The sequence below is a fragment of the Thamnophis elegans genome, chromosome 1 (assembly GCF_009769535.1).
Source record: "Thamnophis elegans isolate rThaEle1 chromosome 1, rThaEle1.pri, whole genome shotgun sequence".
Taxonomy (NCBI): domain Eukaryota; kingdom Metazoa; phylum Chordata; class Lepidosauria; order Squamata; family Colubridae; genus Thamnophis; species Thamnophis elegans.
In genome coordinates, this window is record NC_045541.1 from 100,522,154 (window position 1) to 100,586,006 (window position 63,853).

A 63,853-nucleotide genomic window follows, 5' to 3' on the forward strand; every position below is an offset into this window, starting at 1 on the left:
ATTTTAACTATGCCATTTAACTGTGTTTTTGTTGAAAATTATCTACTTATCAGAAATGACTTATTTCTGTTCCTGTTGAAGCTCTGACATATGGAGGTTTACAACTGGTTTGCAAATGTAAATTGCTTTTTGTGTACCATTATAGGTAGTCCTCAATTTACAACAATTGAGCCCCAAATTCATGCTGCTAAGCAAGACATTTGTTAAAGGAATTTGCTCCATTTTATTATCTTTCTTGCTGCAGTTGTTAAGTGAATCACTGCAGTGGTTAAATGAATCTGACTTTCCCATTGTCTTTGATGTCAGAACTTCTCAAAAGGTGATCATGTGACTCTGGAACATAGTTTAGAGGAACAAAATTCATTTTATCTGGTGCAAAAGAAGAAAGCAATAGAAGCAGGGAAGATTTCCAATATCTATTGTAACCACAGATGCGGAATTATTTTCAAATAGACTGTCTTCTGTAAGTATTGAACATCAATAGACTTGAGTATAATTCTGAGTTTGTTTGCAGACTGCAATATTTTATACAGGAATTAACCTGTCCTTTGTAACTCATGGGGGCTATCTTTAAAATATAATTGAAAATAGCAATTAGTGTAGAATACAGCTTTTGACAGTTAGACTATCTTTCTCTAATTCAAACTTTGGAATAGTTTTCCTCTATTTTTTCAGCCGATGGATGCTAAAACTTTGTACATTAAATTTTAAGATTAGATTTTAATTTTTCTATTTTGTTGTTGCTTGAAGTATTAAGAGTTTTCACTATTCTACTCCCTAGAGTTCAATAATGTTTAATTTTAATTATTCATGTTTGTTTTGGCTTAGTAAAATTAATGATTTCAATGAATTTACTTATTATATAGAACATTTAAGCCATTTTGGATATTAATTGAAAGGCAGAAAATCTGATCAAGGGCCTGACCTGGTCACATACCAGACACGATCTTTTTGTCAGCACAATGGCAACATTTGTTCTGGTGGGGGATTTAACATCATCCCCGTTATGGTCAGATCACACTTTTGAAACTATTTTATGCCACCCATCAGGGAGACCAGATCAGTTGTGGGTTACGGCCGGTACACCTCGGTACAGGTGTACTGATGCCTGCTGGGAGCACCAGATACCATTCTGGTATAGTGCTCAGAGGGCCAACCCGCCTGCTGTCCTTACCTGTATTTGACCCAACTGGGCCATATGCGCATGCACGCGGAGCATACGGTGCCTGCACGATGTTCTGCCGAGCAGCTGGATGGTGGGTGCGCATGTGCCCGGCCCTGTTGCAGTGTACTGGTTGTGACGGGCTCTGGAACCCACCACTGGACTAGATGCATGCATATTGTCCGTCCTTGAGGCTGATAGACCCGAATGAGACTTAGGGATATCACAGGGGTTTTGTTGTATGGCTCTGCCAAAGCCTTGGTAACCACCAGGAATCAAAAGAAGCTGAGGCTTTGGACAGATTTTGTAAGGTTCTGCCTTGCCTGTCTTTCAAGAAAGCAGAACTCTTGAAACATGAGGCATTTTAAAAAGAACTTTTATTGGACGACAGTGATAGCAGAGAGAGTGTAGGCAGAATCTGAATTTCCCACACCAGTTAGGTTAAACCGTTTCTTTCGAGACCCCTCCCAATGTCCAGTTCAACTGTGAGCCAATCCCAAGGTGCAAAGATGTTGTGAGAACTTCAGGCAAAAGAGATGGTCCCAAGCATATTCTTCCTCCCTCTTCTTTCCCAAAAGGTACATCAAAGCAGAAAAGGAATAAAGGAAAACCCCATGTGAAATCCTCCCCCCTCCCACTAGAATGGCAGCATCCTGGTAGAGATCTCTGGGATCTGACAGATTTGTGCCTCTATGGCTTTTCTTAATCCATCATGCCCAAGGCTTCCCATAGGAATTATGGGATCCAAAAAGGGTTAAGAGATGCCTAGAGCGCTACTGGAAGAAAATGAAGGATTGTCTGAACTAATGCAATGTGCTCTACATGGTGCTATGTAGAGCATTTAGAAGCTATAACTGGTGCAGACCACAGTAGCGCAGGCAGCCTTTGGGGCCCCTAGAATCGCCCATGTTACACTAACATCATATTATACCACTGTTCTACACTGACTGCTGGTTTGCTTCTGGTTGCGAGTTGTTAGGTGTTAGCTATCTATCGATATATAAAAAGGTGTGTGTCTGTGTTCCAGCATACCTTTGGAATGCTTTAGCAATTTCAACCAAACTTGGTAAACAGATGACTTACCCTCTGGAGAAAAATATTGTGCAGGATAAGATATCTCTAGAACCTTTTGGGGATGTGTGTTCTGTTAAGATACAGCCTGTTGTGCCTTAAAATGGCTTATACTGTACTGCTGTAAAATGGCTTTTACTCTACAGTGCAGTGGAGTTACCATGGTAATGGCTTCACAGTACTCCACAAGGGGGCTCCCTCTGGTAAGGGGGAAAATCCAACATTACAAATTATGTTTGATTCAGACATTTTCCCTATAAATAAATTCCAGGGCAATGCCAGGTTATCGACTAGTTACCTATAAAGCTATGCATGGCATGGGTCCAGGCTACCTGAGAAACCATGTCATCCGAAAGGGCTCCGCCTGCCCACCCATGCTGGCAAAGGCAGCATCGGGAATTTCAGTTGGTGGGGTCCAGAAGAGCCTTCCCTGCTATGGTTCCTGCCCTTTGCAACATCTTGCCCCCTGAATTGATATCTGCTCCCATCCTCCTGACCTTTTGTAAGGGCCTGAAAGCTTGTCCCTGACAGTTGTTTTGGGGGCCCAATGGAAGAGTGCTGTGCTGTAGGTGACTGATGGACTAATAGTGGATCCCATCTCACTTTCTGCATGCTTTGTTCCCTTCTTCCTCGTTTTACCATAATTTATATATATATTTTAACCACAACACACACATACACATATAGTTTCAATTGTTTTTAACTTAGTAAGCTACCTGGAGTCATCCTGTGGTGGGCAACAAACTAATAAATAATAATAACTAAATTATCCCTCATCTTTCATGCATACTTACCAAAGGTAAAAAAGAAGTAATCTCAGGTTTAAAAAAATATGCAAATGAAAAATATAATACTCAGCAAATTTAAGGTGAAAGAATAAAATACTTCCCATGGTAAAAAATACTGGTCTTGAAATGTAAAATCCCACACATTTAAACATTATTTTGTTAACAAGCACAGTAAAGGCTACATTAGGAATTTTTCTGGATAAATTCAGGATTCTATTACCACAATGCCTACCATTGCCAGTGGAAATTCACAAGAAGACATGAATAAAGAGCATCTTTTCACTCAAAGTACTCATCAGTTGATATTGGCAGATGTACTGGTAATAATCAGCCATCATGACTTATAGGCATTGATAGCATGATTCTTCATACACAGTATTTCAGGAATCCAATTTAGTAGCCTTCAGAGGATCTTTTGGCAATGATCAAATGCCTGTTTAAACATTTAGTTTCATTGAAGATCTTAAATTTTGAAATTTTGAAAAAAAAAAGTATTCCTTGTTATAAAGCTTCTTTACAATATATACCTTAGTGCATTTTATTTGCATATATTTTATTTCACATTTATTTACATTTATATTAAAGGTGACAAATGTTTAAAAAGAAAAACAATATAAAGTAATAGAATAAAAAGCACCATAAATGATATTAAATCATTTTTAATTGTAAGTTTAATGAAACATTTGGTATTAGGTATTTGCTGAGAGCGAGAAAAAGGAAGGGAGGGAGGAAGAAAGACAGAGAGAAAAAGCTGAAAGCAGCTCTTGAGGGTCTCTCTTATACAACTTGGGAGCTAGAAGACTATTGCATTTCAGAGATATGGGGTTCTGATGGTGAGGGCATTGCTAAAAGGTCTCGCCTGCAGATATAGAATCAGCTGGGAAACAACTTAAGTTGTGCTTAGTAACTGGTAATCACTGGTGATCTTTTAATATAACCCTCATACGATTCCTGTACCTTCTCCTGAGTAGGATCTTAGCCATTACAACATGTACCAATTACAACTTGCACACTGCAGTGTTCAATGAAATAGTGAATAAATGAGTGAGATATATAGAGAAAAGGAAGAAAGAAAAAGGAGAGAAAGAAAGCTAAATCTAGTTTCTACCTACACTCTTCAGCATATATCTCAATACCTCTCATCATCATTCTAGTCTCGTAAACTATTCCATTAGCTTCTCCAAGCTCTCATTCCTTTTGGGGGATTTCATGAACTCTATCAAACCATGAATTCTATATCTTTTTTATTTTCATTGTATTTCCTTTATAGGTTTGTTCTGCAATTTTATTTTCATTCATTCTCTCATTATGACCAAATGACCTCACTGAACTTCGTTCACATTGGTCACTCACCTTTGCATTTGGTTGACATTCATTCATTGCATCCTCATTCTTGACCCCATCTCTTCATTTGATCCACATATAGTTCAGTAATCAATTCCTCCTGCACTGAATTTATTTTTGTATTTTTCATGTGACATATTTATGTGTATTTTTTTTAGAATAAAGAACAAAATACTACAAAAAGAACAAATAAAAAGGAAAAAGGGGGAAAGTAAACATGATGATAAAATACAGTATATGAGCTCAATTTTTAATTCCAACATTAAACTTTGACCACGGGATTATATCTTATCTTAGAATCATTGAAAACACATTTTAATGCTGACATTCATTCAGAATATTAATATTGCATAGCTTAAAATTTCTTCATTGATTTATCATCTATAATAAATCTTCTAACAATATGCATACCTTGTCATAAATGTTTTCTCCGTCAAACATAGCTATCTGGTCCCCAACATGTAAACGTTCAATTCCATACTGTTGCATCATACAATAATAATTTTTCCCACATTCATACATTCTTTAATAACCTGGTTGACACAATGGTTTCATGAATTCATTGGAATTGATCCAACAGCAAATACACAATGCTTAGAAATCCTTGGTGCTCTCTGAGCTTCTCTAGCCCTTTTGCTCTCTCATCAAACCTCACTCATTCTAGCACTGAAGATGTTACCTGAGGTAACGAAATGTCTGCAAGCAAACAACTGAGCTCAGAGAGCACCAATGGCCCCTTAGTTCAACCCTGAGCTATAAATATTCTCTTCTATTGATAACAAAGTACTTTCTTGTGAATACTCCCCTTTTTATGATCAAGTTACTCTTTTCATTTTCAAGCATGCAATTATGGTGGCATTTAATTATAGCAGCTAAAACAACTGAATTCTTTTTCCTGACCTCCCTTCTGATAAGCAGTAGTGACATGGCAATAAAACAATAAACTAATTTATTTAGTTATCCAAACATTTAAAAGTTAACTCACTTTCTCTTCTGGAGGTATGTGCAGCTTACAGTCTCAAAGTGTGCGCAGCTATATCTAGATTCTGGCCCATCCTCACTCCCTTTGCAGTTAAGTAATTCAGATGGCTACTAGCCTTGTCTCTTTCAGGCTGCCAGGACATGATTTTTCTTTTTTTCGGCCCCTCTTCAGTTTACACAGAATCTATCTGTGTCAAGATAAAATGTACTGTTTTATATCCAGTTGCATTTTCCTCTCTTTTATGTGTATTATAGCAATAAAAAAAATCTATGCCTGCGGCAACTTTAACATTATTTCATACTATTCCAAGTAGCTTCCATACCACAAGACTAAAACTTACCAGAATTACTATAAAATAGAATGTTGCAAGTCTGAATGTGCTTCCTTCTTCCTCCTTTTATCTTCATGTGAATTAGGGAGTGCCTATCTCACACTACCTCATAAATATCTACTTTCATACGGGTTTAAACCATGTTTATTGTGAATTGTCTTTGTATGGAATCTTCCCTCTCTGTCATGGCCATCCTCTAAATTCACTACACCAGTACTCCAGGCGGATACCATGGCTGATTATATCAAAAGTAGAGAGCTACCACTACAAAGAAAACTGAATGCCTATCATACAAGTACCAGGAGAGTTCACCCACAAGAGGTCACTGCTGTCTCTTTCCCAGAACAATCTTCAAGCTCTTTCTTAAAACTTCAGGTTGGAAACTGAGGGCGAGATGTGGAGTCAAAAAAATCACCTTTTTAAAGAGAATGCAAGAATCTGGTTTTGGGCAACAGGACAAAGAAGGTACTTAGCCATCTCAAAATCCAATCCTTCATCCCTGCCTTAACCACTCAAAGAAGCCAAGGAAGGACCGACATTGAGTCTCTAGATGGCAGAATTCAAAATATCAAGAACTCTTAACTATATCCATAGAGAAAAGAAGATGGGAAGTTTTTAGAATTAAAATGAATTCAAACTAGATATAAGGATAAGATGTATTAGTATTCCTTTAGCATTCTGCAAAACCTTCTATTGATCTCTATATTGCTGCAATATCTGATGCTGGAAAATATACCTATAATAGGAAGATATAACATGCATTGAATTGTAGCCTTTGACTATCTGTTCTCATGAAATAAGTTGCCTCACAAGAGTGCTTGGTTAAAGCCTTTTATGTTGCAATGCATTTTTTTTTAATTCTGAGTGACATTTTAAAAAAAGAACTGAAATTAAATGCTACCACAAGATCTTCCCCATCTCCATTAATTAAATGTAATATAAAAAGAATCTAGTGTGGTGAAGCTTGTGCTTTGGAGAATGCCTTAAATCTTGGAAATTAAGTCTCACAGAAGTTTATTTAGGGAGCAATTGTAAGCAATTGTGTTGCTTATGAGTGAGGTCTCTATTCGCTACTATTTATTAAATTTTATTCCCATATTCCTTCTTGCCTTAGCTTTAGTCAGCACAGCTCTTTCAACTTCAGTAAAAACCATTGGAAAGATGCAGGTCATATAACTTTGTTAAAAATTATTACACATAATATCCTTTTATCCTTGCAACAACCCCAAATGTAAAGTAATCAATTCCTGAAGACACTTGCTGTCATGGTTTCAACACTGAAGAAATTTTAAAGCTGATGCAAATTGTTTATTGTTTCCCAAAGCTATCATTTTATAGGGTGGATGGATTCAGTTACCATGGTGATGAATGCATCATTGGGAGACCTGAAAGAACAGGTTAAGTATAAATTGTAATACAGAAAATGTATGTATGTGGTTGCTAGGACTTCAAAATGATTATGCTGGCACTTAATCATCTCCACTGACATAGGAATAAATAAAAACAAAACGATTACCCCAAGCTCATCATTTCGAACCATACTTTCTTATAATTTAAATTTTAGATTTCATCATTCTTTTCTGAAATAAGCATACCTATGCCAAATTATCTGTTACTCTGAACTGCGTTTGTAACTTTATTATAAAGTGCTCGGAATGTTCAAACAGCAATAGCACTTCTTAGACTTATATACCGCTTTGCAATGCTTTACAATGCCTTAAATCTTTATGCTGATGGAGCTAAAGCAATATGGAAGTTAGCATTTCCATTTAATTGCTACCAACATCAACGCCAAAGCAATAGCCTTGGCTGACTAAATCGTTTGGGTTTTTTTTTTTGCCTCACGCCCTTCTGCAAGAACCACATAAAGTTTTGTAGGTTTTCAAAGCCTCGGAATTACTACGACGGAAAAAAAACTGCCCTGACCTCGAACTTTCCTGCTCCTCCAAGGCCAAGTTACCAAGTAACTTATCGGGAAAGCAGGGTCGTTCTGCTCTACGAACCTTTAGAGACTTGATATTAAGATTCCCAAATCCAGGGAAAAGAGCTCCCCATGCTATTATAATACCAGCCAGCCAACCACCCTTCCTACCACAACCGGGTCACGAGCTCCCCCCGCCAAAATAGCAGCTTTCGGCTTGGCCCAGTACAGTCCCGCCTCCCGGAATCTTGGAAGCCGCCCCAAGTCTCTCCTCTTAACCACGGCGCCGAAGGTTTAGGCGGCCTCGGCGCCTGAAAAAAACCCGCGCCCTAACACTAAGGCTTTCACGAAGGCACGCTTCGAAGCTTGCACGAGGTCAGTTTGAGGAAGCGATTCCGGCATTCGCTACCGCCACCTCTGTGAAATGAGGACCCCTCCGCCGCTCGCCCCCTGCCGGTCCCTCCCGCGCGCGCGCGTCCTCGCGGCCTTCTCTTGGTTCTTTCCTTTCCCCCCCATAACTCGGTGCAGAGGTAGCTTGGTGTAACTGGCCGGACTCGCGCGGGCAGAGGCCGCCGTTCCCCCTGCGTAGAGTCCCACCGAGTCTTTTCCTGGTGCCTTCCCCATCTTCCATTTCTTCACACACGCACGCGGGCGCGCGCATCTGTCACGGTGAGGAGCAAGAAGTAAAAGAAGAGCGGTTCTGGGAAGACCGTTGATCGCCGCGGCGGCGGCGCCCTGTGTAAGGGAGGGGGAGGAGGAGGGGGAATCTGGAAGCGTGGGATGTCCGCGCGTTGCTAATCACGTGGGTGCCGAGCACGCGCCCGTGGTGTTGCGGTCGGACCTTTAAGGATCAATCAGGTTGCTTAGGATCGTTGGGCGCGCGCTGACAGGTGCGGTCCGGGTCGGAACTGGGCGCGGGCGGGGAGAGAGGATGGCGGGGGGAGGAGAGGGGACATGAGATAAAGGAGGTATTGGTAGACTGAAAGCCGTTCCGGTGGGACGCGTTTTCCGTCTCCCCCGTCGTCTGTCCCCTCTGCCGTCCCGTCTTCATTTTTCTCGCTTCCTTTCTCCCTCCCTCCGAATCCCGTAACGCGTTGTTCTTCCCCTCCTCAGTAAGCGATGCCCTCGGCCACCAGCAGCGCGATGGCGAGTAACGGCAGTAAAGCGGGCAGCGAGGCAACGGTGGCGGCGGCGGCTGCTTCTTCTCAGGCGGCGGTTTCGGGTGGCAGTACGAGTTCGGTGCAGACGGAGGCCATGAAGCAGATTTTGGGTGTCATCGATAAGAAACTGCGCAATTTGGAGAAGAAAAAGGTACGGAGGTTGGGTCTCTCTCTCTCCCCCTCCCTCTCTCTCCCTCCCCCTTTCCCGGGAGTTGTGAGGGTGGGAATGAACGTTGATTGGAGCGAGTGGCGATAACTGAGGTGGTTCTGAAAAGACTTTCGCTTTCCTTGCGCTTCCCCGCCTGCTCTTTTGTTTCTAGTCGGAGGGGCGGAGAGAGGCGCCTTTTTCTTCAGATCTGAACGCGCTTTCCGCCTCCTTTTGGTCCTGCCTTTCCTCCCTTCACCCTCCCTCTCCGATTCCAAACCGGCTAACCGGAGACTTGAACTGTCGCCTCCCCCTTTTATTTCTTTTTCTTCGTACTCTTTCCCTCCCCTCTCCCCCCCCCGTTGCACATGGAGCCGGCCCGTACCCAACATGGCGGCGGCGAGAGGCAGCCAGGCTTCCCGGGGAGGGAGTCTTATTGTGTGAAAGGCTGCTGCACAAAGGCCCGGCTGTTTGTTTGCCCGCCCGCCCGAATTGCTCAGCCCTCGCTGTCCGTGTTGGATGTACGCGCGCGCCTCTTCCTTTCTCCCCCATTTTAGTTGATCCTTCCTCTCCGTGTGGACAAGCGGATGAAAACACGGATCTTTCTCTGTTTCTCTTGTCTCTTTCTCGGGCCCCGGGAAGATGGGGGGAGGTGCCCCTGTGAAAGGAAGTGTTGAAACTTTCGGCTCGTTTTATTACACGCTTTTTTTTTTAAGTTTAGTTGAGTTTGCTCCGCCTCTAGACTTCGTGAAAAGAAAAGAACCGAGTTGATATCTTAAAAGAGCAGCGTTATTTATGTGTTACCTTCGAAACGTTTAGATTTAGCGGTACGTGCCCTGCGTCCTTTTGTCAACATTAAGGCCCTAGGTTCTAAGGACGAACCGCTTGACCATGAGACTTGCTCCCAAGTCAGTATTTATGGGAACAAACTTTATAATAACTCACGCTGGCTTTTATGAATCTTTAGTTAAAATTTGACACTGGCTGCTCTTACAAGAATCGGTATCAGTGAAAAGGGGCTCTGCTCTCATTGAATATCCCAACCTGCTGTGGTCCTGATCTGATTTACGAACACTGATCACCCCCCCTCAAATCAATATGGAAATTACTCTAAAGGGGATGGGGTAAGGTAACTATACCTAAAGAAAAGGAAATCTCCCATTGAGTCTCTTTTTGTCTTTATTCCAAAGAATAGAGATCCCACGGAGCAGTGAATGAAGTGGTATTAACAATTGTGAGAGGAAGGGAAGGAACAAAATTCATCCTCCTTCAGTTTCTGCTAGTTGAACTCTGTTCACTACATGCTCCTACCACTAGATAGAAAAATTACAGCCTGTGCAAATATGCATTAAACTGTTAGTAGGTGAACACAATAAAAAGAACTGTACAACTAGTTTAAATATCTTGCCAGGTGTTTCTAAAATGATGGGAAATATGAAAAGATAGCTGTGATGGAAGAGAAGCAGCAAGATGCTTCTTAGTAGATTGCTGTATTGTGGGGAGTGTAATGAATGGCTTTAAACATTCAACTCATTAAAAAAACACTTTCTATGTTTATGTATTAAATACTTGTTTGAGCAAGACTTGCTTTCATCTAAATGTGCGTGGGAACACATTATTAAATAACCATTAGATTTTTATATTTTGCCTGTAAGTCCAGTAAATATGTGAAAATGTTTAATTCACTGATGCAATATCCTTTTCTGAATTAGTGTATAAGATCCATATGTTAGAAAGTTATTTAGACTCACTTTATGCAAGTCCTCAGTTTTCTAAAACTCAGTTTTCTAATCTTTGCACCAATTCTGCCTTTTTCAAAAGATCATCATAGCTTTGGGGCTTTTTAAATCCTGCTTTTGCAATAAGATTAGAGTTTAGTACACTATGGAGGCTGCTGTATTTTAATCTTAATAAATTTATCAGGGCTTTGGATTCATTTCAATAAAATTGCTTTGTAGTGGAAATGTGGCCTATGTTAGTGATTCATTGAAGCAGGTGGGTTTTCTTTGGATCATACAGCTACTTTAGTTAATTGCACCTAATGTTGCTTTTATGTTGAGGTGTCCTTTTCAGAATCAAGACCAAAGCACTATAAAATCCTAGTTGGTCTCTACTTGATTTAAGAAATTTAGTTTGTGATTTAGCATTTGTAAAGGAAATTGTGTTGTCATATGTAAAATAATTATACAATGATAATTGCTAATTAAAATTTTGGATTGCAACATTGTGGTTGATATATTTACTTAAGAAGTTTCTAAAAATACTGCTGATTTTGAAATTAAGGTATCTCTACTCTTTTTATGCCTTATACTGAATGAAAATTTTTAAGCATTCTAGCAAAGATCCCATTACAAAACTACAGGTTTGAATATAATGTCAAATTATACTAAGACAAAGCATGGCATCTAATCTGTGTGGTGATCCAGATTTTGCTTCCATTTTTGATTAATCACAATTTACTGGGTCATTTAAACCAAGGCAGATTACAAAATCACTATTGTGGCAATAAAAATAAGCAAAGTTCAAACTGTACTGTATATACTCGAGTATAAGCCTAGTTTTTCAGCCCACTTTTTGGGCTGAAAAAAGCCACCTCGGCTTATACTCGAGTCAGTGAAAAATTTGCCCGAAATGGAGGAGAAAAAGGGGCGGGGCCATGCCGCTGGGTGACACTCGTGAATGGCCCGGCGCCCCTGTGAGTTTCCCCTCCCTCTGTGTCAGTTTGCCGCGCAGCGCGCACCGCACCATCCCCCCTCCTCACGTTCTAATGTAATGCAGGGCTGTCTTACGATTCCTCTTCCTCCCCCTCCTGCCGCTCTGCAACGATGTCCCACCTCCTCCTTGTTATGGCAAGCAGCCACATAGCGATGTCCCACCTCCTCTGGTACAGTGAACCAATGATAGGAATCACTGTGCCGTGTGTCATAGGAGGCGGGACATCGCTCCCGCGGCTGCACGGGACATCATTACCGGTAGCTGCTGCATTTCCCACCCTAGGCTTATACTCGAGTCAATAACTTTTCCAGTTTTTTGTGGTAAAATTAGGTGCCTCGGCTTATATTCGGGTCGGCCTATACTCGAGTATATACGGTATTTTATGATTCATGTAGATTCTCATAACAATAACAGCAAAGTAGGAATTTGCCTTCTGCAGATGATTTTGTTTGAAAAAGGAAGTCTACCAAGAGCATGGCAACCAAATTATATACAAAGTTTGTTGCTAAGGTAAAATTGTGTAGGCTATCTGGTGTTATTCATATTATATCTTTGAACATAATAGTGGGTCTAATGTTAGTAATCCAGAATATTTTGAATAGTAAAGTGGAAGCTAGTTGAGATTTTACTTCTGAGCTTCTAGTTTTTAAAAAGCAGAATAGTATGTCTGACCCAGTGGAAGAAAGGCTTACATTTACTAAACCACTGATCCACAGAGTCCCCCTGTCTGGGTAGCATTATGCTTATGAAACATTGTATTAACATGTGCAGTAATGAACTCATATCCCTGGTTGAGATTTGGTATATGTAAGCCTTCCTCCCATTGGTTGAGAAGTACTTTAAAAAAACAGAAAATAATAAAATTATAATCGTCAGTATTTTGAAAATGAGAAGATAAATGCAAATCCTGGATAAAATAATTCTGCACATAATTTTCTTATGTAATCAAATTAATATGTTTAACATATTAAAATAGCATCATATAGTTATACTTGTCTTAAAGCTAAAATTAACTTTTTATTGGATATTGTTATGTGAGTATATGCATTGTAGCCGGGTTTACTCTGATAACTTCAGTATTCCTAGGGTTTTGCTAGGTAGATGCAAGTTGTCATGCAGAAATTAGTTAAATTCTTTATAAGTGGTTTGTATCTTTAAAAGTTCATTTCTGCACATTAGTCTATTTGAGAGTTGATGTCTGATTGATTTGGAATTGAGTTGCAGTGAACCAAAATATATTAGTGATAATACTACAGATAGCTGTTGTTTGTCTTTCTATTTTGTGAACATAAGATGACATGCACAAAACAGATATTATAAAGTAATATAATTTTAACATTTCCATGGAGTTACATCTTTATTTCCACATTTCCTGAAAAATATGGCATTCATTCTACATTAAAACAATATAGAGAAATAATTTAATTTATTTTGCAAAGGGATTTTTGGGCAGATGGAAATTGACAATTTTGTAGGCATGCCTGAATTACACTTTGCCTAATAGTTTCCTAGAACTATGAAAACATTGTACCTTAGTATAAAATTGACAATAGAAATATTACAGGAAGCAAATGATGCATACTGATACAAACTAAAGGCATTTCTAAATACTTTGAATGTATAGTAAAGTGTTGAACTTCTTAAGCAAATTTTTGTGATTTGGAATAGCACCCGCCCCTTCTTGCAACTCAACAATTGGCAAGATATACAAGAAAACTCTTTAAAATCAGACAAACTCACTGGAAACAACTAGTCATTGCACTTCCTGATATTTAGCAATTTAGAGTTTTAAAGGTCATATTACAAACTTTAAATTATGCCCACAAACTAGCCAAGAAATATAGCTTTTTCCTGAAGGAATAATTTTACACTTTATAATACTGCAATTCTCTAAAATAATAAATTTATGTACCCAATGCCCCAATAAAATGAAATATTATATTTAGATTAATGTTTCTGATTTGGGGGTGATTTTGACAGATAACTCAGTCCATAGGCTTAGCCCTGGTGACTCTAAATTTCTCACCATCCACTGTGGTATTGTGGTCCACACTTTAAGAATCCTTGTTCTAAAGAGTTATAAAGCTTGGAACACCTACAGTGGTGAAATTATGAATCTTCTGTAACTACTTGCAATGCTGCAGTGCTGTGACTTGCAGTGTAAGATCACAGCTTCATTTAAGTTCTATTAAAGAGAAATTCTGGTTAAACAAACAGTAAAATCTGCAATGTTTTTTTTTGAACATGCTAAATCAATGTTCAGTGTCTGTGGTGTGGTGTGGTGTAGTATAGTACCATACAGTATGGTATGATATAATATGGAAAGCCCTGGGATATTATCTCTCTGGCATGTATTTGTAGGTCTTTCTCTACTAAAAATACTGTGCTCCATAGCATAATTTTGTAGAAGTAAATCATGTCTCAATCAAAAGACATTTGTGCAGACCTTATAAAGAATTGTTGATGCATGTGAGGTTGGGCGGGATTGTCCAACAATATACAAACATTCTTCCCAGGAATGTCCAATTTTTTCAAATAATAAGGCATATGGTTCTCCAAAAGAGAATACAAGGAGACCATAAACATTCTGCAGGTCACTCTTGTCATGTCAGCATAGCATGCATGGAAAGATATCAAAAATAAAATCTTTGTGCTCAGGAAAGTTATTTGCTGCCCAATTCAGATTCACCAAGGAGCGCCTGGATGATTCAGTAGACTACTGCACAAAAGTTGATCTTTCTGGAGTTAAAAGGAAACAATTTATACCATTGAAAGAAAGAAACTAGTTCCATTATGAAATATGGCAGCATGGAATATCATGACTGGACAGCTTTCAGTCATTAAAGCTATAATGGATTCTGGATTATACAAAATTCTACAGAAAAAGGTCTTAGTCTCTGTCTATGAGCTAAAGCTTACACAACATGCATAATGCAACATGAAAACAGCCCTAAGCACCCAAGTAAATCTACAACATAATTGCTGAAGTAAAACAAGTATTTTGGAATGCTTAAGTCAAAGCCATGACCCAGATGAAATATGCCATGATCTGAAGTGAGCAGCTTATATGAAAAACAGTCCTAACATAGCAAGAGATTGAAACCATTTTGTAAAGGGGACATGGGCCAAAATACCTACAGGGAACATGTGAAGTGATTACTTCTAAAGGGGGGTCCTCAGTTATTGAACCTAAAGTTTCAAATACTGTACTTAACATCCAGTTAGGTTTAGTGAAGACCGGTCACAGTGCATTGCTTGCATGGTGTTTGTTCAACCCTAATCTGTTTTTTTTTTATAGAACTTGGATGAAATTCAGTTCACACTATATGCTATAGTTCTGCAATATTATAGAGTAAGGAGAAGACTAATAAATGTTTGTTTCTCAATAACAGTGCTAACTAAACATCTAGATGGTATTCTCACTCATAAACTTCAGGAAAACTATCAAAATCGAGTTGAGAAGGATATTTGGAGAGTGAGACCTAGTCTTTGGGTTCTTAAAACTATTAGTAACTATTAATAACAATCTTAGCTTTGTAATTAAAAATTTTCTGTCTTTTTTATATTGTGTTTTATGAATTTGTGTTTTGTTTCCTGATTTTAATTATATACCATCATGGGTTCTTATGGCGTGAAAGTATAAAGTGGAATAAATTAATAAAACATTCTTTTCAGTTGCAGTCATCCATTGCAATATATTAAACAAGGGTTGGGAAATATATTTATTCTAATAAGTCTTAAGGAACAATTATTTCAAGAGGTATACAAAATTTTCAAAATTTGAAATGTTTGAGTACTCAAAATACTCTCTTATGGGCCCCTAATAACTTGTTATTAATGGTATTCCAAGTTTACTGGTACTCTGATTTTTAATGCTACAAAACAATATGAGAATATTGTCAGTTTAGATTGTTTCACATACTTCTAGTAATAGTTTGAATATATATGAATACAAAATTCCAAGCCACTTAGAATTTTTCATCTAGATGTTAGTATTTGATAATTTTTATTGGGGAATTCCTATGTTTTGGAGGTGGTTGGGGTGGTACATATTTTGAAGGCTTTTAACTTTCTGAAATTATTTTTTATGAAAAATTAATTGTTATGTTCATCTAAATGCATACAATTATAGAAACTAAAAAGCATAGAAATGATAGAAAATAATTTTTGAAATAATTACTGATGACAGAATATTCATATATTTTATTCAGCACCTTGGGCCAGTCAATCTTCCTCAATCCAATTCACCTTACAGGGTTCTTGTGGGGAAAATAGGAGAAGGAACGTGTGTTGGATATGTTTTGCCGATATGTTTCAGTTATTTGTATAAATAATAAAGGCAGTGGAAAAAGTAATAACTAAAAGGTTTGTTGTAGCTTTAAAATAGTCTACGATTATAAAATTATTTAAATAGTAATTAAGAATAAAATACAGACTTAATAGTCTGATAGTCCTTGACTTACAACCATAATGGAGCCTACCCATGATTGACATAATACTTGATGGTCATAAAACAGACTGTTTATGTACTGACCCAATTTTATGATATTCTTTGCAATAGTTGTTAAGCAAATAACTCCTCACTTAGCAGACCAGTGGTTTGCTATGAGTGTGCATTTTGCTGTAAATCGGAAGTAATTGATGGTTTTTATCACTGTCATAAAACATGATCAGGTGAATATAGGACATTACAAGTGGTAGTAAATTGCCCAATTGCCTAGCTCATGAAATTTGATTGTGTGACTATGGGGGGGGGGGTCAACTGTCAAAACTTCATAAATAGCTCCCACATAGTTCTCTTGTAAATTTTAATAGTCACTAAGCTGTAATCTGTAAGTCTAGAACTAACTGGGAATTGTGTTGAATCCTGGAATGCATGTTGGCTAGTTAAGCAAATGTGTTGCTATCTGTTACTTCAGTTTTATGCTGAGAGGGCAACAGTTTGAGTTAAAGAATCAGAAGGAGAAAATATATTGGTGTTGTACAGTGAAACATCTAATGCTATAATGTATCTGATTATAGTACAGTATTGCATAGATCAACAAATAAGAAAAAGTAATATGCAGTCTGCTGATTCTCCAATGTTGGTGAAGCAATCAGGATAGCTCTTTAAAGCTAAGTCTCTCAACTAGCCTGGGGCTATGGGAAGAGATTTTTGAGGCTTTTGTCTCTGGAGATTGCTGGCAGAGAGCTCTCTGGCAAACAGCGCCTCATGGCAATGGCCATTGGAGGCCCCCGCTCTGCGCTGCTACCTCTGCTAGGCTATGTGCCACCCTCGTGCCACAGCCCTTCCAGTCGCCTCCAAAAGCCACCAAGAACCGCCAGCAGCCCGGAGCAGACATCAGAAGGGCCGCCGCCATTCCTCAGTGCTCTCACCCCATCGAAATGCCGCCGCTGCTGCTCCTCTCGGGCTCTACAGCACCCCCGCAGGGCGTTCGTCATCCTTACTTGCCTTGCAGTCTCGGCTAACTCGTGGCGCCTGGCCCATAGGCTCTGTAGCCTCAGTGGCCATTTTGTTTTGGCGCAAAAATCTCCGGTGGCCAATTGGAAGTTCAACAAGTCGTGAGTACAGGCTATGGCCTCTTCTCCTGGTCCAGAACCAGTGGGCATCACCAGGTACTGGTCCCCTCCCCAATACCTTGGATAAGCGCCTGTATAATGTGGGACCAGAACTCACCAAGCCTTGGAGGTACCTTCTGTCGACTTACCTATAATTGGCCTTTCTTCTGCCAACGTTGCCTCAGCAGCTCCTGAGGAGGCTCTTCGCACTGAGGACAAGAGAATAGAGCAAAAGCTAGTCAAGAGTCACCAGGCCTCGGTTTGGGCCGTTAGGACAGGTACCTCTGCCTCCTTCTTTAGTCGCTCTGCCCTCTTATGGCTGAGGCAACTCCAGGCTAGGCTCCTAGCCAGAGATTCCAGGGCTCGCAGGGACATTAACAAAATAAAAGCGGCCCTAGAATACACAGCAGATGCTTCCTTGGACACGGCTATGTTGCGTCCAAGGCCATAGCATCCTCCATTTCCACCCCATCGTCTGCTTTGGCTAAAACAGTGGCAGGCAGAAGCCCGGGCCAAGTGGAGGCTTGCCTCCTCTCCCTATTCTTCATCCCTTCTCTTACGAGCCCCATTGGACCCCCTTTTGGTGGAGTCCAAATATAAGCAGAAGGTCTTGCAGCCGGCTACTAAGAAGCAGGAGGGCCGAAGCCAATCCTTTTATCGTAGACAGCCCTTTCGAGGTCAGGACGGGGGTTCCTCCAACTCCCATCCACAGCGTCAGGTTCCTCCCAGACAGGGCCCCTCCTTTAATAACAGGCCAGGCAGAAACAGCCAGAAATTCCAGCCCAGAAAGTTATTCAGGGACAATACCAACCGATCCTTCAAGAGGCAGAAGTGATTGCCTGAAAGATCTCCCATAGGGGGTCGGCTGTTGACCTTTGCAGATCATTGGGACGACATCACCAACGACACATGGGTCAGGGCCACAATCAGATTCGGCCTTCTCTTGGATTTGTGCTCCAGCACTTTGTCCCTTGCCCCATTTCCAGGGATCCTCAAAAGAGGCTCCTAGTGGAGCAGGCCATCCATCACCTGCTCCTCATACGGGCCATTCAACCTGTGCCTCCAGGCCAGGTGGGTCAAGGGTTCTACTCTCGTCTCTTTATCGTGCCAAAGTCTTCGGGGGACTGGAAAGCGATCCCTCGATTTCAAATTCTTGAATCGGTTCATCAGGTACAGGAAGTTCAAAATGCACTGTCTCTTGTCAATTCTAGAGACTGTGCACAGACATGATCTCCTAACCTCAGTGGACCTCACGGAGGCTTACCTCCATGTACCCATTCACAAGCAACACAGATGATTTCTCCGATTCATCTATGTGCGCCATCACTTTCAGTATCGTGCCCTTCATCAGCCTCAAGGGTCTTCACCAAAATCCTGTCAGTCGTAGCAGCTCACCTCCGTGCCAGACCCATTCGGATCTTTTGTTACCTGGACGACATCCTTCTGTTGTCCAGGTCACGCACCCAGGCCCTGCGGGATCTACAAGACACCTTGCAGGTACTTCAAGAGGTGGGGTTCTCCATCAATCAGGAGAAAAGCCACCTGACCTCTACCTCTCGTCTAGTCCACTTGGGGGCTCTCATCGACTCCACCCAGGGGAAAGTCTTCCTGTCTCAGGACAGACAGCTCAACCTCAGGGAATTAGCCTTAGAGGTATGAAAGAAGCCGCAGGCCCCCTTTCTCCAGCTGTCACAATTGCTGGGGAAGATGGTCTCTTGTTTTTCCATCGTTCCTTGGGCGTGGCTTCACAGCCGTTGCCGCCAACGGTTTCTTCTGCCATTCCAAAAGATCAAGAGTAACTGTTCCCCAGCAACAGTCAGCTTGACTCTAGAGGTCCTTCTCTCTCTGGATTGGTGGATCTCCCCAGCCATCTCTCAGGAGTCCCTTTTCAGGGAACCTCCTTGCCTTGTAGTCACGACGGATGCGAGCCTGACAGGTTGGGGCGCTCATCTGGAAGATCAGATACTTCAGGGTCTCTGGTCCGACTCCAACCTCTCCCACAGTATGAATTGGCTAGAATTGAGGGCCATCCGTCTAGCTTTCCTTCAGTTCCAATCTTCAGTTCGCAACACACATGTGCTCATTTGGACATACAACACGACAGCCAAGGCACTTGTCAACCGCCAGTGGGGGGACAAGAGCTGTTTCTCTCATGGAGTCCAGTTTACACTTAGGGATCTGGGCAGAAGCCAACCTTCTCTTTCTCCACGCCAAACACATCTCGGGCTCCAACAACTCCAGGGCGGACTGGTTGAGCCGCACAACAACCGACCCTGCGGAATGGACCCTCAACCATTGCATCTTCAAACAGCTGTCGACCGGGTACGGGGACCCGATCCTAGATCTCTTCACAACAGCATCCAACAAACAGCTGCCCAGGCATCTGTCTCGCTACACGACACCAGGTGGGGAAGGGATGGACGCCTTGAGGTGGAGGTGGCCCCGCAGTCTCCTGTATGCCTTCCCTCCCTTTCCCCTCATACAGAGGGTCATTCGGAAAACAATAGAGGAGGAGGCTGAGCTCATTCTGCTCGCCCTCTATTGGCCGTGCCGGCTGTGGTTCGCAGACCTCATCAACCTCTCAGTGGGGCCAGAGTGGTGTCTTCCCCTGATACCGTCCCTTCTTCATCAGGGTTCCATCCAACACCCCGACCTGTCTTGGCTCTCCCTAACCGCATGGAGGCTGAATGGGAGGTCCTGAGGGCGGCTAACCTTTCTGAGACTGTAATCCAAACCATTCAGGCTTCCCGACGCCCAACCACTAATAGAATCTACGAATCAACGTGGCAGACTTTCAGCACGTGGTGCATCTCTAAAGTTCTCTCTCCCCTGGAGGCTTTGGTTTCCCAGGTTTTGGAGTTCTTGCAACAGGGATTAAACAAAGGACTTACATCTAACACCTTGTGGAGGCAGGTTTCGGCTCTGTCCTCGGTGCACTCTCTTCACCGAAATGAGCCTCTCTCCTTGCACCCTCATGTATGATGCTTCATTAAGGGTGCGTCTAACCTCTGTCCTCCTGTCATCCACTGCTTCCCCTCGTGGGATCTCACCAGGGTCCTTGACTCCCTCACTGGACCATCCTTTGAGCCTCTCAGGTCAGCCTCCCTGCATCACCTCACATTGAAGATAACCTTCCTGGTGGATATCACGTCGGCACGACGCATCTTAGAATTGGCAGCTCTTTCCATCCTTTCCGACCTGTGTACCTTTCATCCAGACTGTGTGGTCCTTTGGATTGATCCCACCTTTGTCCCAAAGGTCAATTTGGCCTTTCATCAGTCCCTGGACCTCACCCTACTGAACTTTTGCCCTAATCTCTTTCATAGAGCGCAAATGAAATAAGTTAGATGTAGAAGGGCTCTTAAGATCTATATTGCCAAGACGGCTATCTTCAGATGCATTGAGGCACTCTTTGTCTCTTTCCGTCCCACAAATAAGGGGCTAAAGGCTTCGCCATCTATGGTGGGGCACTGGATCCGATCGGCTATAACCAGGGCTTACGTGGCAAACCACCTCTCCCCTCCATTTAACATCACGGCGCATTCCACACGAAGCATGACTACATCTGCAGCGTGGACAAGGCAGGTCTCGGTGGAAGAGATCTGCAAGGCGGCCACCTGGGCGACTCCTAATTCTTTTATCTGCCTTTATAAGATGGACAGATACGCATCGGCAGATGCGGCATTCGGACGGCGAGTCCTCCAGCAAGTTCTCCCTTCTTCAAGCTCCTAGCCCAGTCTCATTCCCACCCAGGCACAAGCCCAGCTCTGGTACGTCCCATGCATGACCGCTGTCTCCACCAATGTTGGAGAATGGGGTGTTGGTTTTTACCTGATATGCCCCTTCTCTAGGCAGGTGGAGACAGCGGTCATCGCCACCCTTGGTTCCTGGCCTATTGACAGTGGGCATTATGGGGGGAATTTTTTTTTCTCGGAGGATTGAAAGCAGTCAACTAACCCACAGCAGTCTACCTCCTTCGTCACAAAAGCGGGAGGACACTCCCCCAAGGCGATGACATCACATTGGTAGACTCAGTTCTATTGGTTACTGACTGAGTTAACCCATGCATGACCGCTGTCTCCACCTGCCTAGAGAAGGGGCGTATAAGGTAAGAGCCAACGCCCCATTCTAATTTGCCTGTGAAAAATTCTTGTGAATACACTTGTGCAGAAAGAGTGAAATTTCTCTAAGGTTGAAGTTTTGCAAAAATTTCTTTTCTTTTTTTCTTTTTTATTAAATTTATCAAAGGATACAATACAAAAAAGGGGTTAGGGAAAAAAGGTTAAAAAACAAATCAGGACTACAAAAAGAAAGAAAAAGTGAAAAGGAGAAAAAGTAACTTTCAACTTTCTTCAGTACAGATACAGATATGAAATAGATTAATAACCTCTTACTCTAAATTCAACAATAATGCACAGTAAACTGATTTAATTATCAAGTCCCAAAATTAAAAATTCATTGCTTTCAGGTTCTAGCAAGAAGTCCAACAGTATTTTCAAAGTTGGACAAGGCCTATTATTTAATCACAGTATAAACAAGCATTCATTTAGTGACTGTTCGAAGTTACAGTAGCACTAAAAAAAGTGGCTTATGACTTATATCACACTTATAACCATTGGAGCATGCCAGTGTTTATGTGATCAAAATTTGGATGCTTCACAACTGGCATGTATTTATGATGATTGCAGTGTCCCAGGGTCATGGGATCAACTTTTGTGATCCTCTAACAAGCAAAGTCAATGGGGAAGCCAGATTCACTTAGCAGCCGTGTTACTGACTTTAACAGCTGCAATGATTCACTTAACAGCTGTGGCAAGAAAAACCATAAAATGGGCAAAACTCATTTAACTGCCTTGCTTAGCAATTGAAATTTAGAGCTCAATTGTGATTGTAAGTCAAGGACTAACTGTAGTCAGTTTTTCTTTGCTAATTAATTAGCTTAACAATCCATTTTTCCATTGTAGACATTTGTAAATTCTTCCCTCACTGTCCATACAGAAGTCTCAGTGAAGTAGAATATTTGTAACTCAGAGTTGAAATGAGGGGCCCTTGGTGCTCTCTGAGCTTGCTTGTTTTCTTGCAGATGTTTCATTACCCTAACTCCGTGATGGTGAACCTATGGCATGCTTGCTGGAACTGGCATGCAGAACCATCTCTGTGGGTATGTGAGTCGTTGCCCGTTGCTCTTCTGGATTTCAGCTCACCGGCCAGCTGGTCTTCACATGCGCAGGAGTGCTAGGAACTGGAAGACCAAGTGGCCAGTGTGCATGCCAGTTTCTGGCGTGCATGCATGTGTCAGAAACCAGAAAACTATCTTCCCAGTGTGTGCATGCGCACCGGATGGCTGCTCTTCCAGTTTCCAACATGTGTATGTGCACTGGCCACCTGGTCTTCTGATTTCTGCCGCGCATGCATGCGTGAAGACCAGCTGGCCAGTGTGTATGCACGGGCCTGAAACCAGAAGATCTTTCCAGCAAGCGCATGAGCAGCGGGTGGTTTCCGATGCACATGGTGTTTGCACACACGTGTGCCAGAAACAAGAAGACCAGGTGGCCGGTGTGCATACATGCGCCATAAACTGGAAGAGCAGCTGCCCGATGCGCATATGTGCTCCGGGCAGCTGATCTTCCGGTTTATGGCACACGTACGTGCGCGGATGTGCACTCCCGTTTCGGCATTTGGTGACAAAAAGGTTCACCAACACTACCCTAACTAGTGTCATCAGTGCCAGTAAGGAGTGCTTTGCTGTCAGTTTATATTCTGGTGTCTTACCTGTCTGTGTGGGGGGGTACGGTCTTAGGGATTCTTTGGTTAGGTTGTTTACTAATGGAAACTAATGGTTTCTTGTTTATGGGTATTGCTTATTTGATCATTGGTCTGAAGTTGACCTGGAGTTAATCTATGCTTATCTGAGTGCTGAATACTTGTGGTGTTGGAGTATTTTTCTCTTTTGGACTGGTTGATTGTCTCTTGCATAGTCTATAGATGTTAATGTCTATGTGTCTATTGATGGCTGATTTGTCAAAGTGCCAGGCTTCTAGAAATTCCCTGGCATGTAGAAGTCTTGCTGCTGTTGTCCATAAAGTTCTGTTTTTTTCCAGTGTGTTTATCTATCAAACCTAAAAGGAAAAGCTTTAGTTTCAGTTATCAGGTGTTACACTAAGGGTACATCATTTTATAAACATTGTTCCAAATTATAATTCAGTGTAATTCAAATTATTATTATTCAAAGTAAATTTCAGTCCTTTACATATTCTTCCATTGATCAAGATTATATACATATTTTTGCTCATTTGCTCAGTCTTCCGTATTCATTTTTAGTAAAATCTTACAAATCTTAGCAAATTATATGTTCATCATTATTACACAAATTCAAAGTCAGTTGACTCATTTGTAAAATCAAACTTTCATCCAGTTTAAATCGTTCTGTCACCTGAACATAAGTAAACAGTTGGCAAATGTGGCCTTCAGTTTCCAATTCTCTTGTTTTTAATTTAGGTTCTCCTTTGAAAAAAGTCAGCATAGGCCAATCAAGATTGTGTAGAATTCCTGTTGTGGCTCGGCAGGAGCCTTTGGAGCTGCTATCAGACTCTGACAGCGAGGGGTCATATGAGTCAGCCCTGGAGGAGGCGGAGGACCTTGGACAGGGTTCTGACTCCGAGCAGGGCACAGAGAGACTAGTTGGTCCCCAGGTAACGACTGAGCCTTGGATCAGTGGGGAGGAGACAAGAGAGGCTGACACAGAAACCTCCTGTGAGTTGTTTCGGGATGCACGCAGGAGAAGGGCTGACCGATGTAAGGAACAATTGAGGACTTACAGGAGATGATAACGAGCAACTGTTGCTCGTTAGGATCTCCTCCTGCTGATAAAAGAGACTGATGGTGCCATGCCCTGGTTGCAGAAGTCAACGGTTCCCATTCGCGTGCAAACATCGACTTAAACCAACTTGGAGAAGTGGGGAGCCTGTTTGCATTGTCTAGGTTTGTGAGACCTACTGCCAGCGTGTATTATCTGTGTTTATTTTGGGCTCGCAGCCAGCAAGAGCCGGGACTGATAAAAAAACATTCCTTTGGACGTTCTGTTTGGCTTTCGTTTCTGAATGGACAAGGTGGGGGTCAGAACAAATTCCTATGACATCTATAGTGTTTGAAACCTCTTACAAAAAGCAATTGAACTTACATAGCATCTGCATCATATTTTACATGCAGGTCAAAAACATGTTAATATTGTAATGTATTACAACCTGAAAAACCATTCTGTAAGATGCCAGTATATCTGAAATCTAGCTAATGTCCATATAATAAGGATCCAATAGAATCAGATTAGCTGTTATTGCTGTAACGTGGAAAATTCTACTAAAATACTTATTTCTTGGAATTTGGCTTTAGTTGAAAAGATTGAGGAAGATGAATCTGAAAATTAGGCAGAAAAACCTTTCAGCAAATATGAATGAGACAGCAGCCCACATCTATTTATTCATCTTATATCCCACATGGCTCATATTAACCCCTCTTCCCGCCAAATCATAATAAAAGCAGAACAATTACAAGATGCCAGACCAGCCTGCTGTCAACCTCCTGGCTCATCCCCCATTGTCAGCCCTCCAAGACAGACCAAAATTGGAAACAAAATATATACAAATTACTACTACTTTTATTACAAAGTTATGGTGACAGAATGCTGCAAATTTAAATGCATTTCTTCCCTTCCTTATTTTCATAGAACATCAAACGGTCATGTCTGATACACTTTTGCAAATTACTGCTCTATTATCTTAATTATGGCTCTTGCTTCTATTCTTCAAAGTTATTCCTTCTTTCATTTACTCTGAACTTAGTGCAGTGTTTGAGTGTCCTTGCAATCTTCCAGACTTACTAACCTATTATTTATTTATCACATTTAGGAACCGCCCATCTCCCTCACAGAGGGATTTTGAGTATTGTAAAGTAAAATGTTAAAAACATAAAAATATAAAATTTAAAATATAGTCAAGGCAAGGATAGTTAAAGCTGATACTAAAAATTAATTAAAATGCAAGAGCAGGGCTATTGTGCTTATTTGTAAGTACCAAGTGGGGTGGCAGAGTCAAGTATTTAAATAGTTTCAAAAGGAAAAGAGAGTGAGGGCCTGCCTCATCTCTGGGAGAAAATGTTCCAAACGGTGGGGGCAACAGCAGAGATGGCTCTCTTCCTGGACACTGCCAGATGGAATTCTTTAACTGATGGGGTCCACAACATACCTTCCCTACCTAACTGGGTGAGAGGAGCTAATGTGAAGGGTTAAAGGGTAGGGGTCCTTCAAATGTCAATTGAGGCTCTATTTCATAGGGCCACAGAGGTGGACACAGAGTCCATTGCAAATGCCCATCTAAATATGCATGATTCATTTTTGCTATTTTTCTTGGTTTTTTAAAAGAGATTAAATAGTCCGTATATAAGGGAAATAATGTAAATGCATAGCAATATTCAATTAAGAAAGGTAGGGTAATACTTACTGTATTTTTTGGACTATAAAACACTCCGGACTATAAAATACTCCAGACTATAAGACACACCTATTTTTGGGGAGGAAAACAAGGAGGAAAAAAAATCTGCCTCTGCCTCCCATCACCCATCTGGTATTCATCTGGTCTGTTTGCTGCTGCCCGTTCATCGCTGCCCACCCACCCACTCCCCGGTTCGGTGCGGTCCATTCGCCATTGCTGCCTGTTATAGAACAGGTGATCCACCCTCGCCCCCTGCCCCTGCCGCAATATTCGGAGTATAAGATGCACAGACATTTTCACCCACTTTTTTGGGGGGGAGGTTCTTATACTCCGAAAAATATGGTAACTAATTTTGCCTTTCTCCTACGTTTTTATATAATTTCTTGTGCTTTCTCCTTCTAAATAGAAAGATAGAGAAAATGATTTTTATTTTCTGATGGAAGACATTTTCATCTAATTCTATTAAACTTGCTTACATTTTTTAATTGTAAATTTTTATTGTGTTTACAGGGCAAACTTGATGATTATCAAGATCGAATGAACAGAGGAGAACGCCTTAACCAAGATCAGCTGGTAAGTATTTTATTGATAATTTCCTGTAGTTTTGTAAAGATTTTTAAAACTTTAGACCATATTCTCTCATTTTATTGTAGCTGCTGCAGTGTGGTGAATTGGCCATTACAATTGTGTTTTTTCATTATGTACAGCATCATATACATGCTTTTCCTGTTATTTGAGACGTGGTGGCGCAATGGTTAGAATGCAGTACTGCAGACTACTTCTGCTGACTGCTAGCTGCCTACAGTTTAGCAGTTTGAGTCTACCAGCTCAAGGTTGACTCAGCCTTCCATCCTTCTGTGGTCGGTAAAATGAGGACTCAGATTGTTGGAGGCAATATGCTAACTCTAAACCACTTAGAGAGGGCTATAAAGCACAGTGAAGTGGTATATAGTCTAAGTGCTTTTGCTATTTGAAAGGCAAAAAATGTTGCAAATTAAGGCAAGGAAACTGCATGATTGAATATGTTCAAGAAGTAGATTTTTAAAAAAATTATTATTAAATTTTATTAGTTCATCAAGTATAAAATACAAAGAAAAAATGTGAAAAACTAAGAAAAGAGGGAAGGAAGAGAAAAAAGATATAGTGTAAAGGGAGAAAAGGAAAGAAAAGGGCACCAACTTCCGACTCTCTTTAGCATAATAGAAGATAACATTACAAGCACAACTTTTTGCTTTTACACAACGGGATGTACAAGCCATTTCTATAACAGCAAACCTATCTAGTTAACAAAAAAAATCAAAGTTTCATTATTTTTTCATTGCAAGCACAAAATGCAGAATAGAAACAGAGTTAAATATATTCTCTTCTTTTGGATAAAAAAAATCAGTTTAACACTCTCTGCTTCTCTTTGCTGGGAATAATATATCATTTTTTAAATCTTAAAGGGAGAAAACACTTTTTATGTTTAAATGTTTTATTCATTTTCATTTTCAATTTTGTACATTCACTTATATACTGAATATTTGCAATAATAATAATATAATAATAAAAAAAGAAAAACCCCAACCTAAACACAACTCATAACCTATCACTTTCATACACCCCTTCTTCTCCCCCTCCAACTTTCCTTTCTCCCTCCAACGATCACCCCTCTTACTTCCCTTTCCCCTCCTATCTTCCTTTCTCACCTTCCTCACCCTCCTTCCCCTCTCATCCTCCTTACATTCCCCTCTTCCTCCCTCCTTACTTCTCCCTCTTCCTTTCCTCTACTTCTCACTTTGGTGCATTTCTCTATTCCTAAAAAAAAAATAAAAAGAAAAAAAAGAGAGAAAAATAAAAAGAAAAGATAAGGATCAACAGTATACAAGTGTATTCTTCTTATTCTATATATTGAAACTATATCTCCACCCACCCACCCACCCCCAATGAACCCCCCCTCCCTAATCCCCTCCGACTTCCCAGGTCCCACACCCGGCATAGTTCAGTACCATTCACCTTCTAAAATATCTTATTAACAATAATAATGAAAATAAAATAAAAAGAACACTCCGAAAAAGAAAAAGAAAAAAACGAAAAAATAAAAAAAAAATAAAAAAAATTAAAAATCTTTTGCATTATGCTCAGCCTCCCATCATTCTTAAAATTTAAACAGTGTAAATCATTCCATTTATATTTTGTCCTCGTCCCTTACTTCTTTGATATTTACCCCTTCTTCCTGTAGACTCTCCAGATAGCCTTTCTTAACCTTATATTCAAATATTAGTTTATACAAAAATCGATTTATCTTCAAATACAGAGCAGTCTAATCATACTTTCGCTACTCCTCTTCCTACCCTTCGTTTCTCATCTCCATTCCTCCCAAGCCCAAATTCCATAAGATTAGGATCTCGCTCTTCACTTTAAAATCCTGAGCTTTTTATGTTATACTTCAAGCATGTAAATCCGTAAAATATGTGCCCAAAATCCATACCACTTCATTCAATCCCAAGATCCCTTCATCGATATCCCGCTCCACCTTCCCTTCTGCCCCACTCCTCCCGACTCCATTCATCCCAAACCGCATTTCAAATAAATCTTAGTCCCCGCTTTCCTCACAGAAAACAATTCATGCGCAGTTTGGATTGAAATTCAAATAAGTCTTATAAAAGTCCCGTATAATATCTGTCCAAAATAAGCAATGCTTCTTTCCATTCCCCATCGGTACACAGCTTTGCCATTTCATACCAGACAGAAATCCTAAAATTTTAATCAGTCCAAGAGCTTAGAAAGTATTTTAAAGACATCGCTGGATCTATATTCTTTACTCTTCTGCCCTTCCGGAAAGAGAAGGCAACCCTCTGCCTTATGACAACGTGTCCCGCTGCTTTGAAAATATGGCTAAATCCTCAGTTTCCGCTCTTCTGCCTCTCCAGTAGGGGGAGAACAACTCCCTCCTTCTTGTAACCAAGTGAATTGCTGCTTGTCTTTCCTTCACCTTGTCCCTCCGCATTTCCGAGTGAGTCAAGAAGCCCCGCCTTCAGAGTTTTATAATAAAAGTCCCGAGCTTCCGAAACAGAATTAATACGAAATCTTTGATTTTCGAGTGTAACTGTGATTCCAACTGGAGCTTCCCATTTATACTGTATTTGACGATTTCTAAGTTCTTGGGTTAAAAAAGTATAGCCTCTCCTTGCCTGCAGCATCTGGAGCGGGATTTCTTTAAAGACAAACAAATCATGGCCATCGATTCGGAGCCTGTTGTTGTGAAACTTTTGGATGATCGCATTTCTGGATTCTCTTGTGAAAAAGTATATAATTATGTCTCTTGGTAGCTGTCGTTGTTCTGCTACACACGAATTCTGGCGATAGATTTTTCGAATATTCCAATCAAAATTGAATCCCGGACCTCCCACCGCTTGGCTGAAAGCTTCTACAAACGTCTGTTTCAAATTCTCTCCTTTCTTTTCGGGCAGTCCTCTGACTCTTATTGCAGACGCTTTTCTGTTAAAATTTATCATTGTAAGTTGTGTTTGAGTATCTCTAATCTCTTGTAATGCTTGGATGTTGGAAGTCAAATTAGAATTAGCCTCCTCCAAAGTTTCCAGTTTAGTCTCCATTTCTTCGATATAATCTGTCAAAGTAGATATAACTTCAAACATATCCACCTTTATTTGGGCAATTTTAGTCTGTATTTTGTCGCATAAATCCAGCACAAATTCTTTGATTTCTTGTTTAAAGTCATTGAGTATTTGAAAAAAAAGCTCCTGTGTCAAGGAATCTCCAATAGGGGGTGTAGGAGGCAAAGGCAGCGATTTACTAACAAGTTCTTTAAGCACATGCGGGGGGGATTTTTTTGCCTGCTTAGACCTGGGAGGCATTATAGATAAAAGCTGAGAATAAACAGATAAACAGTGTCTTCACTTGGTCAGTTCTCAATAAATTATTTGTAGATTTTGCTTGTTAATGAGTAGCAGTCTCCGGGGAGATAAAGCTGGTTAATTACGTCATCAATCACCAACACAGTAAAAACGCCATTTTGTAACCGGTTGAACAAAGAAGTTTCAAAGGAAAAACAAGGCTGGTGTTTAGATAGTTATAAAAAAAAAACATCACAGGAGTAAGACCCGCTCGTGTTAGACTTAAGTTGCTTTAAGCAATTTATCATTGTCCTGAGGGGGGGGATCGCCTGTCTAGGGCTGCAAAAAGGCAGCTGCGAGGAACTGTCTGGAGATAAGAGCTCAGTTACGCTGGATCTCTTCTCCGTTCGCAGCCCAAAAAAAAAGAAAAAGGGCTGTGAACTACGAATAAATCCTAGCACCTGAGCTTCTGCCTGCCCCTTTCTGCCAGAAAGGGGTGATATCTATTGATCTTAATTAGATATACAGACCAGAACTCTGAGAGGGGCTCCGTTGAGCTCCTTCGGCGACAGACTCCGCCCCCAGGAAGCCGAGAAAACACTTTTTAAAATTTTGGTATTTTACTAATTCTAATAAGTACTCAGGTACTATATATAAAGGAGAAAAGAGAAACCCCTTCATTTTAAACCCAGAACCCAAAAGAATATTCAATTATTTATATCACACCAATATAAATCCAATTAACTCCATTTAGCTAATTAAATTAGAATATCTCCTTCCAGTTTATCCTCGTGGAATCAATCTTTTTCTTCTCTTATTTTCAAATCTACTGTATTTTTCGGAGTATAAGATGTATCTTCCCCCCCCCCTCAAAGAGGGTGAAAATGTGGGTGTGTCTTATATACCGAATGTAGCTCCATCCACCCACTGGCCCCCACTCTTTGGCTCTGCCTCTCAGCAATTTACCTCCTTGCACAAATGGGGAAAACGGGGCTTGCAGAGCCTGCAATAGGCTATGGCAATCCCTGCAGCCTGAAATAGATGATGATCGGGAGGCCCCTGCTGAAATTGAAAGTGAAACTTACTGTTTGCTGCAGAGGCAAATTGTTGGGAGGTAGATTGTTTTTTTCTTGTGTTAATCAGGCTGTTTGCTGTAAGGAGGTAAGTCAATAACTATAAATGCCTATAACAGTGATGGCTAACCTTTTCCCCATTGCATGCTAAAAGCAGGGCTAGCGTGGGGGGGGGGGTCATGCATGGGCGTGCCCACACCCATAATTCTATGTGTGCAACCCCCACCCTCCCTCCTGCTTTTGGCTCATGATGGACCTGTTTTCCTCCCTCCCCAGGTTCCAGAGGTTTTCTAGGAGTCTGGCGAGGGCAAAAATAGCCTCCCCCACTTCCCTGGAGGCCCTCTGGAGGCTTCCCTGAAGCCTCTGAAGGGAGAAAAATGGCCAACATGCAAACCAGAAGTCAATTCCTGAACCTTCGGTTTGCGTGTTGGGTTGTTTTTTGCCCTCCGGAGGGTTCGGGGAAGCCTCTGGAGTGCGAAAAATGGCCGAAAAAGAAGGCTGAAGTCAGCTGGCCAGCGTGCGCATGCGTGCTGGAGCTGACAGGGCAACGCCTCACGTGCCCTAACAAATGGCTTTACGTGCCATCTGTGACACACATGCATACGTTCGCCATCACTAGCCTATAGAATGTTCAAATTATTAGACTTATTTTTTAAAAACTGCTTTATTATTGTTCTAGACAACTTAACAAAATGAAGATGCTTTTTAAAATAAATACTTGATCTGAAGAGGCCCAGTGCTATTGTATCTTCTTTTAAATAGCAGAGAATAGCTATACTTCCAGAAAGCCACATCAATTTTAACAACATCTGTACAAGTATAGTCTGAAATGTAACATCACAAACAGTGTATATCGTCTGTACTTTTTGCTGTTCGTTGCAAGGAGGCAAATTGCTGGGAGGCAGAGACAGATTTTTTTCCCCTTGTTTTCCTCCCCAAAAGCTAGGTGCAGCTTATAATTCGGAGCGTCTTATACTCTAAAAAATACGGTTGTCAATAGTATTTTACGAACCTTGGAAATTATTCAGCATTACTTAAAAAAACAGAGGACATGCATTTACATACTCATTTTATACATACAAAACTAATTGAAAACTTTCTTTCAATACATATATCAAACTTTTAAAAACCCTAACTAATTAAGACATTAAATTTAAGTCACTCCCTCCAGCTTGTCTTCATAGAATAAAGTATTTTTCTTCTCAGGAGAGTCTGTCAAGCTTCTTTTTTTGACAAAGATCTTAGCTTCATTTATATCCATTAAAAAAAGTCTCAAAGAGTCTGAAGTAAGTCTTCCCAGATTAAAGTTTCCTTCGCTAAAATGACTATCATTTCTTTGTTCCTCAAAGAATTCTTGACTTTGTTAATATTCATAAAGCAAAAGTCCCAGACTTGACCTCTTGAGAGTTGTTTAATTTCCTTGATACTTTTGTTTCAGTTGCACTAGGAGGGTTGTACTCAAACCATCATTATAAGAAAAGCTGATGTCAAATTTATATTCTGAAGGTACAGTTAGGTTATTTGCATTGTCCTATATTATTTGTAAAGTTGACACAGTGGGTTGATAATTTTCTACACCTAATTGTATCTCTTGTTATTTTTTAATATCGTGTATAATTAATAAATTTTGGCTGTTTTACAAACAGGGTGATCTTCTGTATTGACTGTTAAAGGATTCCTTAATAACAGACTTCAGCTCAGAATTAAGCATCCTCATAGTTCCCTCTAGTGGTCAAAGACATTTATTTATTTATTTTTCCTTTTTCTAACCAATCAGACTTCATAAAAATCGGCAAATTTCAACCACCCACAACAAAACAATATAGGGATACAAATTATTTTAAAAGTAGTAGATTAAAACCACAACTTTTATCCTTATATTTCAAGAGAGAAAAAATGTTCCACGCTTCCTTTTTTTGACTCTCTGGCAATCCTCTTCCTTGTTTAACAATAAAGAAGTTTCAAAAATGGCATTCAGAGCTTCAAAAAGGAGTGATAGGCTGTATCAAAGGAGAGCCTCTTCTAACTAATAAAGATAATAGTCTCATAAATTGCTTAAAAAATGAAGGGCACATCTTATTGTCCATTTGAAAAATAAATTCCAAAACAATTGTTTTGTCCAACAATCATGTGATTTCAACTCCACCTCCCAGCTTCTGCTCACCAGTTATTTTGGAAACCAGGATTCTAAAACTGCTTGCAGGCTGTTGCTGTTATCGGATGATCTTAAGGGATAATTCTGGGACTTTCCTTAACTGTGGAGAGTCAAATAAACAAAAGGAAGTCTGTTCCCTCTGTTGTTGAGTTGGAAAAATGACAGTACAGAGAGAGGAGATTCTCTGGGCAAATCAGTTGCTGGCCATGTATTCAAAGGAAGTCAAGAAGTAGGAATCTTGAAGGTTCTTCCTAATGTTGTGACAAATATCAGTGTGTGTTTAAAAAAAACAGTTAAAGACTAATACTGCATTAGGGTTCTGGATAACAAATGATGTTTTGGCAATATAAAGATGGTCCAATGCATCAATTGAAAATTTCCACCAATCATTTTTGATTGCTGGGGATTCATTTTTGAACATACTTTACTTATTTGAAGATTTAAGGACCCTGATAACTTTTGGGGGTTGGTGAAAGTGGAATAAATTTTGAATTCTGGACTGCCGGGAACTATTCCTGTTTAGAAATTGCTTTCTTTTCAAAACTTTCTGTAAAAAGTGTATCTATTTTGCTACATTTATAGAAAGTAAAATACTTGTCAGATTTAACCAAGCCTTAATAGAAACATATATGAAATACAAATTCAAGTTTTTGTACTATTAAAGAGATCAAATTAATTTTGTCTTCTGCCTTAGGATGCTGTGTCAAAGCACCAGGAAGTCAGTAATAATCTGGAATTTGCCAAGGAATTGCAGAGGTGTTTCATGGCTCTAAGTCAAGATGTAAGTAAAGAGAGTAGATGGTTCAGAATAGATTAGGTATGGAAAAAATAAGATTTATGTTAGTGTGTGTGTGTGTGTGTGTGTGTGTGATTACGTGAGTTTTCTTGTGTTTATGAAATCTGAATATATCTTGTCCCAGATTCTTTGATGGATGTGCAGGTTTCTACTTCAGTTTGCAGTAGTCTGTTTCTAACTGACACTTGCGAATTTTGTGTGTTCTTTTTTATGCATGGAAAAAGACATATTAATCTGTGCATGTAAGAAAATAGGACTGTTTTAATCTTTTCAAGGGGAAAATTCCAGGACATTGATAGCAGAAAAGAAAAGAAGAGAACATTGAGAGTGTTGGTAGGATATTATGTGCTGTGGCATTGAAATGGTGTTTGAAGGGAAAGTACAGGAAAGCTTGGGAGTGGGGATATGATGAGGTATTTCATGTTGGAATGTTGATAGGGAGGAGTGAAGGCACTAGGAAGATAAAGGTTAGACAGGCTGTTGAAATATGCTGAGTTAGGAGGAGGAGCCAACATCTCAACAGTACGGATGTGCGGTCTCGATGCTCTGAGACCGTTGCCGATACTTTTGCCGCTGGGTAGTCCAATCGGACCTAAACCGTCCCGCAGAGACTGAATGGGAAGAATATGTCCTGCTGATCTCAGGGACATCGCAAAGTCCCAGATCGATACAGGAGACGTTCTTCTAGCTGATGACAAAAGCACAGCCCCTAGGCTGAAAAAGTTGGGGTGGCTCCAAAACGGAAGGATATGGAAAGAGAAAGTGTTTTCAGCTGGTGAGGAATTTTTACCATTTTAAAAAGAGACTGCCTACAAAAAACTTAAAGCTAATTTAAATTTGAGAACAGAAGAAATAAGCGGCAGAATTAAGCTTTGAATGGTTTTGGACAATGTGTTATTTTACTTTTTAAATGCTATGTTCATGGATGGAATTTATGCAAGCCTTTTAAAACGAACAAATTAAGTTTTCTTCTATCTTTTTCTTTTATTATTCTTTGTAACCTATGGACTAAAATTCTCCTTCGTTACTGCGAGTGTTTTTCCCCTTTTCTTCTCTAACTCATTTAAGAATTTGACTTTTTTTAACTTGGAATATAAAAAAGATACAAAAGGGAACAAAGAAAATTGTAACAACAGAGGGAAAGAAAAACACTGCAACTCGGAGGCTGGAGCTTTGTGTATTGAAAACAAAACACTTTTACTTTCCTCACTGATTATTCTGGCTTGGCACTTCAAGGTCTCACTGTTTGTTTATAGAGAGTGATAAGAAGAAAAGCATACAGATGTTCCTTTGAAGTATATCTTTAATCAGAGAAAAGTGAAAATAGGACCTTATTGTGAATTTATGCTTAATCTTGTAAAAACCTTCCAAGCCAGCTGTTTGTCAGCTGGAGATAATGGCACAATTTCAACAGCAGAAAGAAACTTTAAGCTTGCAAAAGCTATTGTTAGAAATTCAGAAGTTATCAAACACATTTGAGAGGATGGAGAAGAAGTTGGAAAACCTAGAGCATCTAACAGTAAAATATGATGAAGAAGTTGGAGATGTTTATCAAGTGGAAAAAGGGGAGGTTAGAGTCCTAAAAACCAAAGAGGAAAATGACCATCAAATCCGCTGATATCTATGGTGATTGGTTTGTGTCTGGAAATGGAAAGAGTGGAACACTGAAAGAGGAATTAAATGGAGGGGAACTCTACCCCAGATGGCAAGATACAGAAGAAGAAAAAACAAGAATTTATGGATTTAAAGAGAGAAAATTTATTAGCAACATCATTGATAACACTACTGACAATTAAAGATAAGCTGATCAAGGAAACAGAAGAAGGGCATCAAAATTACATGAGAGACTTAATAAGCAATGAGTTGCAAAGAGGAGTCCCTACAAATTTGATTAAGGAGATGATTAGAGGACTGATACCACAAATAGCAGAAGACATGAAACTGTTTTGCTACTGGAAAGATACAGGTTGATAGATGAACGTTTATAATCTAAAACTAGTTAAACTTAGTAAAATTTAGTGACAATAGATATAGTTAAATAAATAATTGATAATGATAATTATACATATGTATTGTTATGATAAGTAATAATTGGATATGAATATTGAATGGTACCTATGAAAGGAAGATTAGAAATATTTTTGCTTATATATAAAGGCTAATAAAAAAGAACTGCTAAATTTAATTAAGTTTTGATTATGGGGGAAAATGTTATGATAAAAGGATACAGTCAAATAAAGGAGGGATAATGATAACGTATATATATATACACATACATACATATACACATACACACATACATACATACATACATACAACATAAGGAAATTGGATATAAATTGTAAACAGTGATTTGGAAAGGAGAATTAGAAATTTTTGTTACTAAATATTATGGATGTTTAGTTAGAATAGACCATAAGGATTCAGTGTTATTGGAGGATTTTAGAAATAGCAAATGAAATGCCAGTATTTGGTTATGCTTTAAATCTTGGTATATTTTATGATGAAGGACGTTTAAACAATTATAATCAAATGACAATGGAGGTATGATGATGGTAATATGTATAAATATAAATAAAATGCTTGAGTTAATATGAATTATGGTTGATGACTATGGAAGAGATGCACGAAAGTCTTTTGTAACCAACTGATACACTTTCTACAGTATGTAAACAAGGAAGATTCTTTGTGTTGTGTTTGTTTTGAAAATAAAAAATGAAAAAAATATTAAAAAAAAGAAATATGCTGTGTTGGGAAATTATATAAGGAAGAGAGGGGTGCAATCCTCACCAACTTTATCCATTTGGATTTTGTTTCATTTGAAAGCTGGAACAACAAAACTTTCTGAATGTTGGTTTTATTGAACTGTGTGCCTCCTAGAATCTGATGAACACAATTCTTTGTCCTAGATTCAAAACAAAGCATTTATTTGGTTTAATGTTAAATGTATTCAAAAATATTTTTTGAATACTTCAGACATAGTCTAAATCAGGGATGTCAAACTCGATTTCATTCAGGGTTGTGTTGGAGCTCAGGGGGTAGGGTGGGTGTAGCCAGGTGGGTATGGCCAGCTCGATGTCACTCATGTCGGGGCCTGTGGTGGCCCGAGTGTTGTATCAGCAAAAATAGCCCCCAAGCTCTGTTTTCAGCTACGATGGCCTCCTGCAACCCTCTGCCAGAAAAAATGGAGCTTGGGAGGACTACGTGGGCCAGTCCTTCGCTGTGTACAGATCGGCCACGTTGACCAGATTTAAGCACTTTGTGGGCCGGATGTGGCCCATGGGCCTTGAGTTTGATACCCCTGGTCTAAATAGAAAATAACTATCTGTGAAACAATAACTTGATTTGAGCACCATGAAAACAATGCTAAATAAATTAGGAAATTGAGTGGATGGAAGAATTCTTCAGCCCACAAATTCCAAAAATATAAATATCTTTCTCTGTGTAACTAATGTTTATAGCATTTATCAGCATTGAAATATGAGAGAAGATGGCATTCAAAAAGCATAATAAACATGAATAAAGATTGACTCCACAATTTCTCACATGCCCAGTAGCACAAAATTACACAGATATAAACATCTATTATTTCAGGTCTTTTTACTTTTAGATTTTGAAGAGAGGCAGGATTTTTTCAATTAATTCGAATTAGTAATGTTCCCTGCCCCAGAGCACAAGTGATTGTATTACACCATGATTTTATTTAATCCAAGGATTTACATGTTTGTAAGAATTATGAAGAAAAGTCTTCGAAAAAATTATTACACCATGCACATAGAGAAATGGTGAACTTTCTTGGCGTGAATATGTTCAAAATACAAAACCGTATCTACTGGGGATGTTTTATGTGACATTGAGATTCAGTGTTTGGTATTATTGAATTTTTTTGAAAAAATGGATAATAAATTAACTGTGGAAAGATCCGTTTTATATCGTTTCTTCCACCTAGCAATTCCCAATTGTGTCTTATTCAGTATTCTAACTATAGAGAGAAATTTCTCAGAAATTGAAGATAGCTGCAGCAGGACGTATCGTGTGTAATTTTGGGACATTGAATTCACAAATGTGATGTGTGATACTGAAATGTTTCATAAAACAACAGTGAAAAAAAGGATGTGAAAGAAGTAGCTGCTGGTGCTGGTAGAATATGGTGCTAGTATGGAGAAGACTAATTACAATTAATTATGCCTTAAAGAGGAATGTTGGTTGTCACCTTTAAAGCTCTAGATGTCATTGAGCCAGTTTACTTATGGGACTTCCTATTCCTAGTGATTTCTGCCCTTTCCTCTAGATCTGGCAGAGTGAGCATGCTCAGACTCTCAGTGGTGAAGACTTGTCACCTGGTGGATTCTGGAAATGGGGCCTATCTTGTGGAATAGCTTCCTTCCCATTCTCCCTCCCCAGATTTAGACAACTCTGGTCATATTAGCTTTTCAGAAGATTGAAAATCTGGCTCTTCCCCCTAGCAATGGGTCCAGGATATTAATGGGTCTCTGAGACATTGATATAATTTTAGATTCTTTGGTTCAATTTCTTTTGTATTGAAATTGTATAGTTTGATTATGTTTTATTTCTGCTTGTATCCCAGAATTACTTGACTAATGGGCATTAAATATATTTGTTAAATAAATAAATTTAGTTAAATAGTGCAGGGAGCAGGAAAATCTTATGAAGCCTTTAGCTATTATCTTCTCAGAAAATTTTCAGGAAACACTGGAAATATTTGAAATATTTTTAAAGTAAGATTTCTCCTGTTAAGATGCTTAGGATTTTTAATATGTAGAAACTATTAAATTTGTTTACTATTTAAAACACTTCTTAAGCAAACATATTTTTTACCAGATTCAAAAAACAATAAAGAAGACAGCCCGACGGGAACAGTTAATGAGAGAAGAAACTGAACAAAAACGTTTAAAGACAGTACTTGAATTGCAGTATATTTTGGACAAGTTGGGTGATGATGAAGTGCGCAGTGACCTAAAACAAGGAACAAATGGGGTATCTATATTAACAGAAACAGAACTATCCACACTTGACGATTTTTACAAGCTGGTTGAACCTGAACGTGACATGAACATAAGGTATATGATTGAATATGAAGCCAAAATAATTCAGAATTGTAATTGTGATGTAATTATTTTTTTGGCAAAATTAAATTTTTCAGGTAACATTACATTCCTGTTAATTTCTTTTTTTGAAGGTTGAATGAACAATATGAACAGGCATCCATTCATTTGTGGGATCTATTGGAAGGGAAGGAAAAACCTGTATGCGGAACAACATGTAAGTATTTTTATTCTTATGATTTCAAATGATAACATTTAGAATATTTAGGGTGATTCTTTATAATTTGCAGTACCTATGGTTTAATACCAACAAAGGAGACATAGGTAAAGGTAAAGGTTCCCCTTGCACAAATGTGCTAGTTGTTTCCAACTCTAGGGGTGGTGCTCATCTCTGTTTCAAAGATGAAGAGCCAGCGCTGTCCGAAGACATCTTCGTGGTCATGTCGTCAGCATGACTAAATGTCACCTTCCCACCAGAGTGCTTTTAAACTAGGTTGGCAGAAACTGGGACAAGTAACGGGAGCTAACTCTGTTACGCGGCACTAAGGATTGGAATCACTTAACTGCCGACCTTCTGATCAACAAGCTCAGTGTCTTAGCGCGTGCGAAGCAAACCGGTAGTAAAACCCACCTCTGGAATGGGGCACAGTATAAATTTCATATACTGGTTTTACATTTTAACATTTTTTAATTGTATGCCACCCAGAGTTTCTCTGTGATGACTAGAAGATGAACAGCCTGATTAATCTCATATAGGACATTACTAGATTTTTTAAAAAAAATACCTTTTCTATAAAAGAAGACTTCTAATTTGTGGTAAATGCTATATTCATTGCATATTTTATATTTGGACCACTTCTACGATCATTTATCTCAATATGCTCCTTTTAGAGGACTTAAAATCTTTAGTGAAACAGTATATTACCATCTCTACTGTTTGTGGGAAAGGTAGATATGGTGGGGGCCGAGGGCCAAATTATGTTTGGGGGACACGGGTTTGCTGTTTAAGAGCGATTGCACGTTCCGACCCTCATCACCCTTCTTTCACCCCCGGGTGCTCAGGATTACAGGACCCTGGTCTCCGTCTGGTGTCGCTTAACGCCAGGTCTGTGGTACATAAGGCTCCCCTCATTTATGACCTCATACAAGAGGGTAGAGCAGACCTGGTGTGCATTACGGAAACCTGGTTGGGCCATGAGGGGGTGTTCCCCTTAGTGAATTATGCCCACCAGGCTTCCGGGCGTTTCACCAGCTGAGAGCCAGGGCAGGGGTGGGGGGGTGGCAGTGATTATTAGGGAAAGTCTCAGATCTCAGGAGGTCATTGTGCCTCAGATAGGTGGGTGTGAGTCTTTTTGTGAAATGGGGCCTTGGAGTCCAGGTGGGCCTTTTTGTTACGTACCTGTCTCCCTGCTACGTTTCATCGGCCCTGCCGGAGCTGCTGAATGTGTTAGCCGGATTGGCGGTTGATTTCCCCAGGCTGATGATCCTGGGGGATTTCAATCTGCCTTCCATTGGCGAGACATCCGAGTCAGCTCGGGAGTTCATGACTTCCATGACAGCTATGGACCTAACTCAGTTAATTCAAGACCCCACCCATAACAGGGGACACACGCTCGACCTGATTTTTGTCCCTGGGCAGTGGATGAATGATCTAGATTTAGGGGATATTTCTATTCAACCTTTGTCATGGTCTGATCATTTCCTCATCAGGCTTGACTTCCATACTGCTACCCCTCACCACAGGAAGGTGGAACCGACTAGATGGTTCCGCCCCAGGCGCCTGATGGACCCTGAAAGGTTCCTGATGGAGCTTGGAACTTTTCCTGAATCCCTTGCTCACAACTCGACCGAAGCCCTAGTGGAAGCCTGGGATAGGGCGGCCACTGGGGCCTTGGATTGCGTTGTGCCTTTGCGGCCTGTGACCCGGTGTCGATCCCGGGTAGCTCCCTGGTTTACCTAGGAGCTCCGGGAGATGAAACGTTGGAAAAGACGCCTTGACAGTGGTTGGAGGGCCAGCCAGTCCAAATCTGATCGAACACTAGTAAGAATTCATATTAAATCCTACTTAGTGGCGATAAAAGCGGCGAAGCGGCAATATTTTTCCGCTCTCATCGCATCTGCAGTTAACTGCCCAGCCGCCCTGTTTAGGATGACCTGTTCCTTACTTAACCAACGAACTGGGAAAGACCCCTTGCAGGGTAGGGCTGAAGAATTTGTAAAATCGCTCAGATCCCAACAGGCTTGATTCGGGTGAGTCGACGGGGATGAATCTTGTGAAGACTATCTGGGATGAGTTTGACCCTGTGACCCCCAATTGGGTTTGTTTTTGGATACTTTATTTAATTTCATTTTTAACTTTTGTAATATGCTTTTTTTAATGTTGTAAGCTGCCCTGAGTCCTTTGGGAGAAGGGCGGCATATAAATCCAATAAACAAACAAACAATATGCCTTGGGCTTTGATCTTCAAGTAGCTGTTTTTTATTAAACACCAGCATGCATGCGTGCATGACCAGCACTCCCCCCGCTTTTACTGTGCTTTTTTTGCCCTACCCAGGCTCCAGAGGCTTTCTAGGAGCTTGGAGAGGGAGAAAACATACTCCCCTGCTCCCCTGTAGGCCCTTCGGAGGCTTCAAGAGCTTCCCTGAAGCCTCTGGAGCGCAAAAAACTCCGGCTCTACAGGCAAACTGGAAGTTCAGGAATGGACTTCCTGTTTGCTTGTAGGGCTGTTTTTTGCCCTCCAGAGCATTCAGGAGATTTCCCTGAAGGCTCCAGAGGACAAAAAACAGCTCTAGGGCCAAACCAGAAGTCACTTCCAGTTTTGCCGTAGTGCTGTTTTTTGCCCTCTGGAGGGTGAAAAACGGTCTTACGGCCAAATTGGAAGTCACATGCACGCTGGAGCTGACAGGGCAACGATTCACATGCCATAACAATTGGTTGGCTCCATAGGTTTGCCATTACGGATCTATAGAGTAAGCCTGCCCAGTAAAATGTTTTTTTTTTATTTGTTAAAAGTATCAGGTCCAAGTATTTGTTCCTGTTAATAATTTTATAGAACTTTTAAAAGGCAAATAAATATTTTATGCTGTGTATTTTCCATTTACACAATATTATATGTATAATATATACCATATTTTTGGAGTATAAGACACACCTTTTTGCCTCAAAAAAGAGGCTCAAAATCTGGGTGTGTCATACACTGAATACAGCATTTTTGGCCTCCTGAAACCCCGCCCCTTTGCAAAAATGGCCGTGCATAGCCTTTAACAGGCCATTTTTTGCCCCCCCTCCCCCCAGGAGCATTCTATAAGCCTCCTAAAGACTATGTGTGCCCTTTTTTTGACCAAAAAATGGGCCCGTTTTTTGCAAGAAACAGGCTGCTTTTTGCTCATTTTTGGCCCCCGGCCCCCAGGAGCACTCTACAAGTCTCCTAAAGGCTATGCATGGCCTTTTGACGAAAAAGGGCTGTTTTTGGGAGGTCTGCAGAGTACAAAAACTTTTTAAAAAATTTGTCTCTTCAAAATTTTAGTGCGTCTTATACTCTGATGCATCTTACACTCCGAAAAATATGGTAATTTTGAAAATAATAAGTCAAAATGCATTTCTATTTATATTACAACAAATATACGTGTATTTTAATATATGAATACAAACAATTTTTCAAACTGAAACACTTTTTAAAATATGGAATAATTGAAACATAAAGATAGTTTCTCTCCTGTAATTAATGTAAAGATATTTGGCAAATGACAAAATTAAAAAGTGATGTTTTCATGTTGACAGATAAAGCCCTAAAAGAAATTGTTGAACGCGTTCTTCAAACAAGTTATTTTGACAGTACTCACAACCATCAAAATGGACTTTGTGAAGAAGAGGAGACAGCATCTGCACCCGCAGTTGAAGATTCTGTGACAGAAACTGGTAACTAAATAAATAATTGAGTCTGAGCCTAATCATATTAATTGAAGAATTCCACTGTGCTCACTGGGAGTTATTTCTGAGTTAAAATATATAATACACATGATAGATTTGTAGAACTTTTGAAACCTTGTGGGTATTTATTTGTTGACCGCAGTTTACTTACTATACTATATAGTATATAAAAGACTATATTCACAGTACACACTTAGAAGTTGATTTTTAATTTTTTTTTCATATTTATTTTCATACAAAATAAATTGGTCACATGAATGTCACACTGGCCAGCCTTTAAAAACTAGGCTAGTAAATCAAACCATAGAAATCTATAGTTTCCTTGAAGTCAGGTGTTGTATCTTAAAAAAAAGAAATGTGGGAATATTAGCTTCTGAATTTACAAGGGTATATGTTTAGTGAAGAAGTCACAAGCAGAAGCCAGAATTTTTAGACTTGTTCATTCAAGGGTTAATATATAAATGGGAACCTAGTTTCTCAGATATGAGTTATCAATTTTGCCCTTTCCTCCAACAAGGAGAAACAGGTTTGAGAGATGTTAACGGGTGGGATGGATCCTTAATTCAAGGCTATTTTACTTGTTCAAATTTCCACAACCCACAAAATGAGCTGAAATGTTTTGCTTGCCAGTTCCTAGGGGTGGGGAATAGGGGCACAAGAGAAGATTAATGAATTACAGAGTCATGTTCCAGCTACTTAATATTTTGAGAAGGGCGAAATCTTTTAAATATACAGTTCAAGAAAGCTATTAAATAATGAAATATCTCAGAAGTTAATGCCTATATCTTGTGGATTGAAATAAACAGTAGCTATAATTTTACTTCATAGCTAACATAGATGAATAAGAGTATTTTTACTATTTTTTATTTGATTGTAATTTATTTGATTGTTGGAGCTACCCGTAATTGTTGAAAATCAGGCATAGAAGTTTAATAATTAAATATTATTAATATAAAATTCATTTTAAGAAAGCTTTATGTAAAGAGTGTATTTTCCTCACAGAGCCAGAACCAACAGAAGAATACACTGAACCAAGTGAAGTTGAATCAACAGAGGTACTCTTTAGTAGAAATACTGTAGTCACCTTTCTAGAATGAATGTTGTTGGTTTATTGTTATATTCTTTCATTTTTATTTTAGTATGTAAACAGACAGTTCATGGCAGAGGCTCAGTTCAGCAATAATGAAAAGGAACAAGTAGATGAATGGACAGTTGAAACTGTTGAGGTAAATTGTTACATATCTTTTATAAAATTTCAGTAAGTTATAATTCTTTTATAACTTATAACTGTAATTGAAATAGAATAATTAATCTTGAACCTTTTCAAAAAATCCTTTGACAGGAATGAATATTTTCTCCAAATATAGGGGTTTTCAGGTTACAACTTGTTCAGCAACTATTGAAAGTTGCAACAGTGCTGAACAAGTGGGTGCTTGGCAACCAACAGTGCTAAACAAGTGGGTGCTTGGCAACCAACTTACACTTGGAATAGTTGCCTTCTACTTGCATGATCAGAATTTTGAGGCTTCCAACAAGCAAAGTCAATGGGGAAATGGCAAGGAGACTTTGGTAAGTCTCTCAACTGTGCAGCCTCCCCTTGTCCCTCTGTAATTGTGTCATGCTAGTCACCTGCACACCCTCATGTATTCTTATTGAGATTGGCTGTACTTGTACAGATTGGCTGTACTTGTACAGTGCTTACCAGCTATTTTATGCACTCTCCCTGGCAACATGTGTGCCCCTTTGCTCCCCACTGGCTTTGGTTATTGGAAGCTGGCAGGAAGTTGTAAGGAGGTGCTTGCTGATGGGGACTGAAAGGATTGCCATGATTAAGTGATATGGTCATGTAAAATCATTAAAATCATTAAAATCCCAAGCATGCTATTATTTACAGAGATCTGCTTTCTTTCTGTTTTTAAGTAAGCTAATAGCATATAGTGCTAGCTTTGTCCAAATCATCCTTTCCATTTTTGCACTTTTAAAAGGTGCATGCTTAGTGACCAAAATTTCCAGTCTTAATTACTGTTGTAACTCGAGGATTACCTGTATTTATTAGTATCATGTTATTTTATATACTGTATTAGTTTATCTAGAAATCAGCATAAAACATAAATGGATCAGAATTGATGAAAATGCAAACTTCAGCAGCTGTATGGTTGTGATAGAGTGTCAACAGTAAAAACAAGCACTTAATATTAGTGATAATTTCATTGATATAAGGGCATTTGAGCATTAATATAAAATAAAAATAAGCAATTATATGGTTACAATCTCCTTATAAATGCATACAACTCTGTTATTGGAATTGTGTAAGCTCATTACTTTAAGTTAAATATGTGTGCTTTAGTTAGGTTCTAACATTTAAGGATCCTCTTTTCCCTTTATAAAGATGTATCTACAGGTTGTCCTCAATTTACAACTACAGTTAGAACTGGAATTTTGGCAATAAGTGATGCAGTCATTAAGTGAACCATCACATGACTTGACCTGATTTTGCTACCATTTTTACCATGGTTAAGAGAATATAGCTTCCCAAATTGAATTTAATTGTCAGAAGCTGGCTGACAATGTATCAAATCACTATCATGTGACTGAAAGAGGCTGCAACAATTGTAAATATGAACTGGTTGCCAAGCATCCAAATTGTGACTACAAGCCTGATACAATGTTTATAACTTTTGAGGATTGGTTATAAATCATTATTTTCAAGGCCACTGTAACTATGAACTGTTGTTAAATGAATGGTCATAAGTCAAGGACTATCTTTATAAAACCACTTGATTACTGTCATATTATTAAAATCCCAAGCATGCTATTATTTACAGAGATCTGCTTTCTTTCTGTTTTTAAGTAAGCTAATAGCATATGTGCTAGCTTTGTCCAAATCATCCTTTCCATTTTTGCACTTTTAAAAGGAAATATTGACCCAGATCTTAACTATTTAAAGCTGAAAAATATTTATATTTACATTCTTCCTTCTGTAGTACAAATATACTATCGTCACAAGATTGCTAGTAGATAATATTGTCAATTTGCCATTTAATTGTGAACTGTTTGAATTGTATTGATTATTTTTAATGTAGGTGGTAAATTCACTCCAGCAACCACAGGCTACATCTCCTCCAGTTCCAGATGCCCATACGCTTACAGCGGTAGCTCAGGCAGACCCACTTATTAGAAGACAACGGGTGCAGGATCTTATGGCACAAATGCAAGGCCCATATAACTTTATGCAGGTAATTAATAATTTGATTAATATAATATTATAATATTTTAAAAATGAGTAGAATCCAATTGAATTGGAGAACTGTTTTCTTCAATTGAACTGAAACAGAATTTGGCCCTGGCTGATCTTCATTGATTTTGTCTGTGGTGAAGCTGTCTTAAATCTAGTTTAATAATGTAAGAATTTATGTCTGTAGTGAAGCTGGCTTAAATTTTGGCTTAATTATCTAGGACTCTATGCTGGAATTTGAGAACCAAGCACTTGACCCTGCTATTGTTTCAGCTCAGCCTATGAATCCACAAACTTTGCAGATACCACAGATGGTTTGCCCTCCAGGTCTGTAATATAATATTTTTGTATGTGAACTATGTAGCAAAGTGGCAATGAAATTCAAGTAATTCGGTATTTTTACATTTCACTCGATTTTATATTCCACCTTTCTACATTTGTACAATGTTCAATTTTACCAAGGAAACAGTGAAGCTTAATAAAAATATACACATGTTATGATCATTAAAGTCTGCTGAAAAGACACATTTTAAGCGGAAAGAATGGGACTTAACACACATCCTAAGGAAATAAATTCTGTTGAAATGTTTCTCCAAGTCAGTCTATCTTTGAAATAGGGGGAATCCTTAAAAGTATTTCTCCTGCAGGTCTTCATATATGACAGGTTTAAAATGGGAGAGGCATCCTTCATTTACAATTTTAGAGGTTACGGTGACTGTTTATAAGCAATAGAAAATAGTTCTTCCCATATGAATTACATATTTTAGTTTGTATAATTAGAAACTTACCGGATCCATTTTGCACCAGCTGATATTTAGGGATATTTTTAAGGATAGTCCCATGGAAAAATTATAATAGTCAAGTGCAACATCAGCCATGCTTAAAGAAATTTCCACTGCATTAATTTCAATATTGATTGTATTATTCTATTTCTAGTTCATGCTGAATCTAGACTTGCACAAACAACCCAGGTTCCTGTACAACCTGAAGCTACACAGGTAAGAATCCTTGATAATTAATGGCTGAATATTTCTTTCTAAACTTTCCCCTCCTTATTTAGTAATTGTTGAGCTGGGTTCTACAATACTTTCTTCATTCGCATGTAATTAGAAGTGGATGATTTTTTTATAATGTACTTACCAAAATTGGAGCAATCAGTTTTCCTTTGAAAACCCAAGCATGTATCTTTCACACTATTTTGATATATTATCCGGAACTATTAAAAATTTGCTTTGGAAGGGAAATATAAAAAAAAAAACATGTTTCCTCAGACCCATGTAACAGCCCTGCTCTAGTTATAGAAAAATCCATAAGCAATATAAAAACATTTATAAAACTTCTTTTTCAGAAAAATCTGAACCCCATCAAAGTCAAAATGTGGTACAGATAATAACTTAGCATACTGCTTAGGTGAGCATTAATTCAATTGGGGAAGTTACATAGAAAGAAATCTGTAAATGCCTCTGTACAAACACATGGAGACATCAAAATGGGAAGTCAGCAATAGTCTTTTAAAACTAGGGTTATACAAAACATTGGGTGGTCTGTGCTTGGATTGAAATATGTGTATATATTTCAAACATGTAGAGGTAGAGTGGGAGACATCAGGAAAATGAAAGGCTGAGTGGTCTTAATATAACTAAACAGAGCAGAAGAAAGGTTAGGATTAGGTGCTGGAAAAGATAGATGTGCTGAGTTTCTGTAACACACTTTAAAGCATGGCAGGACACAATTATTTTCATGCATGAAACAAATAACAACAATAACAATATATCATGTATTCAGAATTCTGAAGTAATAATTATCCTTGGAAATTAATTCTGGAAGTTGGCTTTATTTTAGTATTTGAATTAGCCTGTCATTGTGACTTGCTTGCAATATTCTTCCAAATTAGAACCATGCCTATAAAGTATTTAGGGTGAATTGAATCACAGCTATTAGTTAATTTCATTTAGAGCAGTGATGGCGAACCTTTTTTGGCTCATGTGCCATAAGCGGGAGGAGCGCAGGGGGGTTGTGTGTGGGCATGCCGCACCCATAATGCAATGCGAGACCCCCCCCAGTGCGTATGCGCACATGACAGGCATTTCCCCCCAATTTTTTGCATGCTTTTTTCGCCCTTCCCAGGCTCCAGAAACTTTATAGAAGCCTGAGGAGGGTGAAAACAGCCTCCCCTCCCCCTCCCGAGGCCCTCCGGAGCCTTCAGGGAGCTTCAGGAGGCTTCCCTGAAGGCTCCGGAGGACTAAAAACGATCCTACGAGCAAACTGGAAGTCCATTCCCGAACTTCCGGTTTGCCTGCAGAGCCCTTTTTTTGCACTTCGGAGGCTTCAGAAAAGCTCCATCATTTTTCATTGTCTAAATATATTAAATTAGTTTAAATACAAATTAACTATTGTAGTTTTAAAAGTATTTTTTTCTAGGACCTTAAAGTGGTGCTTGTACTCATTACATAAATTTCCATAAAAAATAATGGTGAATAAGGATTAGGATTAAAAATGGAACCATGATTAAAACCATAAATGAAAATCAGAATAGAGTAGAATTTCTTGTAACTAAAAATCTTGCTAATTTTTACTATTAGTTTCAGAATGACATGATCACAAATAGAGAGACTTTTAGAAAAATAAAAGACTTTAAATCATTAATGCTCACAGAAATATGCAGAATGCAAAAAAATTAATTGTAATCCTCTTCAAATGCGTGAATTATATTAGCTAATTCTGATAAATGACAGTTTTAAGAACATGTACTATTTGGAAATAAACTGACATTTCATTCTGTTTAAATAACACTTTTATAATGGATATTAATGCTTCCTTATTTCTAGCACATTTTAACAAAGCTAATGATAATTTTAATTTGTGCCAACTCTTATGTTTCTATCTGACTGACCATTTGCAATGTAATTGTGTGTATAGAATGCCACATTGTAGGGCGAGCCAATTTTATTAGTTTATTCAGGATGGCTGCTGAATACAGTATTCTGGTTTTTAATATCAAAGCTTCCCCCAACTCCAGGACAACTATTTACATTTCCATCATTTAGTTTCCAGCATAGGTTGTTCTTTAGGCTGCTCATCTAATGCCTGATCCTGTTCTATAGAATCTATAAATCTATAAATTAGACAAGTTCTTAATTTGATGATATCAGAACCCTTTCCCTTCCCAGCACATGAAGAGAACTAAACCTACAAAGAAATAGATAAAAAGAAATAAGTATAAGTAGTCCTTGACTTAATATCACAATAGGGACTTTAAAATTAATAATTAAGTAGTTTTGTTATTGCGATGTCTTGTGACTGCACCCAGTTTGATGGCCTTTTCTCCCATAACGGTCAATAAATTCATTGCCATAGTTGTTAAGTAAGACATGTGACCACGACTTGTGACTGGGTTCCCTATTGATTTGCTTGTTGGAAGTTGACTGAAAATGTCATGAATCATGATCACGAAAGTGGGACACTGTTGTAAATACACAATAGTTGCCAAATGCCCAAGTCACAGTCACATGACTGCGGGGAAACTGCAAGGGCCATGAGTCATTTTTTGCAGCACTACCATTGCTAAATGAATGGTCATAAGTAGGAACTGCCATTAGCAAATGGCTTTGACAAGTGTCTATCCTTGCAGATTTAATTATCTCTCAAAATTTGCTTAGGGCTTTCCTTATGCTGTGCAAATCAGGGCAGGCTAACCCCAGGCAAAGACCGGATGAGATGAATGTGCTCCTTCTTTGCAGGTTTAAGGTTTGTCCAGCAGAACAGCAGCAAATTTGATAGCATTCCTGCCTTACAGACTTAAGAGATTTTTCAACCCCTCGCATTTATGTTGCTTATGACCCCTTGCGAATCATGGCCCAGAAATCCTGGATTAGGCAGTAAGAAAATTTGTGTAAATAATTTTTAGCAAAAAAAGGATAACATTTCTATATTTTTTGTAATAGGAACATTTACTTATTAAATCAGTCATTGTTACTTAATTTGCCTTGGTTCAGAGACTGGGCTTTATATTAAACTTGTGTGAAGATGTATGAACTGAATCTCCTATCCAAATTACACAGTCCTCTAAAGCTTTTGGAGAAGTAGAAAAGATAACTGAAAAAATTGGTACAACTAGTATAATTACTAAGCTTTCTTAAAAGATTATGAAATAAAAACTATATGGCCATAATTCTTAGTATATCCATCTTACGAAGCAGTGCTGTTATATAAAAAGAAATGGTATGAAAGCCTGCTAATATTAGAATTTGCAGAAATTTTAAACAATTTTAAAAACTTTTGGCCTAGCTAGAAACTCAGGAAAAAATCTCAAAATGCAGGTAGTCCTCGACTTATGACTACAATTGAGCCCAACATTTCTGTTAAGTGAGTTTTGCCCCATTTTACAATCTTCCATGCCATAGTTGTTAAGTGAATCACTGCAATTGGAAAGTTAGTAACCTGGTTGTTAGGTGAATCTGGCTTCCCCGTTGACTTTGTTAGAAGGTTGTAAAAGATGATCACATGACCCAGGCACAGTAAAAGTCATAAATATGAATTGGTTGCCAAGCATCTGAATTTTGATCACATGGTCATGGGGATGCTGCAATGGTTGTAACTATTAAAAAGCGTCATACGTCACTTTTTTCAGTGCCCTTGTAACTTTGAATGGTCACTAAATGAACTGTTCTAAGTTGAGGACTACCTGTAGCACTTTGTGAACTAGAAGAAATAAAAGTCTTCTAGATTTTCTAAATATGAATAAATATTCAGAAGAATGTTGCTAACATAGAGAGAGCTGTAAAACTCATGAAATTCAAAGGAAGGACTTACCGAGAGGCCCTGGCTGGAGTTTCTATTAAATTTTAAAACTTTGACAGGTCCCCTTGGTTTCTTCCACAAGTGAGGGATATACAGCATCCCAGCCCACGTATCAGCCTTCCCATTCAACAGAACAGCGACCTCAGAAAGAATCAATTGACCAGATTCAGGCAAGTTATGAGACTTCATTATGCTTGGGAGGGGAAAGCGTTTTGCATATATAGATGAGTGCCCCTCTTAAAAAGTCTTGGAAACTATTTTAGATATCAGAGTTGGGGGAGGTTGATAATTTTTTAACTCAAATGTTTTGTTAAGCTTATCTGTTCTGATTCTGAACATTTTAGAAGCAATTTTTAAAATTTAAATTTGGGTAGACTTTATCTAATCAAAAGGTGATTCGATGTAATTGGTATTTGATTGACAAGGAAATGCCTCTGTAGGTTCACTGTCACTGTACAGAAAACTACTTTCTGTAATCTTTTCATGTTCAAGGTTAATTCAGAGTAGAATGCTAGGATCTTTCTACTCTTAATAAAGAGAGGATACTATGTAACAGGGATTTTACACTTTTCCCTTTTCTTAGGCACACTTCGTCAGCAGCAACTTATTTCATAATTAAAAATGGTATTGATGTTAATGTTAAGTTAATTTTATTTGTCAGGCTTCAATAACCTTAAGTACTGATCAGACACCAACATCGTCGCCACTTCCAGTTGCATCCCAGCCTCAGGTATTTCAGGCTGCCTCTAGCAAACCCTTGCATAGCAGCGGAATCAATGTTAATGCAGCTCCATTCCAGTCCATGCAGACGGTAAGCATTAAATATATTAAAAATGTAAATAACAAAATTTTGGATGTCAGCATCATGATAATGGTCAATTTTTCTGTAAATACTATTAGTAGTTTATTGTATTTTATTGGTGTCCCGCTTTTATTGTTTTATAAATGATTCAAGATGATGAACATGTCCAACACACCTTCCCCCCTTTTTCCCCGCAACAACAATCCTGTGAGGTGAATTGGGCTGAGAGAGAGTGACAGCCCAAGGTCACCCTGTTGGCTTTCATGGCTAAGGCAGGATTAGAATTCATATTTGGTGCCTTTTGAGTCTGGTGTCTTAACCATTAGACTAAACTGGTCTATGTTTTTGAAATGTTTATGGCATATCCCTTGAATCCAAATTTTTAAAATTAACTGATTTTTACTTACTTTCCATCTAGGTATTTAACATGAATGCACCTGTTCCTCCTGTCAATGAGCCAGAAACTCTAAAGCAACAAAATCAATACCAGACCGGTTACAGCCAGACATTCTCCAATCAGCCCCATCCAGTAGAACAATCAGAACTTCAGCAAGAACAGCAGCTTCAGACAGGTAAAACTGTGAAAAACTGAATGCTTTACTCTCAAAAATGTTTTAAAGAGATGTAGTCTAAATGATTCTTTATTGATGGTGTTTATGTAATATAGTCTGCATATTGTGAAAAAAACAATTCTGCAATATTTGTATGGTTTTACAAAGGGGGAAATGCTGAGGGATAAATATTAATGTTGATGATTTTATATACCAAACTGAACAAAACCCATATCCTAGCTGGTAAAAGGGACCCCCTCCCCCCCAAAAAAACTTTAGGAAACTAAATTGATGAAGTTACACAGTGCACTCTTTAAATCATGTGAAATGTAGGGACTATTCTACTTGTTTAGGGAATTCAGACTGCCATGTTGGATTTAATTCTGCAAACAATCTTTCTTTAGATAGGTAAACATTTACTGTCCTACTTGGTGGCTCTTAAGCAGAGTACATTGGTGAGTTAGCTTGATATTATTTGAGTCTTTAGGAAACTGGAGTATACATTCAAATTTCTTGTACTGTCTTGGTTTTTTTTCATTTTAGTGGTTGGCACTTACCATGGTTCCCCGGACCAGTCCCATCAAGTGGCAGGTAACCACCAGCAGCCTCCACAACAGAATACTGGGTTCCCACGTAACGGTCAGCCTTATTATAACAGCCGGGGAGTGTCTCGTGGTGGATCACGCGGCACTCGAGGCTTAATGAATGGATACAGGGGACCAGCCAATGGGTTTAGAGGTAAAAACTTAAAAACCTTTTAAGATTAATTCTGAATGTTTTTCAGAAATGCAGAATATCAACAAGTTTAAGCATTAGAGTAGCATGCTTTAATTTTTTAATGACAAAAAAAGTGCAGCATTACATAAACTTTGTAGTAGTTGCTCTGGCGTAGTATAAAAAACAAAGCAGATCATACAAGGGCAAAGTATGAGAAGGAACTAATTACAAGTATTTTGATAAAAGTTTAATAGGATGTGTATATGAAACTGAAAGTGACTTTCCATCTGTAACTTGCTAAATGGCTGCATCTTTTTCAGGGCTTATTCCTTGGCTTACAAAAGCAAGTCTTTCACTTATACAAACTATGACTCTTGATGGTATTCTTTATTTTGGTGCCTGAATTTATTAATGCATTTAAATAATTTATAATAAATCTTGCATATAATGGGAAATCTTGAAGACACTGAATGGTGCACAGGAACCCAGATGCAGTTTAAACGCTTATCCGGTAATTTAATGTTAAAAGATTAAGTATGGTATAGATGGAAGAAGAATTTATTTTCAGTCTAGTATTGAATTGTGAAGTTCTAGTGTTTTCCATTTGTAAGGAAATTCTCCATGATCATATTTATAAAATTTACAAGCAAGAAGCAGCATACTCCTTCCTCCTTCCTAGGAGCCGTAGTGGCACAGTGGTTAGATTGCAGTACTGCAAGCTACTTCTGCTGATCACTGGCTGTCAGCAGTTTGGCAGTTTGGGTCTCACTGGCTCAAGGTTGACTCAGCCTTCCATCCTTCCGAGGTCGGTAAAATGAGGACCCAGATTGTTGGGGGCAATATGCTGACTGTGTAAACCACTTGGAAAGGGCTGTAAAGCACTGTGAATCAGTATATAAGTCTAAGTATTATTATTGTTCCTTATGGTGCTTTCTCAGAATGTTCTGTAAGATTTTTTGTGTGCAGAATGCTATTTCTGGATATATCATAAGTATATTCATGTATATTTCATAAGATAATCCTATCTAGTAATAGTTTTATCCTGATTTTTAGGAGGATATGATGGCTACCGTCCTTCATTTTCCAACACTCCAAATAGTGGTTACACCCAGGCACAGTTTAATGCTCCACGAGACTATCCCAACTACCAGCGAGTAAGTGTACTCAACTATGATCTTTTGAATGTAGACTATATAGGAGATAAAATGTTTTTATATCTGCTTGTGATGATATATTGGATATAAAATTAATTAAATAATTATTTTCAGATCACATTTTAACTTTTAAAGATGAAAATACTCTGGGATTTATTTCATCCCTGGATTATAAATATTCTCCTTTGTTGTTACCCTGCTTTATTAGATTATAGATGTACATTATTTCCTGTAAAAGGACTTTCATAGCCAACTGCGTAACCACAAAACAAAATCATCCAAAATAAGTGAATTCTTGTTTGATTTTCTAAATCCATTGAAATATCATTTTGTAAATTTGTATTTTAATCCCCCCTCATACCCAATTGCTTGACAAATATCTTATGAATATACTGAATGTTAATGGCAATTAGCAAAGAGAGAAAATAAACTTGAGATGAAATTCAATAGTTAAAGCCTTTCTAAATGTGTGAAATGTTTTGTTCTTTCATTTTTGACATTGCTTAAACATTTTTTTTTTGAAACTCTGGACTTTTATATTTTACTTTTTCACTACTGACTGATCTTTTTATTTCAGGATGGATATCAACAGAATTTCAAACGTGGCTCTGGACAAAGTGGCCCTCGGGGAGCTCCTCGAGGTAATATTAGATAATAGAATTATGATTTGAATATTTACATGGATTCTGGAGTTGTGTATCTTCAGATACTTCCATTCAAGATTCTTTAATAGTTGCAATTTATAATTATGTTTGTTAATTTATTTTTTTTAACTATATATTCCGCTTTCATGCTATTATTTGTTCAGAATTATTGTTTCATTGTTGCCATTAGTGTGGAAATCAGTAATATTTTGTTGGTGGGGAGGTTGACTATTCTGAAAAAAACATTTCAATCCTGTCTCTGGGCAATAATTTGCATTTTGTTTCTGGACTACACAAAACAATAAACAAGCCAATTAGAATTGTACACCATATCATTGACTGTAGTATTTTATCATTCTATTCAAATATTATCTGAAAACAAGTTTAGGGTAGAATTGTGTCTATGGGGTAAGGAACTTGTAGGACATGTTTAAGGTTTTGGTATGAAATTGTGCATTATTTTTGTACGTGTATGGCATTGCTTCTGTACAGCTGAAGCCTGTTGCTTTGTTGAGAAGGCAGATAGTGGGTAATATTTTCAAGAATTAAATAAACTTAAGAATTTAGATGTAGAAATAAATGTTTATCCTAAAAATCAAAAGTCTCAGTCCCAAAATAAATTTTTATTTTTATTTTCTAGGTCGTGGAGGACCCCCAAGACCCAACAGGGGAATGGCTCAAATGAATGCTCAGCAAGTGAATTAATCTAATACTCAAGATTACTTTTAAAACGCCAAAAACACTGGCCAGTGTACTATATACATGTTACCAGAAGAGTTATCTCTGTTTTCCTTTATAGGAAGTTCATAGTAAAGGGATTATTTTCATTGCCCATAAAGACAAGACTACAGTTGTCAGCTTTATATTACCCGGATATGGAAAGAAATGCCGTTTGCGCTGCATGTTCTGTCCTAAGCGTCACTTTGAGCCTTGCACATGAGATCCAGACCCTTGCTTTGATTTTAAACAAAAATGGCAGTTTCAGAAAATGTCTATAGTTAATTGAACAGGCAGAAATAATCCAACTGACTTCATTGATGTCATATAGTTCTGCAGCAAATTTGGATAAGAATCTGTAAACCCATAAACGTTTTACTCAAGACAGTTGATATATTTAAACTTTTACATTAAAAAGATGGAAGAAGTGAAGTGTGGCTTAACAGAACAACAACTACATTTCAGCTTTTTCTGTTTCATTGAAGCGCCTGAATATTTACATGCATAATAAAGAGTCCTGACTAGATATTAAATCGGTAAACAGCTTAGGCACACCCTTAGCTACAGCACTTTTTTATTAGTCTGATTTGCTGTGGTAAAGGGATGCATTAATTGTTTTGTGTATCTGTTGATATAATTGTGTAAACCCAGAATTAAGCTTTGATTGGCACTTTAAAATTTTGTGTAAGAAATAGAAGATATAATCTGGACAGCCACTTGTATTTTCAAATGTGAAGTGTTGAAAGAGATCCCCTGAACACATTTCCTAGATAGCAATGCCGTTTGTAAGGATTGGTATTCCTTATCATTCCTTATGATTTGCACATTGTCTGTCATTAATACTTAAACTTGCTGTATTACCATCTTAATAACTGATGCTGGTACTGATGGAAATTAATGGGTATGCATACTACATGTCACATGTCTTTTTCCCCCTGCAGCTTTTAAAGATTTTGAGAAATCTCAAATCCCTGCTGGTGCCCTTTAAATTGCTCTTTTTTGAAAAGCACCAGTAAATGTTTTGATCTGTTTCCCCTTTTAAGGGAAATTACAGCCAGCAGTTACAGATCCAAGCGAGATAAATAAACATGTTTATATTAAAAAAACCTGTATTCCTTAACATATCTTCAATGACTGATGAAAACTCCACAAGCACATTCTTTGAACAGTTTTTTTTTTCATTTTCAACACTCAAAGATGATTCCCAACCCAGAGGTTTGTAAGATATTTATCCAGTAAGGATATGCATTTATCTGACTTGTTACAATCATCAGATTCAATGTTGTCAATTTATATTATGTAGGGGTTGAAAAAGTTTTGAACAAGCAGTAAGAATTGCGTGCATGGATCTTTCGAAACCACCTACACAAGAATTCATGAATTAGTTCAAAGTGTAGTTGGAAGAGTGCTTTTATGGACAGAGCCAGTAGTTCTATTAATTAATCACATTGGGATTATAGAGTTACTGCGGGGTTTTTTAGGTTCTTTTTGTTTAGTTGACAACTTTTCCTGATTCTGTATATGGTAACAAAAAGTAGATTCTTCAATTATGATAATTAAGTTAATTCTTTGAAAGTTTTTTATATTATTAGTATTTTTAGGTACTGTTAGTGAAAAAGATCATAATGGAAAATAACTTCAAATACAGTATCAGAAGCCAAAGATAAATTGGAAAGTAAACAAAATTATTATGTGATGCATTTTTTTTTAAAAAAATCAAGATTATCCAATGTGATTTAAACAAACTGCTGTGCATAGGTATTTGTCAATAACTTACCTGTTTATATAAAATAAGCAACTCTTGCTAGCTTTTTATTGGGAAATGAGGCATACAACAAAATTAAACTTACTATTGGAACATTGCTTTCAAGGCAGATTTAAAGCCACAAACTAAAATTTTAAACTAAAAAGTATTTAGAGTGGCAAAATCTTTTGAGGGCACAGAATTTGGTGTCCGAATCAACTACCGGTAATTTGTAAACAAAATTGAGATGACTTTTTAAAGGACTAGTTTATCTATCGACTTTCATGACAAGCTAGCAATATTGAATATAGTGTTTTAATTTAAGCAAACCAAACTATGATTTTTAGAAAACTTAGAATTCCCTAAATATTAGAAGATACATTGTGTTCTCAGATTAATTCAGCACAGTCAATAAATTATGAACATGAGCCCTGCTTAGTTCTATTCTCAATCTAACTGTAGCAGTGGTGGGTTCTGGCTGGCAGCGTCCACATGGATGCATAGAGTGTGCATGGATCTTAGTACCTCCGTGAGCCTCCGCAACGCTACAGCTGCTCAGTGGAGCGTTGCACAGGCCCTATACGCGGCATGCATTAAAAAATCGGTAAGGAGCTCGGGCGGGTGGGCCCTTCGGAGCACCGTACTGGAACGGTATCCGGTGCTCTGGGCAGGTTCCGGTATGCCTATAACTCACCACTGAACTGTAGTCTATTTTATGTTCCTCAATTCCTAGGTGACAAATTGAAACATAGAAGTACCGTATTTTCACGACTATAAGCCGCACTGAAAATCCTAAAATTTGATCCAAAACCGGCAGTGCGGCTTATAACCTGGTGCGCTTTATATGTGGAAAAAGATCTCCCAGCTGCTTTCGCGGCTTCCTGGAGCGCCAAGAACCTTCGCGCTCTTCTCCGCTCCTCGCGACTGCAATAGATGTCCAGAAGCGGCTTTTGGGGCTAATGGGGATTGGATTTCCAGCTCGATAACCCCTGCCGCTTCTGGACATCTATTGCAGTTGTGAGGAGCCGAGGAGAGTGTGGAGAAGAGCGCGAAGGTTCTTGGCGCTCCAGGAAGCCGCGAAAGCAGCTGGGAGAGGCGCGCGGTTTGGTTTCTCCTCCCTGGATGTCGCAGCAGCAGCCCCAAACTCACCGATCTCATGCGAAAAACACTGAGATCGGTGAGTTTGGGGCTGCTGCTGCGACATCCAGGGAGGAGAAACCAAACCACGCATCTCTCCCAGCTGCTTTCGCGGCTTCCTGGAGCGCCAAGAACCTTCGCGCTCTTCTCCGCTCCTCGCGACTGCAACAGATGTCCAGAAGCATCGGGAAACGTGCAGCTTATAACCCGGTGCGCTTTATATGTGGAAAAAGTTTGAAAAATTAACGTTAATTGATACTGCGGCTTATAATCCGGTGCGGCTTTTGGTCGTGAAAATACGGTAGTCATTCCTTGTTACAGCTTGGAGAAAATCCAAATATTAAAGAAAACTGTCCCGTTTCTCATGGAAAAGCTACAGGTCAAGCTATTTATGGGTAGTGAAAAAGATTTGCTAGGGATAGGCTTAATGAGCTTTATCTCCTGTTTTCATTGGTGAGAAGCCTTATTTTGTTTCATGCATCCAGGAATTTATAGAATTCCTTAGCTTGTAACAATCCAAATCATTTTTTTTTGGCCTTCCATTCATGAATAATGCCTAAATTAGTCCCTGCAGCTTTCCTGGTAAGGTTTTTCAGAAATGGTTTGTCATTGCTTCCTTCTTAGGGCTGAGAAAAAGTAACTAGCCCAGGGCACTCAGTTGGCTATGTGCCCAAAGTAGGACAGAAACTAACCTTCCAGTTTTTAACTTGATGCCTTAACCACTACATCAAACTGGTTCTCAAAATCTGCTGCAAATAGTGCAGTTTCTGGTCTTATGCTGTACAGCAATGGGGTTATGGGGGGTTATGTTTGTAAGTGTGTGACTAGTGTGTATTGTTAATTCACCTACCTGTCATTGCTTGTCTCCTAGAGAGGGGAGGTAGTAGAAAAAAGTAGCAAAAAAGAACTGCCTCTCCACTGTGCTTCACATTGCTACTCTTCTCTTTTCTTTGGCTTTCTTACCAGTAGTGCCACCTTTACCGTCTTCCTCATCCCCTACCCATTTTTTCTCATTTTCATTGGGTGTCCTAATGCTGTCAAATATAATTTACATGTTATAAAACTGGTATAGGAAAAAAAAAAGAACTGAATGTATGTTTTGAATGTAGCTAAGCTGCTTCAACAGCTTTCTCCAACCTAGTCTCAAGTGGAAATTAAGGACATTGCAGGATGTTGTTTTAAATCCATTTGGGCTGGCCGGTTGAAAACATTGCCATTGGGCCAACCAAGTTCTAATTTTCTCCTGCACTAATGGTAACATTCATATAAATTAGAAGTTGCCAGTTTGTTCAAAATTTCACAAGAGATCAGCAGAGGCTAAATTCATATGTAAACCTGAAGTCTCATCTAGTAATGCATGTAACCTAACATGACCAGACGGCAATCAGCGGAGGAAAACCTATTGAAACATAATTTTTAATTGGGTAACAAAGTGTTTTTGTATTACTTTTTCGCTACTTTATATAATCATTCAAATTTCTGTGTTCAGTATTATCAGTTTATTATCCTTTTGGTCTTTTTATAAGTAAGCCAAACAGCACATATTGAAATTGTGGGCTTTTACTATATCTGAACAGTGTTAAATCAAGCATACCATTATTGGCATTGAAGCTAATGTATTATTTTGAAAATTAGGTTGTTAGAAGAATGAATTTAAAACATGTTAAATCTTTAATATATACATCAAGTATGAATAGAACAAATTTGGCTTGATGTGAAATTACATCAAATATATGATGTTTTTCATTTCAAACTGTAAAATTTTGAGTTGACGCCCAATGGATTGCATCTGAGTGCATTTTAAAAAATACTGCTGATATTGATTGTTCTACTGAAGGATTAATGATGGCAAATAGCTTTCAGACACACTGATGACTGACAGCTGAATTTTTATAAAACTGCTCCCGATAATTCAATTGTTGGTTGCATTTGTTTTTCTTACAAAATTTATAGTTATACTTCAATAACTATAACTATTTTTCCTTGTTCTAAACATTGCTTTTGCAATTTTCACATACCTGTTTTAGAACTGTTAAACTCATGTGTTAACTACATTTAAAATATGAAAGCGTTTAATTACGTGAAAATGTGTTCAAAACCAAATTCATAATACAGACCTATGCAAATATTGTGAGTTTTAAAAACTTACAAATTTGAAATTGGTGATTGAGGTAGATACTTCTGTCCAAAACTGGAATTAGTGCCTATACAGTTCTTTTGATTGCAGATCTAACTGGAAAACAATTGCCTTTTATTATTCCAGTGAAATATGACATTTTTTCTATCTTTTATGGCGAAATGTGATATTTTCCCCCAATTTTGAGTAACATTAAGATCGTTACGTTTTATTTTTATATGGACATCACCAGCACTAGAATTTTACATTAGGATGTTGTCCAAATACATTCTGCTTAGCATCTGTAATTTATCGTCCAAGGTAACAGAATGAATTGTGGCTAGATTTAAATATGGTGTATATGTATAAAATCAAACATGCAGATTTCTACCTGCTTAACATAATTACTTTGGGTTGCAATTGTGTGTACATTCTAACTGTAGAAAACTGGACTATAAGTATGCTTTTAAATAACAAATATAAAATGGGTACCTTTTAAAAATGTGATGCTGAGATAGAATTGCACAACGTGAAGATTTTAAACTGCATCTGAAAAGGAATGGTTTTAACTATCTTTATAACTGTCTTAAGGGATTTTTATCAAGCAATAGCTACTGTCTTGAATATTACAAAATGCAGCTAATGCAGTGAATTCAGAAGATTGAAGTACATTTAGCCTGATGGCCCACAATGATTTTGCAGGTGAAAGAGGTTGATACAGGGTGTGGATTAACTGCTTCTACAGTTTTGGATCAGCATCAGATTTTCTCCAGATGGCTTAAAAGTAGATACACACTTTTTTATTCTTTCAGGGTATTTCTATCTGAAGAGAGAAGCCATGTTGTCTCCCTGAGAGAAGTTGTCAATTTACACCTTAAGGTGTAAATGAGGAAGACGCTTTGGATTCACTGTGTTCAAATACGTCAACACTTATAGCAATGCCTTAATTAGTACCTTAGAGTAAAATTTACTCTCTCATATCAAAACTATTGAAGAATCAGGCCATTATTGCTAATTTTGGCAAATAACTGGAAACTATGATTTGTTTGCTCATTTATGGATTGATCTCTCTGCCTCCTCAAATGTGAGAATCTTATCCACGTATCACACACTTGTAACATTGATAATTACTGTGTTAATGTGTTTTGATGTTAATTGTTGGCCTTGAAACATGACTGATATAATAAACAGTTGCTGTAAAGGCAGCAGCATCAACTAACAATGCCAGCTCCATCACTTAACTTTTTCAGTGCATAATGCAAACATGCAACTTTCAGATCATGTATTTATTTTTGGTTGTCTTACAGATCTGATTATGATAAATTTTACCATCTCATTTCTCATTAAGTAGATAAAATATTTCAAAGGCAATCAGCATGCAGTTTATAATCCACATCAAAATGATACATGCTAAGAACTTCATATAAAACAAAATTATGTTAATTGTTCACTGTCCAAAGTATATAGAGCAACTAACATATTTGATTGGTATTTTTTTCAAATACCTACTTTGCTGACATGTCTGTCTCCATGGAAAGCCAAAGAAGGTATTGCAGACCTCCATGGTGGGATAAGGTATAAGGAGGCATTGGGATGTATGGGGAGACAACCAATCAAATGTTGAGTTAGGGAAAAGGTTTGAGTTCTGATCAAGTGCTCATCCAGTTAAACATTCTACCATAACAAGTTTTAAAGTGTTGATTCTTCGTTAATACAATGGCAAATTAATGGCCTTAGAAATCTAGTTAAAAAGGATCCCAGATTAAGCACAAGAGCTGGTAGCCTATAAATGCTATCCTTGCACCCCTAAATTTTCACCAATACTACAAATATTTAAATATCCTTAGAACCCGAAGGACTATTGGCTATTAAGTTATTATTAAAACAGATTTTGTAATAAAACTATGTGAGACGTAGCCCGTTACAAAACATTGTTTTTTCCTGTTACTTTCTCTACTACTTGGTTGAAACAATCACTGCTGTTTACCTTTGTGCATTTTCTGGCAGGTGGCCACACTTTCAAATCTCTGGATACAATCTTATTTTTACTTTTGAAGAAAGCTGCTCTGACAATTCAGATATTTGAAGTCTGCTATCCTCGGGCGTTGTTCTGAAAATTAAACCTTTATCAATTTTAGCCATTAGCTTCCATGCTTTCCATCTTGGTAGTCATGCTCTGAACTTGCTCTAAATTTTAATCCTTGTACCTGGTGTCCACATTGAGAACAGTATTCCAAATAGGATCTGATCAGGGCAGGTAGAATAGAACATTTTCTTCCTGTATATGGATTCAATACTCCCATTAATGCAAATAGCATTTACTTTTATCAGCTGCATATACTGCAGCTTCATGTTTTAATCTGACAAGAACATTCAAATTCTTGTAGTGCATTAAACAAGGCCTCCCCTCATCCTCTTGAGACTTCCCTTGGTTCATTTCAGTTGCAAAATGTAATATTTCTCAATTTTTTAAAAAAGATTAAATTAAAAAAAACAGTAAAAGACATGATTATACAGAAAAGAAAACTAAAAAAAATCATATAATTGAAAACAATTTAGTGTTTAAGCTTATAATTAAATCTAGAATGTCATTTTAAGAAGAAAAAAGACTGCAAAAATATCCTGAACCTAGCCCTTATAATCAAGAGAATATGTAAAGTTGTAGTCTGACACCCCCACCCCAGGTTACATAGCATCACCTTTGCCATACTATAGGTTTGATAGAGCCAAAATATCCTGAGATGACAGATTTTATGTTTTAGGAAAACAATTGGATATCGCATTAAGATACTTGTATTTTTTCTTCCCAAAGTTATATAGATTTATGTAATAACTGAATCCCAGCAAGGTGGACAAGACCAGATATGACTGCCCAAAAATGAAAATTATTTCATACAACAATTTTTTTTGATGTCTAACCTTTTTTTTTAAAAAAAAAAATGAAATATTTCTAATTTGTTTAAACAGTAAGTATATTTCATATTTTTGACATCTGGACCCATTGATTCTCCAAAACTGCATATTCCAGTTCTTCATTCCACAATTCAGGTATATAATTTTCATTTTGTTTTATAATTCCTTAAAAAATGGTTTTCATTCAAGTGCTGCATCTCTTAAGTGTATCTAAATTGCAGGTATCTTGGAAGGTCCTTGACTAGAGCATTCTGATTTGCTAAATTAACATATTTCTACTGTATATGCTGCCAGGTGAATATTGTAGTTAAGTTTATCAAACTTCTATACTGTTCACTGCACTTGTATGACTAAGTTATAAACAAAGTAAATGTAGAAATATTAAATCAATATTCCTCCAGCAATATAGGTTCAATAATCCTGTTATCCAATCTCAACTCCAATCTCAATTGGAAGACTATTAAATTAGAATTTCATGTGGATCAGGGACCTTTTTTGGTTTCCTAGGTTGCAGTGTGATTTCATGTAATGTCAGTGGTGTCAATTTATTATCTTTATGATAAATTTCTATTTCAGTATTGCCCAGGGCTCCTATTATTACATCTCATCTTACTACCTGTAGCCCATTGCTGAAGCCTGAATCAACCATTCTCCATTTTTCTCTCTTAAAAATTAGTCACATGCTTTGTGTAATTTACAAACTAACCTCAAATGTTTTCGAGTGGCATAGAAGCTTAGCAAAATAACAGGGACCATGGAGGTCTTCTAGTCCAATGCTCTGCTGGGGGGGGGGGGAGCCCTA

The 63,853-nt window shown here is 38.4% G+C and overlaps 1 protein-coding gene across 5 annotated transcripts; it reads left to right on the forward strand.

The window, feature by feature from the left end:
* Window positions 1-8,099: 8,099 nt before the first annotated feature.
* On the forward strand, window positions 8,100-56,460 carry CAPRIN1 (cell cycle associated protein 1). Of its 5 annotated transcripts, none has more exons than XM_032225703.1 (19): window positions 8,100-8,338; window positions 8,713-8,910; window positions 26,175-26,237; window positions 33,423-33,509; window positions 38,367-38,605; window positions 38,725-38,807; window positions 42,372-42,509; window positions 43,524-43,576; window positions 43,661-43,747; window positions 45,605-45,757; window positions 45,978-46,083; window positions 46,693-46,754; window positions 50,616-50,726; window positions 51,218-51,367; window positions 51,777-51,930; window positions 52,453-52,647; window positions 53,680-53,780; window positions 54,358-54,421; window positions 55,065-55,829. In XM_032225703.1, exons 2-19 carry the CDS (start codon window positions 8,719-8,721, stop codon window positions 55,127-55,129), a joined length of 2,103 nt encoding a protein of 700 aa, XP_032081594.1. In that variant the 5' UTR covers window positions 8,100-8,338; window positions 8,713-8,718; the 3' UTR covers window positions 55,130-55,829. The 5 variants fall into 5 exon arrangements, with proteins under 5 accessions (XP_032081594.1, XP_032081603.1, XP_032081578.1 ...); XM_032225687.1 differs by having other exon boundaries at window positions 8,101-8,268; XM_032225721.1 differs by having other exon boundaries at window positions 8,101-8,268; window positions 52,453-52,500.
* Window positions 56,461-63,853: the final 7,393 nt, after the last annotated feature.

Coding starts and splice junctions, on each gene's coding strand:
- CAPRIN1 (XM_032225703.1), top strand. CDS start 8,719: ATGCCCTCGGCCACCAGCAGCGCGATGGCGAGTAACGGCAGTAAAGCG. Junction 26,238..33,422: donor GCCTTAACCAAGATCAGCTG/GTAAGTATTTTA, acceptor CTTCTGCCTTAG/GATGCTGTGTCAAAGCACCA. Junction 46,084..46,692: donor ACAGATGGTTTGCCCTCCAG/GTCTGTAATATA, acceptor TTCTATTTCTAG/TTCATGCTGAATCTAGACTT.